Genomic DNA, 72,089 nt, shown 5'->3' with positions numbered 1-72,089 from the left:
ACCATTTTCTCCTCCTTCAAGTCGCTCCTCTCAGGAGACCACTATTTATAAATAATAATCCACAGATAGGCACAGTCACAGTGCTACATGAAAATATCTAGCCACACACCACATATCATAGCTCCGCCCTATATGTATTTATCATAATATTTTGTCAATATAAAACGGAGGTACAATATATGGCAGATATATGTATGGTATATTATGGCAGTTTCTGGCGCCTGTCCCGTTCTGTTGTTCAAAGAATATAATATAAAACGCATCACATGTTTGTCATTGTGTGAAAATACAGATACCTGGTCCACACAGCTTCAGATTCCAAGGAAATTACTTGGAACTATGTGTGAAAGGGACAACATTGCAATATATATTAGTTATTTTTTAATAATGCTAATCAACTTTCATTCGTTAGTAATGAAAACTCCCGCAGTCTCGATCAATCTCCTAGATCAATCTCCTCTCCACTTACGTTACATACATGCATACGTTATTATATATATATATATAACATGCATAACAACTAAGACATGCGCTCTGCGCTGCGGGCAGTGGGGAGAGGGTTGATGGTCCCCCGCGGTGCGTTTCTGTTGCGTGTTCACGCTTCTTGCGTGACATCGCCATCCAGCGATTTTTGTGGGTCAGTACACACACCCCCATTGTGATTAGTGGTCGTGTGATTCCACACCTCTTCGCGCTTTAGTAGGTTAAAAAACGTCGGCGCCTCCAGTGTTAAAGGGCAGAACTATAAGCACGTCTAACAGATGAATGTCATGTATGATAAGGCAGCAAGCTGGCTTGTAAGGGAGCTGCCAGTCAAGCGTGCAAAGGCCACGCCCACACAGCCTCAGAACTGTCTGACCAGGAAGTAGAGCCTAACTAGAAGATTATTTTCATAGTTTATTATGTGTTAACATTTTTCCTGGACACAAAATACAATTGGAACCATTTAATGTTTACTTTCCAGACCCTTTAATTACAGCAAATGCCATCAGTAATATTATTATTGCATTTGCAGGACGTGTCCTGTCAGTCTAGATGGGAGTTCAGTGAACTGTTTGTCTGTCATGTCTAATCGACCTGCGTTGTTTCTGCCTCCAGTGTTTCTAGCCGCAGGTCCTCTTCAGCTCATGTAACCATGGTAACCATGTATGAACCAGAATGCACCGAGTCCCCTGGATCTGGCTGTGGTTCTCCAGCCCTGAAAAGCCCACAGTGGGGTCCAGAGATGGTGGCAGTGAAGCTGGAGGAAGAGGATGTAGAGGAGAATGGTGTGATGGTGAAAGAAGAGGATGGAGGAGACCAAAGGAGGGAGGAGGGAGTGACGGTGAATCAAGAGGACAGAGGAAGAGTGGAGATGAAAGACAGTGAGATGGATGGTAAGTCTTTGTTATTGGTGAGTGTCATTGCACTGTTGTAAAACCAATGCTGCCAGTGCAGTGTAAGTCAGTCAGTACCTGCATTGTCTGACAGTCCTGCTCTCTCCCGCTGTGTGGGGTTGATATATCAGGGCTAGTTTCCCAATCTAACCCAGTCCTGGACTACAGGACAGCCACATGTTAACACCGTTATCCCCAATCTAACCCAGTCCTGGGGGCCGTTCCACTAAAGTGGATTAGTATATCGGCAATTGAAATAAATCAGGCGATCAGGCAACTCGGGATTGGAATTCAAGCCTCAGGTGATTCCTCGAACGAGGATCAGGATTGTGTCATGAGTGTTCACAGAACACCGGCTTAGAAATCCTCGATATGGGCGCGTGCACGCAGACATAAAGAGCCCCGAAGAGTCGATCTGTCGAAATGAAGATACTCCACTCTGCAGGGGTCCTACATTTGCGCAGCATTCCGAATTATTGATCTTTATGAAGACGGAAAAATAAGATTAAATAGTGCATACTAGGGTCATACTAGCCCCAGTTATTGTTATATGTTCATATTTTAATAAATTAATATTTACTACTGTGGTGATATCCGCAGCAGGCTACAAGCCGTCATATCGTCACAATGGCCTAGTGGTATCGACCGCTGCTATAGTATTTATTCGTCTTTTTAAATCGGTGGTTCAAATCCTTCTTCAGACACACTTTTTACTGCATTTCGTTGTCTGAATCTAATCTAAAATCTCATCTAAAAAAGTATGTAGGCTATAAAATTGTGGTGCTGGCTAATTTACAAGAACTGACACGATTACAATGGTGTTTGAAGCCTGCATGAAATCTTCGGTTAAATGAAAGAAAAAAAAACGCATTCAAGTCTCGAACTCGCAACCTTCGGAACTCTAGCTGGTTGCCTTAACCACTGCGCCAGCCAGACCGCTGTGTCAAAAGCAATGCAAGTTAATAGACAAACCTATTTATTTTATTTTATTTTGTACACTTTTTAATTTATTTATCTATCGATCTATCTATCTATCACACTTTCAAATTATCAAATTATCTATCTATCACACAGTCAAACTATCTATCTATCTCGTAAAAAGTGGGAACTAATATTTCCTAAAAGACACTTGATGGAACTGTCGTTCGGGATATAGTTTCCGCCTGTGAGACAATGTTGACGCACGCATTACTTTAGCCAGCCTCTTAGCCTGCTCGCGACCAGAATAACTCGGGAGGCTATGTTGCATAGCAACCAAACAGCGAATTATTTGAGCCACATTGATGGACCCGAACGCAAGATAAAATTATCGCCGATTAGAACTTTATCGAGGATTAGAAGATAATCGACCTTCGTGGAATGGGCCCCTGGACTACAGGACAGCCACATGTAAACACCGTTATCCCCAATCTAACCCAGTCCTGGGGCCCATTCCACTAAGGTCGATTATCTTCTAAGCCTCGATAAAGTTCTAATCGGCGATAATGTTAGCTTGCGTTCGGTTCCATCAATGTGGCTCAAATAATTCGCTGCTTGGTTGAGCTCCTTCTGAGTCAGATATAACTAGCTGGCTAAAACGCTGGCTATAGTAATACGTGCGTCAAAAAAGGCTCACAGCCGGAAACTAAACCCCGAACAACAGTTCCTCATGTGTCTTTTAGGAAATATTAGTTCCCACTTCACACGAGATAGATAGATTAGATAGTTTGACTGTGTGATAGATAGATAATTAGATATTTTGAAAGTGTGATCGATCGATAGATAGTTTGATTGTGTGATAGATAACTTGATATTTTGAAAGTGTGATAGATAGATCGATAGATCAATAAAGAAGAGTGTAAAAAAAAAAAAGGAAATTGTTTCAACTTGCATTGCTGTCATCACAGCGGTCCGGTTGGCGCAGTGGTTAAGGCAGCCAGCTAGACTTCCAAAGGTTGCGTGTTCAAGACTTGAATACGTTTTTTTTTTTTTTTACATTTAACCGAAGATTTCATGCAAAGGCTTCAAACACCATTGTAATCGTGTCAGTTCTTGTAAATTAGCCTGCACCATAATATTATAGCCTACATACTTTTTTAGATGAGATTTTAGATTAGATTCAGACAATGAAATGCAGTAAAAAGTGCGTCTGAAGAGGGATTTGAACCACCGATATAAAATGACGAATAAATCCTATGGCAGCGGTCGATACCACTAGGCCATTGTGGCGATATGACGGCTGGTAGCCTGCTGCCTATATCACCACAGTAGTAAATATTCATTTATTAAAATATGAACATATAACAATAACTGGGGCTAGTATGACCTACGCATTTAATCGGTCAGCAATTTCTTGCCAAACCATTTCCCTCGCCTTGTTAATTGCGGCAGTATTGCACTATTTTACATCTTATTTTTCCGTCTTCATAAAAATCAATAATTCGGAATGCTGCGCAAATGTAGGACCCCTGCAGAGTGGAGTATCTTCATTTCGACAGATCGACTCTTCGGGGCTCTTTATGTCTGCGTGCACGCGCCCATATCGAAGATTTGTAAGCCGGTGTTCTGTGAACACTCGTCACACAAGCCTGATCCTCGTTCGAGGAATCACCTGAGGCTTGAATTCCAATCCCGAGTTGCCTGATCGCCTGATTTATTTCAATCGCCGCTATACTGATCCACCTTTAGTGGAATGGCCCCCTGGACTACAGGACAGCCACATGTAAACACCGTTATCCCCAATCTAACCCAGTCCTGGACTGGGACATCATTAGAGAGCACAACGTATGTTTCCACAGCTATGCCGATGACACGCAACTGTACATTTCTGCTGAACCAAATGATACTTCAGCTATAGACTCCATTACGAACTGTCTTCTAGCAATAAATAAATGGATGAGCAATAACGTCTTGAAGCTAAACGAGGACAAAACTGAAGGCCTACTGATCGGCCCTAAAGCAAAGAGGGATATGCTGCTTAATAATCTAGGGAAACTGACAGCATTGATTAAACCTGAGGTTACAAGTCTAGGTGTTATTTTCGACTCAGACCTAAGCTTCAAGTCCCATATTAACAAGGTGACGAAAACATCATTCTTTCACCTTAGAAACATTGCTTAAAAAACGACTGCAAGACTTCAGCTCATTCAAAACTCTGCAGCTCGACTTCTAACTAGAACCAAGAGGAGAGAACACATAACTCCGGTCCTAGCTACTCTGCACTGGCTGCCAGTAACATGTAGGGTTGATTTTAAGGTCCTCCTCCTTACATACAAAGCCCTTAATGGGCGAGGCCCAAAGTACATTGCTAATTCCCTTGCCAACTTGGCTTTGTGGTACCAATGTTATCCCCCCACAGTCTGTGGAGTTAAAGACCATGTGCATTACTGTGTAGAAATATAAGAGATAAATAGATAAAACATTTAAAGTGCAGCAGCTGGCAAATGAGCAGTAGGCAGGTGCAGATGAGCTAGTTAGAGGAGTGCAATAGCTGGCAAATGAGCAGTGGGCAGGTGCAGATAAGCTAGTTGAAGGCTATATTGAAGAAGTGCGTTTTTAGCTTTCTTTTAAAAATATTTAGTGAGCTGGCTTCCCTGATCTCTAAAGGTAATGTGTTCCAAAGCTTTGGGGCATAGTTGGCAAAGGCTGCGCTCCCGATCTTCTTCTGACTGTTGCTGGGAACCTCTAATAAACCTGCGATAGATGATCTTAGTGTTCTTGAGGGTGCATAATTGGCAAGGGAATTAGCAATGTACTTTGGGCCTCGCCCATTAAGGGCTTTGTATATAAGGAGGAGGACCTTAAAATCAACCCTACATGTTACTGGCAGCCAGTGCAGAGTAGCTAGGACCGGAGTAATGTGCTCTCTCCTCTTGGTTCTAGTTAGAAGTCGAGCTGCAGAGTTTTGAATGAGCTGAAGTCTTGCAGTCGTTTTTTTAGGAAGGCCAGTAAAAAGTGTGTTACAGTAATCGAGCCGGCTTGAGACAAAGGCATGAATCAGTTTTTCAGCATCTTTTTGGTTTATAAGTGGTCTTACTTTAGCAATGTTTCTAAGGTGAAAGAATGATGTTTTCGTCACCTTGTTAATATGGGACTTGAAGCTTAGGTCTGAGTCGAGAATAACACCTAGACTTGTAACCTCAGGTTTAATCAATGATGTCAGTTTCCCTAGATTATTAAGCAGCATATCCCTCTTTGCTTTAGGGCCGATCAGTAGGACTTCAGTTTTGTCCTCGTTTAGCTTCAAGAAGTTATTGCTCATCCATTTATTTATTGCTAGAAGACAGTTCGTAATGGAGCCTATAGCTGAAGTATCATTTGGTTCAGCGGAAATGTACAGTTGCGTGTCATCGGCATAGCTGTGGAAACATACGTTGTGCTCTCTAATGATGTCCCCGAGTGGTAACATGTATAGTGAGAATAGTAGTGGACCAAGGCAGCTCCCTTGTGCGACTCCGAAATCGCTGTCATATTTCTCAGACACATGATCTCCAAGCTTGACATAAAACTTTCTCCCTGTAATGTATGTTCTGAACCAATTTAACACGCTGCCAGAAAGACCAACTAACTGTTCGAGACGATTGATTAGGATATCATGGTCGATCGTATCGAACGCTGCACTTAGATCTAATAGGACGAGAATTGAGACCTTATTAGCATCAGAGTTTAGTCTGAGATCACTCACTATTTTAGTAAGAGCAGTTTCAGTGCTGTGATATGTTCTAAAACCTGATTGAAATTCCTCCATGACATTATTTTCTTTCAGAAAGGAGTTTATTTGTAGTGAAACTTCCTTCTCAAGTATCTTACTAATGAATGTGAGGTTTGATATCGGTCTGTAGTTTTTCAGTGCATCGGCGTCGAGGTTGGGTTTCTTTAATAGCGGTCTTACAACAGCTGTTTTGTAGGCATCTGGGAAGATGCCTGTTTGAAGCGACGTATTTATGATCTTCAGCACATGATTTGAGACACTATCAAACACCCGCTTGAAGAATGCTGTTGGTATAGGGTCAAGGCAGGAGGTGGAGGAATTAGATTTAGAGACTGTCTTACAGAGGTCCAGTAGTGTGATACAGGTGAATTCACTCATAGTTGCTGCTTTTGTTTTCCTGAGGTCGACTATGTTTGCGTCAGGGGTGATGCTGGCTCTAATAGATGTTATTTTATTATTAAAGAACAGTGCAAGCTCTTCACATTTTGTTGCTGACGGCTGCGGAGGGGGGGGGCAGTGTTGATTAGCTTGTCAATAGTAGAGAATAACACTCTAGAGTTACTAGCGTTTTCTGTAATAATCATGGAGAAGTAATCCTTTCTAGCAAGGCGTATTGTTTTGTTGTAGGCAGTCATCGTGTCTTTGTAAATATCACAGTGAACTGTGAGCCTAGTCTTCCTCCATTTTCTTTCAGCTGCCCGACATTTCCTCTTGCTGTCATTAACACTGGTATTGCTCAACCAAGGGGAGTTTCTATCAGTTGTCCGCTTCCTAACCTTTAGGGGTGCAGCAATATCTAACGTAGTTGATAGTGTACTGTGTAAATTTAGGGCCATCTCATGTAGAGAGAATTCGTCGCTGCATGGCTCAATTGATCTCATAATGTTAGAAAACTGTATTTCAGCATTGGTGTCTAAGAGTCTTTTTTGAACTACCGTTTGTATTCTAGTCTTTGTTAAGATTAGGTTAGTATCAAAGAACACACAGTAATGGTCAGAGATAGCAGGCATTTCATGTACTGATACATTATCAATGTTCAGCCCTGTTGTTATTACCAAGTCCAGGGTGTTGCCATGTTGATGCGTAGCTTGATGTATGTGCTGTGTAAGTCCAAAACTGTCCAGTAGGTTCAAGAGTTCTATACTTTTGGGGTCATCCTTCTTATTAATGTGAATGTTCAAATCTCCATTCAAGATTAATCTATCGAATCTAGTGACGACAGTTGAGATCAGTTCTGAAAATTCTTGCAGGAATACTGATAATGAGCATCTTGGTGGTCGATATACTGTAATGATAAGGACTGATATTTCTGCTTTGAGCTCAAGAGCATAATATTCGAATGATGTGACTTCACCCAGGTCAATGTCCTTGAAAACAAGTTTAGCTGAATAAATAGCTGCAATGCCTCCTCCTTTCTTGTTTTGTCTAATTGACTGCTGATAATTATAGTTTGGGGGGCAGGTTTCTATTATGGTCCCTAAACCTTCGGTATTGGTTAACCATGTCTCGACTAAAAATATACAATCTAGCTTATTCTTGGTTATCAGGTCATTAATCAAGAATGATTTCTTTTTCAAAGCTCTGACATTAAAAAGAGCTAATTTCAGCTGCATGAACTTTGCATCACAGTTTGAATACACAGTTGTCTCACGGGTAACAGTTATTAGCCTTGATTTACGTACAGGATGTGCTGAGGGATAGTTGTAATTGTTTTGTCTAGCAGTAATCCGTGTAGGAATAGCAGAGGTGCTTATCTCTTGCTGGATGACCGTGTCCTTGCTGGATGAGAGAGTGTTCTGGGTTTTCTTAGATGGGGGTGGGGAGGGGGGACGGGATGGGGGGGTTTGGGTGTGCGAATTGGGGGGGTAGCTAGATTCAGGATACAGGATGAGATGAATGCAGAGACCCTCTACTGCTCTCTACTGCCCCCTACTGCTCTCTACTGCTCTCTACTGCTCTCTACTGCCCTCTACTGCCCTCTACTGCCCTCTACTGCTCTCTACTGCTCTCTACTGCTCTCTACTGCCCCCTACTGCTCTCTATTGCCCTCTACTGCTCTCTACTGCCCTCTGCTGTCCTCTGCTGTCCTCTACTGCTCTCTACTGCTCTCTACTGCTCTCTACTACCTTCTACTGCCCTCTACTGTCCTCTACGGCTCTCTACTGCTCTCTCCTCTCCTGCTCTCTACTGCCCTCTACTGTCCTCTACTGCCCTCTACTGTCCTCTACTGCCCTCTACTGTCCTCTACTGCCCTCTACTGCTCTCTACTGCGCTCTACTGCACTCTACTGCTCTCTACTGCCCTCTACTGCTCTCTACTGCTCTCTACTGCTCTCTACTGCTCTCTACTGCTCTCTACTGCTCTCTACGGCTCTCTACTGCTCTTTCCTCTCCTGCTCTCTACTGCCCTCTACTGTCCTCTACTGCCCTCTACTGTCCTCTACTGCCCTCTACTGCTCTCTTCTGCACTCTACTACTACTACTAATAATAATACATTTATTTTATAAATGGAATAAAACATAATAAAAACAGACAAGAGAGAAATATGATAGAAAATCAATTTTAGGAATAGCAACTGCACTCTACTGCCCTCTACTGACCTCTACTGCTCTCTACTGCCCCCTACTGCTCTCTACTGTCCTCTACGGCTCTCTACTGCTCTCTCCTCTCCTGCTCTCCACTGCTCTCTACTGCCCTCTACTGCCCTCTACTGCCCTCTACTGCCCTCTACTGCGCTCTACTGCACTCTACTGCTCTCTACTGCCCTCTACTGCTCTCTACTGCACTCTACTACTACTACTACTAATAATAATAATACATTTATTTTATAAATGGAATAAAACATAATAAAAACAGACAAGAGAGAAATATGATAGAAAATCAATTTTAGGAATAGCAACTGCACTCTACTGCCCTCTACTGCCCTCTACTGCCCCCTACTGCTCTCTACTGCTCTCTACTGCTCTCTACTGCCCTCTACTGCCCTCTACTGCCCTCTACTGCCCTCTACTGCTCTCTACTGCCCTCTACTGCTCTCTAATGCTCTCTAATGCTCTCTACTGCCCTCTACTGCACTCTACTGCTCTCTACTGCCCCCTACTGCTCTCTACTGCCCTCTACTGCCCTCTACTGCTCTCTACTGCCCTCTGCTGTCCTCTACTGCCCTCTACTGCCCTCTACTGCTCTCTACTGCCCTCTGCTGTCCTCTACTGTCCTCTACGGCTCTCTACTGCTCTCTCCTCTCCTGCTCTCTACTGTCCTCTACTGCCCTCTACTGCCCTCTACTGCCCTCTACTGCTCTCTACTGCGCTCTACTGCGCTCTACTGCTCTCTACTGCTCTCTACTGCCCTCTACTGCTCTCTACTGCACTCTACTACTAATAATAATACATTTATTTTATAAGGCGCCTTTCATGGCACTCAAGGTCGCCGTACAACAACAAAATGTTGATGTGGAGGAGGTCGGACAGGTATGGAGGGGCGAGGTTATGGATGGCCTTGAAAGTATGGAGAAGGATTTTGTAATCGATGCGGTGTTTGATGGGGAGCCAGTGGAGTTGGTGTAGAATGGGGGTGATGTGACTAATGACAGGGGTTCTGGTGACAATACGGGCAGCAGCGTTCTGGACCAGTTGGATCTTGTGGAGCAGTTTGTGGGGAGACCAAAGAGAAGGGAGTTACAGTAATCTAGGCGGGAAGTGACGAGGGAGTGGACCAGGATTGCGGCGCTGTTGGGAGTGAGTGAAGGGCGGAGGCGGTTGATATTACGAAGATGGAAGTAAGCAGACCGGATGGTGTTGTTGACGTGGGAGTGGAATGAAAGGGTGCTGTCGAGGACGACACCCAGACTCTTAACCTGGGGGGAGGGGGAAACCAAGGAGTTGTCAATGTTGAGGGTGAAACTGGGGTGCTTGGTGAGTGTGGATTTGGAGCCAATGAGAATTACCTCTGTTTTATTACTGTTTAGTTTGAGGAAATTTGAAGTGAACCAGGATTTAAGTTCATGTAGACAGGCACAGAGGGAGGAGGGTGGAAGTGGGTTTGGAGGAAACGTAGAGCTGGGTGTCGTCCGCATAACAGTGGAAATGAATGTTGTATTTATGGAAAATCAGACCAAGTGGGAGGAGGTAGATGATGAAGAGGATAGGGCCAAGGACAGAGCCCTGGGGAACACCAGAGGAGAGGGGGGACGGATGGGATGTGAATGATTTTAACTGTATAAATTGAGTGCGGCCAGAGAGACAGGAATGGAACCAGTGTAGAGGGGTGTCAGATATACCAATGGAGGCTAAACGGTTAAGGAGGGTGGAGTGCGATATAGTATCAAAAGCGGCGCTCAGATCGAGTAGGATGAGGATGGATATGAGTCCGGAGTCAGCTGCCATCAGGAGGTCATTTGTGATTTTGAGGAGGGCTGTTTCTGTGCTGTGAAGGGGGCGGAAGCCAGACTGGAATTGTTCATAGAGGTTATTGTTTGAGAGATGAGTATGAATCTGTAAAGCCACCACTTTTTCCATGATTTTTGAAAGAAATGGCAGGTTGGAGATGGGACGGAGGTTATTGAAGATGTTGGGGTCTGAACCAGGTTTCTTCAGAATAGGTGTTATGGCTGCGGATTTGAGAGTAGGGATGGACGGTTTCCAATTATTGAAACCGAAAAACCGTCAGAGAGTAAAACCGCGGTTTTCCGGTTAACCGAAAAATACAGTAAAAAAAAAAAAAAAAAAAAGAGCGCCAATTTCAAATAATTGAGCCCTACTGCTACAATACACTCATGTCGAACACCATTAAAACACCGTAAGCACAGTCGCAACACATTTAGGCTACTTAGTTTCACAAATATAAGTGGAAAGGCAGACTTTTGTAAGCTACACCATACATGAAAACACATGAACACTTAACACACCAGCTCCGCTGATCCAGGGTGCACGCCTGCACGGAAGATCATCTCTTGAAACAGCGTCTTCATTGAATGAACTGCTTTCTCAATATCTTGGTTCTTAGACAAAGTTTCAGCTGCTGCTCAATGTATTTAAATATTTGAATACTGCTCAATAATCACTGAAATATTAGACTTAGAATTATGCAGTGAACATACTTAAAGCTTTTCATAAAAACCACATGCCGCGAGACTGACTCGTCCTGAACTGTCGTAAGTCAATCAACAAAGAATGCCCCATCAAAATAAAAGTGCCCATGGTAGAGCTGTCAAAATAGAGCTTTCAAAATAAATGTACTAATACAGATAGAGATAAATACAGAACTACCTTTGCGTCACTAAGTGACCGCGTATCTTCTGAGACATGCGTTCTGTCATCACTTTCAGTAGCGCCTTCACACACAGTGGCGCTGTGCACAAACACTCTTGATCCGTATAGCTCTTGTTTTATTATATTGTGGTTTAGTAAATACTGCACTTGGAGTTACATTCAATGCATGATTTGTGCTATAGAACATAAATAAAGTTTGATTGATTGATTGATATCAAATCAAATCACATTTTATTTCTATAGCGCATTTCTCACAAAAGTGACCCAATGCGCTTTACAGAGAGCAGCGAAAATGATCTTATTAAATGTAAGCGAGTAATTGTAAAAAAAACTTTCCTATCTACCAATAACTGAAGGCAACTATCTTTCCCATAGAGTGATTCGTTACCCTTAAATATAATCCCAATTAGATATTAATCCTCAGTTATTCTTCACAACTGACCAAACCTCTCACTCATTGCGCGGCAGATTCAGACTGTATCATTGTTATTTTCACACACGACAAACATGTGACATGTTCCAGTTTTATTCTTATTCTATTTTATTCTTCTAAAAAAAAAAAAAAAAAAAAAAACGGTTTCAGACGGTTTTGATAAAAAACCGTTTCTATTTTTATAAACCCCGGTTTTCGGTTTAACCGAAAAACCGTCCATCCCTATTTGAGAGATGATGGGACAGAACCAGAGGTGAGGGAGGAATGGATGATTGCAGTTATCAGGGGCAGGAGAGAGGGGAGGGAGGCTATGACCAGGGAGGAGGGCAGGGGGTCAAGTTGGGTATGGCTTGGATTTCCGGATGAGTTTAGATAAATCGGCAGCAGAGGGGAGATGGAAGCAGGAGAGAGGTACAGAGAGGGGGGGATGGGGAGATAGGGGAGATGGACAACTGGACATAAGAGGGGTCAGTTGCCGGTGGATGTTGGCTATTTTTGAGTTGAAAAATGACATCAGGGAGTTTCAGTGGTCAGTGGAGTAGAAGTGTGGGGGAAGGGAGTCGGGGGGGCGGAGTGAGTAGTTGACCACTGAGAACAGGGCCCTGGTGTTCCCAGCACCAGCAGTGATTTTGTCTGTAAGATATTGGGATTTGGCTGAGGAGAGGGCGTCTTTGTAAAGGAGGATGTGGGCATGGTGCATCTGTTTGTGAACAGTGAGACTGGTTTTTCTTGAAAGCCGCTCCAGCTGACGTCCTTTGGCTTTCACTCTACTGTCACACAATTATTCAGAGCTTTGAACGAGATTATTAACACCTGAACAGCCATGGGTTGGGTCATTAACACTAGAACAGCCATGGGTGGGGTCATTAACACTAGAACAGCCACGGGTGGGGTCATTAACACTAGAACAGCCATGGGTTGGGTCATTAACACTAGAACAGCCATGGGTGGGGTCATTAACACTAGGATAGCCATGGGTGGGGTCATTAACACTAGAACAGCCATGGGTGGGGTCATTAACACTAGAACAGCCATGGGTGGGGTCATTAACACTAGAACAGCCATGGGTGGGGTCATTAACACTAGAACAGCCATGGGTGGGGTCATTTGACCTAGTGAGTAAAAATAAATTCTACCTTTGAAGTTAATCAAATTTCAGGACCCTCCTTTCATGACTTTTCCGAGATAAGTGCGTTCTACCTCCCAGTATCCTGACATGTTCTAAATCTACCTCGTATAAAGCTATTTCTATAACAGGTTTTACCCCAGTTACATACGCAGTAGTGATAGGATATTATATGATAGGATATTATATGCCAGTACAGTACAGACAGTTATGAATGATAAACTGTACAGTAGGTCTCGCTATAGCTATCGCAGCAAAGTACTTGCAGTAGCCTACATTTCATTATGTCTGTAATCCTCAACTGATTTTCATGGAACAACATGGAACAAATACAATTTTATTTATGATACAGTATATAATGTGTATAAAGTGTATTTATGATACAGTATATAATGTATATCAATTTTCAAATATTAGCATATGTATGACTATTATTGGTACGATGGTTGTAGGAGGTGCTCTCTGAGAGACATACTTAGATAGAGAACACTTTAATTCATATATTTGTATTCATTGCCTATTATCTTGTTAAATGTTGATATTTAATTTCTATATCTTTTTTTCTTTCTTTATATCCTAATGCTGTATGTAAAGCACTTTGATGCAAGAATGACACTATTTACAGCGCTGTCAATTTTCTAATATTAGCATATTTATTATTTAAAGCACTATTATTTTAGCACTTTGAATTGCCCTTGTTGTATAAAATGTGCTATACAAATAAACTTGCCTATGTAACCCTGTATATGTTCCTATTCTTACAGACCAGCAGAGCTCCAACCCAGGTTCAGACAGCGAGCCCAGCTCCACCACACCAGGAAACCATCAACAACACAGGAGCTCGAGGCGGAAGAATCGCCTTAAAACACACCCACAGACTTACACCGGAGAGAAGACCTACCGCTGCCCACTGTGTGGGAAGAGTTTTAGTGGAGCAGAATCCCTAAAGAAGCATCAGAGAATACACACAGGAGAGAAACCATACCACTGCTCCCAGTGTGATAAGAGTTTCAGTAAAGCAAGACATCTAACGATTCATCAGAGAACACACACAGGAGAGAAACCATACCACTGCTCCCAATGTGATAAGAGTTTCAGTGAAGCAGGACACCTGAAGAAGCATCAGAAAATACACACAGGAGAGAAACCATACCACTGCTCCCAATGTGGGAAGAGTTTCATTGAAGCAGGACATCTAAAGATTCATCAGAGAACACACACAGGAGAGAAACCATACCTCTGCTCCCAGTGTGGGAAGAGTTTCAATCAAGCAGGACATCTAATGAGTCATCAGAGAGTACACACAGGCGAGAAACCATACTACTGCTCCCAGTGTGGGAAGAGTTTTAGTGAAGGAGGAAGCTTGAAGATTCATCAGAGAACACACACAGGAGAGAAACCATACCACTGCTCCCAGTGTAGGAAGAGTTTCAATAAAGCAGGACACCTAAAGAGGCATCAGAGAATACACACAGGAGAGAAACCATACCACTGCGTCCAGTGTGGGAAGAGTTTCAATGTAGCAGGACACCTAAAGAGGCATCAGAGAACACACACAGGAGAGAAACCATGCCACTGCTCCCAGTGTGGGAAGAGTTTCAGTAAAGCAGGAAATCTAAAGATTCATCAGAGAACACACACAGGAGAGAAACCATACCACTGCTCCCCGTGTGGGAAGAGTTTCAGTAAAGCAGGAAATCTAAAGGTTCATCAGAGAACACACACAGGAGAGAAACCATACCACTGCTCCCAGTGTGGGAAGAGGTTCAATACAGCAGGAAATCTAAAGATTCATCAGAGAACACACACAGGAGAGTAACCATACCACTGCTCTGGAAACGATCGTAGCTCTACGTCAGGTATTACCTACTGGTTATGCAGAGTTATTTCAGGCATGTGAGCCGCACTGCCTATACTGTAATTCATGCGAAGTGAATGTGGCTCGTAATAAAATTATCGATGTTGTTATCAGCCGAGAAAATGAGTTAAGAAATGATTTTCTTTTACAACTTGAGTATAAGCATTTGCCTGGTTAGTAATCAAACGTTAAATCACCCTTCTCTGCCCTCTCCCGCTTCCAGACCAACGCCTACCCTATATTTTAGCACTTGGCTTAATTCAGCCGCATTTCTTTGAGCCGCTATTCACCTGCGTTCAATTTGAAGTATATTTGGTATTTATAGAAGGAAGCACGTACGCAATGTTAAACAAGCGCAGCTCGTTTTATAAATAATGCTTACGTGCGTTTAGAAAAATGTGCTAAAGTGAAAGTCAAAGATGACGTTCAAGTACCTTTTTATAATATATAAATGAGGCCCCAGGGGTGGCCAACCAGTTGGAGACTAAGAGCCCCAAAGAATTGTTTGGGTACCAGAAAGAGCCACATCATACATGCAGGCTCACAAAAGCTCTCACTTACACACACGCAATACATTTCCAATAGGCTATGAGACCAGTGGTGTCATTTCAGCAAAAGCCAAGGTATGGCAAGGTACAGAATAGGGGGGGTTGAGGGGGGGGTTTCAAATCAGTTGTACAATAGTCTATTTTGGTGAGTTGTTTCTATACAATTGACTTATATTACATTAAGGTAATGAATAAAGGGGACAGCTACAGTATGTAGGTAGTAATCTACATCTTTCCTAGCAGGTGGACCTGGTTCAATCTCCTTAGAAACAAAACATTACAGATTTAGCTAATCTCAACTCTAAATCAACTGCACTGTTAAAACACTAGTATTGTAAGACCTCACCTGTGTCCTGTACTTGTCTCTGCTGCCCTTTGACCAAACAAGATCCTTGTTATGTCCATTTTCCTTTTTCTCACTGGCATATTTGTGTTACAGCTCACCTATTACAAGTGAGACGATTGACAATATCAAAAACATGCTTGCACACACACATATAACTTACTCACACACAAGTTAGTTCTCTTCACAACTCTGGCTCCCCGCTGGTGGAATGAGCTCCCCACGGCTGTCAGAACGGCAGAGTCACTACCCATCTTCCGTCGTAGACTGAAGACCCACCTCTTCAGGTTACACCTTAACACTAGGACCGCCACGGGATCGCCATTCATTCCACCGCAATCAGGTGTGAAACAGCACAAGCAGATTTTAACATGGAGAAGAGTGTACTGACGGACAAGGATCGCTGGAGGGTGATGTCACACAAGGCCGTCTGCCAGGCTCTTGACACCTTTTTCCCAGAAAGGCGCAGTGATGACGTTTCACATTAGGGTTAGCTGTACGTCTGTACGTGCCCCCCGGAAGCAGGGGCTGAATTTAATCCGCCAACGAAACGATAGATTGAGACTGCGGGAGCTTTACTAACGAATTAAAGTTTATTATTAAAAAATAATAGTAATAAATATTGCAATATTGTGTTTGTATACTGTGTTTGTTTGTCAATATTGTATTGCAATATTGTGTTATCATAGTTATGAGCTTCACAAAGTCTGTTTATTTGTCGTGAACTTCACGCCGGCCGTAACATCAGCCGACAATCGACTGCTATAAGCTTGTAAGCTTTGAAACCTGCTTGGCAGCTTTGAAACCCGCTTGGCTCCCTCATGAATTGGCAGCTATTGTTTGCTGATGGGAAACGATCAATAAGATTACCCTCCCCCGTGCATCAACCATTAGAAACTAGTTCTTAGCCTACACGTTTATTTGTCAAATACATGCTCTGCATGTTTCTCTAAAATGCATAAAGTTCCTATGAGCAGAGAAGTGGGGAAATTATTAGAGCAATCTGATATGAAGCTTGAGTCAGCTGAGAACGAACTATGGAACAGATTAAATGCTATATATGGAGAGGAGATTGATTGAGACTGCGGGAGCTTTACTAATGAATGAAAGTTGATTATCATTATTAAAAAATAATAGTAATAAATATTGCAATATTGTGTTATCATAGTTATGAGCTTCACAAAGTCTGTTTATTTGTCGTGGACTTCACGCCGGCCGTAACATCAGCCGACAATCGACTGCTGTAAGCTTGTAAGCTTTGAAACCTGCTTGGCAGCTTTGAAACCCGCTTGGCTCCCTCATGAATTGGCAGCTATTGTTTGCTGATGGGAAACGATCAAGAAACAGTTAGAGAATAAGATTACCCTCAATATCTTATTATCAATTATCAATATACTGGTGGCCTAACATGGTCCAGTGGTCTAGCACCGTGGTCGTGCACACATGTCGGCCCTTCTTCTCCTTACTTTCCTGTCTGTCTTCACTATATCAGTCCAATAACATGAAAACTATGAGTGGGACTGCCCCACTCAGAAAAAAACATTATACAATAACATTATATACAAAAAAACATTATATACAATATTATAAATATCCGTTCGTTATATAATATTCGTTGATGAGTACAGGCATAATCAAACGTAGGTTACTCCAATTACTTTGCTGCAGTAGCTATGCATGCACCACACAACTTGATAGGTACATACTGTGCAGTGTATCATTCATAACTGTACATAGGCTACACATATCATAATATCTTATCACTATTGCATGGAACTTGGGTAAACCCGCTGTGAAAAAAAAAACTCAGCTCCAACAAATCTGAAGGGATTGGGAGACATACTGTACAGTTTATCATTTTCATAACTGTCTGTACATATACATATCTTATGTATCACTATTGCTATATATAGCCTATATATAAACACATTATGTTACAAATATCAGTCTTATCCACTGTATCTAATTCAGCACTGAAGGTTGAGCACAGTGTGTGCCCCCTTGCTACCTCTGCTGATATAAAAGAGGATTGCAGCCTTGGAGAAAAAGATGGCAGCCGAATCCCAAGGCAAATACACAGGCACACACAGAAATACTGCAAAATCGCTTTATACTAACTCGATTTTGAAAATGTAAAGATGCTGGGTGGTAGAACGCACATATCTAGGAAAAGTCATGAAAGGAGGGTCCTGAAATTTGATTGAGTGCAATGGTAGAATTTTTTTTGTACTCACTGGTGCTGTTTAACACCTCACAGCTTTCCTAGTGTTAACTGCTCCTCCTGAGACATCTTCTGCCCCTCAGCACTACGTCTCCTAAAGACGTCCGATTTCCCCTCTACTGTGTCCCTAAGAACTTCTATCTCCCCCTTTGTACTGCTTCTCTGTTCCTCCATTATAAAAATAAAAAAAGGGTTTTAGAACAAGGTGGTAGAAGATGTTTTCTCCTTCTATCAATGGCCCCGGGCCTGGGCTAGATTACTCTTCCTGCCACGAATGGTGGACTGATGATTCACATGCTTAGCATTCAAATGTATTGATTGTAAGTCGCTTTGGAATAAGGCGTCTGCTAAATAACAAAAATGTAAATGTAAGTTAGTGTTACTGGCCCCAATTTGGTACAATTATTACAGAAATTATTGAGAATAGAGACATGGTTGACATTAAACTAGCTGTTGTTGTACCCTTTAACATTCGCTAATTAGCTTGTTACAGTTAGCTTCACAATCGCAGGTGACGTTAGGTCAGGTTTTTCATTAAAATAAAATATAATTAGAACATGTTTGTACTGACACAACATGACATGAACTTGTTCATTAATATATTACATTTGAACCAACAGTATTATGGCGTTTATACAGTTTGTTTAACCCACCTGAATGAATGAGAATCGTGGACAAGGTTTTAACATTAACGTTACTCATGGCTTGTTTATTGAGGAACCGATGTCCCGCTCCAGTGTTGCCAGATTGGGCTACTTTTGGTCACTCTGGACGGGTGGATTCGGCAGCTTTTAGACTGGTTGGGCTTGAAATTGTCAATCCCGTCTGGCAACCCTGCGCTCCACTACAGCGCCTGGCTGGGGGGGTCAGATGGAGCCGGGAGGATGTTGAGTTACCGTTGTGGATAAAATCACCAACATGACAACACGTGTTTCAGATACAATTTTCAGGGGATTTTTTTTTTATGCAGGTATGGCGAGTGCCATGAATTGCTAAACCAAAACGACGCCTATTGAGACACAGCGAGCGAGCCACACACTTTTAATGAATGGATTAAAGAGCCGCACACAGACAGGCAAAATAAAATGGTGTACGTACTAAAGTCTATAAATACCAAATATACTTGAGAATGAGCTTTGTATTTACGCCCTGAGATAGTGGCTCAATTATAGCGGCTGAATTAAGCCAAGTGAGCGGGAGAGGGCAGAGAAGGGTGGCTTCTCTGAAAGTTGCATTTGTAGTGAGGCTGATAGGCATAACAATTGTGCATTTTATGACTAAAGCATGAAACTTTCTACAGTGTTTCTATAGACTGTAAACTTCATTTTTAGACGTGGAACCATTTCAGATTTGACCTCTGGCGTCAGGTAGACTAAAGGTAGACACTAATTTTCAGGAGTAAAATATTTCTGCAAATCATTCTAGAATGTTGCTGTGCAATCTAGAACTTCCATTCACTGCAATGTATAATGTCTGCTTGAGTGCATTATGACATCAAATTGAATATTTAGGATGTATGCAACATCCTTAGAACATGGAAGCAATTTACCATGAGAGGAAGGGGGTTGTGGACTCATTTACCACTGGTACAGGGTTGGAAAACCCTGTGATCATCAACCCTGTGATCAACCCTATGATCATTCTATAGTATAATATGATATATTATCATTCTAAGGAAAACATAAATAACGTTTTAAAAAAAGAACATAGCAATATACTATATTCTTTTTCCCTTTATTATTTTTTAAAAATAATTTTGATCATTCTATGATCATTCTATAGTATAATATGATATATTATTATCATTCTAAGAAAAAGGTAATTGCATCCAGCAGAGGGCAGTAATGCAGCATCAAGGACGCATGCTGCCGTTAAAACCAAAACAACAAGAAGAAGACGACGTGGTCTATTCCCGCGATACCAGGGAACGAGAAGTCGATCTAAGATGGCAGAGTCAGTAAACACGCACCGTACTGAAGCTGAAGACCTTACGAGTGATTATTAAGTTTACAACTGTGACAGAGGGCAAACATTACAGCAGTAATGCAACATCTGTAGTGATGGCGAGATGAAGCTTCATGAACTGTTGAAGCTTTCCATCCAATTGCGTCACACATGGGCCGAAGCTTCGTGTTGCTTCATTTGCTCCACTGCGCCATCAAGTGGACAATAAATGTCTAGCAGGCAGAGTGATAATGACACCGTGGCTTTGGTGTGTGAAGCTTTGAATTGAATAAATGTGCTTGTGTTACTAGGAACAACAACATTGTATTCATTTATTCATTTTTATTTAAAAATAACAACTTCTCCACAGTGCTGGGCTTCAGGCGGTTTCTTCTCTTTTTTTTAATGATTTCACCTGCGTTTACCTGTCCCTTTTATGTTTCGAGTCTCGCCAAGTATACTGACAGGCTGGTTGTCTGGGGGTTCTAAATTTCCCCAGCTAACTTGCGATCGGCATCATGGATATCCAACAGTTAAAAAGATTTTAGGGGAGGGAGGGCAACACCTGACCTATCTCAATTAACCCAAAGTAAGGGACAGAAGATTGTACGAACATTTCAAACGGAATGGTACAAAAAAAAGCACTGGCTGTGTGGATGTAGCCAGGCTAACAAGCTATTCTGCTTCCCTTGCCTACTGTTCTCGTCTAGCGACAGCGTGTGGGTAAAAGGGGGCTACTGTGACCTGAACAATTTTCCAAGAGCTTTAGAGAAGCATGACAAATCCACAGCCCTCATCCACTCTCAGATGGCCTTGAAAACCTTTGGCAAAAGTCGCATAGACATGGCCCTGGATGAGCAGCACCGGCTGCATGTTACTGCACACAACGCAAAGGTAAAGGAGAACAGGGAAATCTTGAAAAGCCTAATTGATGCAACATGCTACCTTGCTAAACAAGAATGAGCATTTCGGGGGAACGACGAGAGCAGTAGCTCCATCAATCGTGGGAATTATGTTGAACTTTTACATTTGATGGCAGAAAAAGATGAGAAATTAGCCGCACATTTGCCTACGCATGTTACATATGCTTAAGATAATGTAGGCTATTGCGTGCCGGTTCAAATGCTGTAGATCCTGTGTTGTTGATGCAGGTGAATTTATATTGTCATTGAGCTGTTTTGCGTGCTGCTGTAAATCCTGTTGAGATGCAGGTGAATGTAGGCAATGCCATACAGGCTGTTGCGCTACGCTATGTGTAGTTATGAGATAACAATACATTTGACATTTTTGACCAGCTATTTGACAGTATAGTATATATGGGCTATGTGATTGACTTTATAGTATAGTATATTAGCCTACATTACATTACAGTCATTTAGCCGACACTTTTATTCAAAGCGACTTACAATAATTGCATTTAACGTAGGAGTGTACTGCTTTTTTAAGGCAAAATGAAGAATAGCAAACTAAAATACAGTATAGCAATATAGCAATAGCATAGAGAAGAATAGCAAACTAACAATACAATAGGTGCTTAACAGGGAGGATCCTGGTAGTAGGCCTACTTCTTGAAGAAGTAATAATAATAATAATAATAAATTTAATTTATATAGCGCTTTTCCAGGGCTCAAAGACGCTGACAATATAGGACACACATGGGGAGACACAAAAAACAACAAGCAACCACAACAAGTAACATGGAACAGAGAGTCAGCGAACGGGGAGGGGGGGGTGGTGTAGAGTCCGGTGTTGATGTTGCTGGGAGCCTCGATGGATGTGGCGGCGGCAGCGGAGAATGCCAGCCTTGGTGGCAGCAGCAGCCGTTGCCGTTGTCATCTGTATTGCCAGCCTGGGACCGAACCCGCGCGGCCAGCCAGCCAAGCCGTGCCATGCCAGCGACCAAATCGCGCAGCAGTGAGTGAAGGCTGGGAACGACCGACACTCACCTGCGGAGATGGCAACCCCCGAACCGGGGAGGGAGCGGTGGCTACCTCCCGGGACGAGGGTAGTAGCACAGCACGGCCAGGGCCAGCGATGACTGAGAGCGGCGCGCAGCGGGTCGGTCGGCAACACAGAGCCCGGGGACAGGAACGGTGAGGCGGTGGGTACTGCAGTCCGGTAGTGAAGGCGGTGAGTACTGCAGTCCGGTAGTGAAGGCGGTGAGTATTGCAGTCCGGTAGTGAAGGCGGTGAGTATTGCAGTCCGGTAGTGAAGGCGGTGAGTAATGCAGTCCGGTAGTGAAGGCGGTGAGAGGCGGGAGATGGCGGGGGTGAAGGCAGCGGAGTCCGGCGGGACAGGATACAAAAAGGATAAGACAGGATACAAAAAGACAGGATACAAAAGGAGACAGGACAGGATACAAAAAGACAGGATACAAAAGGACAGGAGACAGGACCGGGAACAGAAGCGGCAGTCACAACGCGGACGCCAGCGTGCTCTGAACCCGGAAGAACAACTACGGGAAACGCAACAGGACAAAAACAGTTTACAAAGTGAGTTTACTCGCATGATTTTTTTTTAAATAGCTCACTGCCTACCCAGCCAATGACCTCACTGCACGTTACTGGGTGATAAGCATCTCTGGCAAGCAAAACCATTACTGAGTATTGTTGAATACTGAACAAAATACTGAATGATATTTTCTCTATTATTAGAATACTTCGAAAGAGGTTTTTATACAGTCAGAATGCTATATATTATTATCACTTTGGTTACAGTCACAGATATTTAGATTGTTGTATCTAAGGCAAGTAGAGAAAGGCGATTGGTCAAAACAGGTTGCCCAAAAGGTAATCTCACATCTGATTGGACCAGAAGGTAATCTCATCGCTGATTGGACCAGTAATAACCAGTAGTAACCGCCAGTCTTTGTCAACAGCGGGAATCTCCTCACTCGCGGTCTTTCCTGAGGGGATTTAGGAGAATCATCGCAACTAGTTTGAAACCGGAACAATTAATAAATTACGAGATAGCTACCCATCAACCCCGTTTCCTTTGCAACGTTGGCACTTTTGTGAGGAAATGTTTTATTATCCAAATGTTCTTCGACGTCGCAGTGGCTGCTTTTCCACCATTTGGTAAGTCCATGACAACATGTAGCTAGCTAGCTAAGAGTTTAGCTTGATGCTAACAAGTTACCTCTGTAGCTAGCTTCTGATAAAAACCTCACTGAAAGGGATCTTGGTGTATCGTGCTCATATAACTCAACTGGAAACTGAAGCCTGCACCTTTTCAGTTCAACCTGTGAGGAATAGCTGGATATGTATTTGTATGTAATACCGCTTATATTCTTTGGGAAGAACCCTGATGTTACAATGCTGTTGGCTGTTACATCTGGGTGGTTTTAGGTTGGCAGCCACGAAAGGAACCAGAATAACACGCAGGGAGCTTCTGAAGGTCAATGTTGGGAAAACATGGTATGTAACCCCCCCACCCCCATCCCCTCTGCTGTCTGAGGGAATACGAGGTATTGATTTAGCATTATGGTTTTATTGAAACTTCTGTCACAGCAGTACTAATTTTTGTACAGACCTTTCTGATCTCTTCAGACTACATCTTACCTGTCCTGCATTGTAACTGCCAATGGCCCCTGGTCATAGCATAGATTACTTTCTTGTAATGACTGATGCATAGATGATTCACTTACTTCAGACAAATGTATTTGTGTAAGTCGCTTTGGATAACGGCATCTGCTAAATGCTTAATGATGTACATTGTGTGTCAGACTTTACAGTACAGCATGAGGCCACCAGACATAGGTTTAAATAACATGTTATATTTCAAATATCTGTGCTTGACTGATGGCGCCTGGAGCAATTGAACCATTGTTGAATAATCCCCAAAAGTGCAAATCATGCCATTCAGGGACTCCAGACAGGCTCAAGTAAACGCTCAAGTATTTGAAAGGATTTCAAATAGTATTTGACCCCGGTCTGAAGGTCACACACTGGTGCTTTAGATCAGAATCTTTGATGGGTGTGTGTCTGATATGTGTCACGTTGATCCTAGTGATGACATCATGGACTATGTGATGGTGCGGGTGCCTCCCCTCCAACCAGGCCTCCCCCGGCCCCGCTTCTCCCTCTACCTGTCTTCCCAGCTCCAGTACGGCATAGTCATCGTCTACCACCGCCAGTGTGCTTTTCTTCTGGGTGAGAGAGGGAGGGAGGGAGGGAGGGAGTGGGGCTGGGGGAAGGCAGGGCATTTTATGCCCTGAAATGAAGCGCATAACAAATGTCATTGTGGAAAGAACTGCTGTCGATACACACAGAAATGAGAGTAAGGTAAAGTAATACATCAGGTCTGACAGCTGCACAGTGAAGGGCACTGGTTGATCTGAAATGCAAACCACCAAAGCCACAGGACCTACTACTACACGCACTCACCTCCATACACACTCATTGATAAAACACAGCACATGCAGCACATTGTCGTTAGAGGTAGATACAACTCACTAAAGGATGAGGCTTACCATCTCTTCAAAACACTGGTACACAATAATACCTTTTATTTTATTACCTTTTAGCAGAATTAATTCGTAGTAGTAGTTTATCTTTGTCTGGCCATTGTTACCAGCCAAACTGTCAGATTTATGACCTCCTCCACCGCAGAATGCAGCATAAACCATAAACACTTCAGCAAAGTTAGTTGCGATGGTACTGTAGATGCAGAATCACATCATCTTCCAGGTCACCCACGCAGAATCACCACGGTAACTGTGCAGCCTGTAAAATGAATGTGATGTCACACAGTACCTTGACCTCATGATATACTGTAGTAACTTCCCTGCTCTTTTCCAGATGAGATTCAGCAGACCATCGAGCGCCTGCTGCGCTCCAAGATACACATAAGCATCGACTTGCCTGAGCCTGACAGGTCAGGGGACACACATCATACATGCACGCTTACACACACACATACACAATGTTACCCACACACCTGCCCCAGAGTAGGCATTTACCATCGTCTCAGGCTATGTCTCAGGCTATGTCCACACCAATACGTTTTTTTGATAAACGTTTTTCGTATATAAAAATATGACCGTCCACACCAGCATGTTTATAAACAATGTCTGTGTCCACATGCATACGCATGAACGCAATATAAACGCTGTCATTGAGCATTCCACACCAGTAGTCGGCGATATAATATTATCCCCATAGCCCCGCTGGCCAATCAGACGCCTCTGTCTCTCAATGTTCTCGATCATTAACTGTGCATTTATCTGTAAACAGGTTAAAAGTCCAGTTAACAGTGAAAGAACTAGAAGCACTTTGTTCACATCCATTTTCCTCGCTTGTGTAGCCTCGAACACCGTTGCCTGTGTAAGTGCAAATTATTCAATAATGGCAGCCTGTTTCGTTTCAAGATGTATAAGAAAAGATATTTAATATTCTTCTGCAGAAGGAGGAAGTTTACAGGTTCGTCAGACGCATCTGAACGATTCAAAGTTCCTCCCAAAAGTGACGATCATTCATTACATGTCAGTATTTATGCAATCAGGTTTCCACAGGTAAGGGGTCCGCCCTCGGGTGAGGTTTAGACCAATCATAGATAGATAGATAGATAGATAGACTTTATTTGTCATTGCTACAGTACAGGTACCAAACAACGAAATTTAGGAGGGGAGGCTCCCCTGGTGTTTAGGAAAGAAAATAGAAACACATTTTGGAAAAAGCATAGATGCATAAAATCACAAGAAGGTAAGGAGCTGGTTTACATCAATAGAGGCTATGTACACAATCCACTGTACTATACTGCACAGATAGTCAACTAGGGTTGTCATATTTCACACGAAAGTATTTTTTCACATTTTTTTAAAGTGTCACAGTTTGCAGGCTTGAAAATGTACATGTTTGTGCCTCAGCACTAGCTGCAATACAATCCGTCCGGACTTGTCCTGGGCCCAGAACTTAGGCCTTTTCTGTGTTCAGGGCCTTGACGGCCCTGTGGTAGAAGCTGTCCTTCAGTCTGTTTGTCTTAGCGGCCGGGGTCCTGTACCTCCTGTTCGAGGGCAGCTTGACAAAGTGTTCGTGCCCAGGGTGGGTCGGGTCCTTGGAGATCTTGGAGGCCCTCCTGAGACAGCGTGTTTTGTACAGCTCCTCCAGAGAGGGGAGGGTGGCGCCGGTGATCCCCTGTGCTGTTCTCACGACTCTCTGTAGATCGCTTCTCTCCGCTGCCGTGCAGCTGTGGTACCAGTTGGAGATGCCGAAGGTGAGGATGCTCTCCACTGCGCCGTGGTAGAAGGCCACCAGCATCTCCTGCTTGCTGTGTTGTTTCTTGAGGCATCTCAGGGTGTATAGCCGCTGTTGTGCCCTCTTGATGGTGCCTTTCGTGTTGTCCTTCCAGGCCAGGTCATCCCGCATGATGTGTCCCAGGAAACGGAGGTTTGAGACCATCTCCACGCTCTCTCCGTCGATGAGCAGGGGCAGGATCTCGGACTTTTTCCTCCTGAAGTCTACGATGAATTCCTGGGTCTTTGACTTGTTTAGCAGCAGGTTGTTTACCTTGCACAATTGCTCTACCTCATCCCTGTACGCCGCCTCGTCCCCCCCCGAGATACATCCCACCACGGTGGTGTCGTCTGCAAACTTTACGATGTAGTTGCTGGGGTGGATGGGGGTGAAGTCGTGGGTGTAGAGGTTGTAGAGGATGGGGCTTAGCACGCAGCCCTGGGGTGACCCAGTGCTGAGGCTGAGGGCTGTGGAGGTGTGGGGGCCCACCCGCACCCTCTGGGGGCGGTCGGTCAGGAAGTCCTTGATCCACACACATATAGAGTGTGATAGACCCAGGTCTAGTAGTTTGGTCACTAGCCTGTCTGGAAGGATGGTGTTAAAGGCGGAGCTGAAGTCCACGAAGAGCAGTCTCGCGTAGCTGTTTCCCCTCTCCAGGTGGGATAGAGTGGCGTGGAGAGTCGTCGCTATGGCGTCCTCTGTGGACCTGTGGGCTCTGTAGGCGAACTGGTATGGATCCAGGTTGGGCGGGAGGCGTGTGAGTATGTGGGCCCGGACTAGTTTCTCGAAGCACTTCATGATGATTGGTGTGAGTGCCAATCATGAGCAAGGGGTGTGAGTTTGTACATGGATGAAGATGATAGGGGATGAAGGTTAAGGGGGAATCGGCCCCCACTTTCTCCTAGGGACACAAAGGTGAAAAAGGAACACAATAGCCACAAACTGGTTCAGTCTGGTCCCAGAGCACCGGGTCTGGGGAACACAAAAGCCCAAAACTGCTCCAGATGGCCTAGTCCACTCCGGGAGAAAAGAGGGCAATCAGGTCTTTGTAATCATTTAAATGTGTCCGCCGTCCAGCCAATGTCAAGCTTCAAGCAGAGAAACCGGTTCTATTGTGTGACAACAAACAGGAAATCAGCTTCCATAGCTTTGCCCCAGACATCCAAAGTTTGAATCTTAAATGTAGAAAAATGTCCCCCACATACAATAATTTTCTCTCACACCTATTGTAAACATAGTTGTTACTGGTGCCATGATATGACGTTGGAGGGAACAGCAAACAGCTGCAGTGCGCATGATCATAGAAATCTACGCGCATGATGACGTGACGAATACAAAAAACTCCGTCTATCTCGTCCACGCGTCAAAAATATACGGCGAATATACAGCGTTTTTAAACATCTTCACTCTGGCAGGCGTTTTTAAACATCTTCGTTTTCAGAGGGCAAAAACTCGTTTGCGTCTGAACGAACCCCCCAAAACGAATATAAAAATCCACGTTTATCAAAAAGACGTATAGGTGTGGACAGGGCCTCAGAGTAAAGGGTTTGTTTTAGCCGTACTTCTCAGAAGTTCTCAAAGCTAAAAAGGGAAATATTAGTTTATTCGTTAATGATCGCGGTTAATTTGGCAAACCTTTACGCGGTAAAATATTATAATTATAATACGCGAATGAATCATATTACCACGGTATATACAGAACTCTATATTAGTTACTGGGTTCAGGTTGCAATCTCATCTGGAGTCATGGGTTCAAATCCTGCTTCTGACAACTTAGTTTTTTGCTTACATGTTACTAAATATGAAATACGGTGGAAATACACAGTAGTATTCGTTCAGTGGACCACTGACCAACAACGAGTGTTGGGTCATCGCAAATCTGAAGAGCCGCTCGTTTTGTGTGTTTGAGCTAATTCCCCTTCCTCTCACAAGGCTAAAGTACGGACCCCCCCTGGGGTCCCTAGGGCCCTACGAGCCAGAACGATCGCAAGGATTAGGGTCAGGGTTAGGGTTAGAATCCTTCGTTCTGGCTCGTAGGGTGTTACGCTTGCCTGGCTCTTGACAAGGTAACAAAAAGGGAGACGACACATGGTTAACAATAATAGGATATTTATTAAAGAATATAATGTTGAATGGAAATAATGATAAAGAAAATAGTAACGACAACCAAAAACGGCTGCTGGTCGACAAAGGAAGAGAGAGAGTCCATCAATCTAACCCACTCTTAAAGTGATCCAGGGACAATTAGCATCATCACCCACACCTGAGCCAATCTGGAACACAGAGAGAAGGTAGACCGGACAGGTGTAATAGCGCCCACTATAGGTTCTGGTGTGGATCGTCACATCCCCCCTCTTAAAACAGAGGCCTACTAAAAAGGTCTCTGTAAATTCTGTTTCCCAGATTACAGCATAACTTAACTAGATTAATCAAAAATACAAATAATAACATTTTAATGAGTTTATGTGACAAAGTTGTGTAGACTGTCTACGGTTAGGAGTATCGATCAAATAATTCTGTTCGGACACCTGTCGTACAACAGAAGTGGTGATGGGAGCACTTTTCCTCATGGGAGTGTAGGCTGGGATCAGGAGGATTGACACGTGGTCAGACATGCCTAGATGAGCTAGCGGTCTAGCCTTGTAAGCAAGCTTGATGTTGGTGTATACCTTGTCCAGTGTTTTTTCTCCTCTTGTTGCACATTTAACATGCTGATAGAACTTGGGTAGTACTACCTTCAGGTCAGCATGATTAAAGTCCCCGGCGATTATATGTACTGCCTGTGGGTCCGCGCTCTGTCCACCACTGATGACGTCATGTAGCCGCGCCAATGCTAAGCTAGCATCCGCGCTAGGTGCGATGTAAACAGATGTTATGTACACCGCGTTGAATTCCCTCGGGAGGTATGTGGGTCGGCATTTAACCAGTGGCGGGCGGTGCATTTCACACCTAGGCCTTCAGTGATGTCCGACACATTCCTACCTGAATTATTCTACCTCTTAATACCATCGTTATGACGCCATGGCTCTAGAAACTAGACCGAAACACAGTATAACCGGGCGTTGCATCACCTTAACATAGTCAGACAAGTACAACAGAGTTATATTAATATTTCCGAAGCATTTTTAATCAATAAATCCGCATTTACAATGAAGAGTGTTAAACTAACATCTTTAAGATCGCTACATTACCCACGTCTGTCGTCTCGTCCACCATAATAGCGACAAAGGGTGCCTTTTTAATCTCCATTTTGATCTCTTCTTCCATCACTTCAGCAATAGCAAAAATCAGGTCGTTTTGTATTTTGCCTGACGTCCCAGTAAACACTTTGTTTGTGGACAGGTGGTAATGTAAATCTGGGTTGTTTTCAGCCAGAAAAGAAAGAAGCTCAACGTAGTTTCCTCTGTTTGTGGACTTGGCGCTTTCATTGTGTCCCCTAAATGAAAGTTATTGTTTACCCAAAAACAGGACACAATCGATCAGTATTGTCGATCAGTCAACGAAAGCTTTCGTTGTGAGGCTCCGTTTCCCTGCGCACTTTCAAAAGTTTCACATCTACCGGCATAGTTCCGCATCTCAATAGTGAATATCAATAGTGCGTATCAATAGTGCGTAGCAATAGTGCGTATCCAATCAAAAGACGTGCTGGGTGCTGACATCATTGAGCCTTACAGCAGGCGCCGTTGTTGCTTTTGCTCGCATCTACGTAGGTTTACTAGGTACGCCACAGGTTTTCTCGTTCCAATGTTAAGTTACAGGTCGAATCCGCAGCACCGTTTAATGTGAAGGCGGGCAGATTTTTGAGCCCCCTAGCAACACATTTTGATTGGATAAAAGCTCTAACATAAAGGCCAGCCCTCCAAATCTCAATCGGAGACTGGAAGCAGCGCAACCAAGAGGAAAGCTATGAAATGAAGAGAATAGACTATGGGGAATCATTAATACATATTTGTGGAAAATATATATTAAAATAAAATATTCTGATGATGTTTAGGCCAGCAGAGAAGGCCTTGCTGGCCCTGACGGCACACCACTGCATTTAACAGTCAAGTATTCCAGGTCTGGGGAGCAGTGGCTACTTACAGTTTTCGTGTTTAAGCACCAGCTGTCCTTCGTAGATATAATGAGGCCGCCTCCGCGTGTCTTCTCACTAAGCAGCGTCCGGTCCGCATAGGGCCTAACCCTAACCATAACGAATTACTAAACAGAGGGAACGAATTACTAAACCGAGGGAACTAATTACTAAACCGAGGGAACTAATTACTAAACCGAGGGAACAGATTTACTAAACCGAGGGAACGGATTCACACATCAAATATTTTTTTTCTACCATGTGACCCCAGGGGGGCTCCGTACTAAAGTGATCTCAAGAACGAATTGTATACTTTAACCTGTGTCCTTCTTAGTTTATGTAGGAGCTAAAGTATACAGTATTCTGTGATAGCAGTTCGAGAATGAAAACAACAGTGATCAGTTTGAAGAAAGAAACTGTCTGAAAGCAAGACAAACTGTCGATTTCTGAAGTCCTGAAAGTCGGAACAGCGCCACAAAACCAACCAGTGGTCGAACAACAAATAAAAAAAGTGTTTACAGGTTTTCGCTTTAACACTAACATCCAAACCTCAAACACAATGACCAAAACCTGAAACTGGTGTATTTTATCTCACACCAATTCTGACAAACACATTTCTTGCTTATCACTCATTTTGCCACTCTAAACCACCCAGTTAACAAAACACTAAATACAATTCTCTACATTTGGCACACACTTCCTTGATAAAATCTATTGTGTTCACTTGGAAAACACTACCATTCAGAATGCTAAACTCAAAACATCAATCACACTCCATATGGGCAAACACCTATTGCATTTGAATTAGCAATCATAGCTTTAGCAATAAGGGCTAAAGGTGAGCTCTCCTGTGTTGAAATATATCTGAAGTATATCAGGGCTGGATTCGTCATGCCAGGCGATACTTTCCCCTCTGCTTGGCCAGGGAGAACATTACCTGTGATGTTGACAAGGTCTTGTGGCCTTTGTGTAGAGTATATGCAGAAGGCTTTTTTTTTTTCTTTTTCTGTTTGTTCTGTATGAAGAACACTTTACAAATCCAACTTTCATTGCTGAGATGTGTACAATATTTCAGAATAATAATAAAATAACGCAGCCAAAGTAAAGTAATTAAAAGCTAGGTTACTTTAGGGCGAAAATTATTTAATCAAAAACAACATGTACTATGTTAATTTCATGTGTGTAGTAGTGCCTATGAAACACTTGATCGATCTAGAAAGATCTTGTGTGCAACACTGACTCTTTCAAAGTGAAATATAGGCCCTTGGTATGGCACTAAATTGATGCAGGATGGCAGGTTTTTCTCCAGTGTTTATAAATGTTGCTGTGGAATTGCATGAAATGTACAAAATATAGATTATGAATCGCCAATGATTCTGTAATAGCTGTTTAGCTGAAATGACGGCACTATGGACAGCAGGGTTCTCCCCAGGACTCTTGAACAGTATGGAGCTGGGTTGCATGATCACAACCCGACTCACGTTTATTCTTGTCAAAATTCACAGAGGAACATCATAACGCTTTCACTTTTGCTTTAGTTTTAATAACAATAGTGTTGTCGATCAAAAGTAGTTACTCTATCATTACTAAATATATAGTTTAATTTGCCTTGAAATGTTTACAGCGTGTGGCAACACCACTGTGTTTTAATCATTCATCTTTGTAGGGGGAGAGCCAATGTATGTTTTTCAAGTATTCGAGGGCTATGCGAAAATATATTTTGCGTAAGGGGAGGGTCGTCAATTTTGGTATTTTTGAGGTTAAATCCATCCGTGTAACACCCCCATCATAAATAAAGATCAGTCCCGTAACCCAGAAACACAACACGCTTACTGTAAGAAATTGTTATCTTCAGGGTAAAGGTTGTGGTTAGGTATACAGTAAGTTTATGTTTGGTTAGGGATAACGTTTCAGTCTAACCGGATGAGCAGCCTATAACCCTACCTGTAGCCTCGGTCTAACCATAAACTCAAACATAAGCTTGTAACTATGCTTACACTTATGCTCTAGTATGAGGACATCTCACCCCACTCCCTGCCTATGTGTCAGACCCACCTGGGCAATGCATAGCAGCCATTTTGCATTTAACATTGGCCCTTTTGTGTCCCAGACTAGCCCTGAACGTGGCTGATTCCCTGTTCCTTCTGGAGGAGGCTGAGGGGGCTCCAGACCCCTTCTTTGGTGTGATGGGCTCAGGAGACCAGCTCCCCAGTCCCTACAGGATCCCTCAGGTACTTTCAACGTTAACCAACAACAAAACATTTCCTCTACTTTAATTAGAGTTAGAATTCAAATTCTCTGTTGATTCATCAAATGTATTTACAAAGCATTATTCTAAGGCTTAGCACACAGAAAAGGTGGTACATTGATTGACCTTGTTTTATGGCGATTCTGTTACTTCCCCAGCCATGGCAGATTATGGCGGCTGTGACTACACAGCGCTCTCCAGTGGTCAGTTCCAGAACCGCATCGGAGGGGGAGGGTGAGTCAATTCATAGCCAACCTCTACTAGTTGCAACTCTACAGGTACGTTGTTTGGTACCTGTACTGTAGCAATGACAATAAAGTCCATTCATTCATTCATTCATTCATTCATTCATTCATACAAGAAGCTTCTTTCTCGAGTTGCAAAAAAAATGACACAGACTGAAACAGAAAGTGGGAATAAGGTCAAAATACTCACCAGAAGTTTCCGCTAGAAAGATAATAAGACATGTTAGAGTTGCCCCCCCCTAATATAAGCACGTGTGGATGTGACAGAATGGAATAGGTATATTGCTTCCACTTGTACAATCCTCTAAAGATCTGAGTTTCAAGGGCACACCGTTGCTTCCGGACAGGGCTAAAACATAGTCTGTTATTGAGATCAGATGACAAATCTTCACCAAGAGATCAGCGCCTCTAACGTTGGTACTTTTCCTCCACTCTCCTTTTTTTCTTTTCCTTCTCTTGTCTCTATGTCCCTCTCACCTCAGGTTTTAAATCCACGCCAGAAGCCATCACCCTGAAAGAGACGGAGCCGGTCATGGTGACCACTCAGGTGAAGGCGTGGGCCTGGGAGAGGGTTCTTGGATTAGCATCGAAAATTGTCATTTTGAAATTCATTCGTTTGAACTGTTTTTCCATATTATGAAAGTGCAGATTGTAAGCTTTCAAACGATGTGTCATACATTGACATCTGAAATCTAGTTGAAGAAGATATGCTTATTTGAATGTTGGTACCCCTCAAACCAAATACCGGAGAAAGACGCTCTGAATCAAAACACACGCAAAACAGTTGCTAGTAGCTAGCAAGGAACATCACTATGAACACCTAATTGCATTTGTAGCATCACATCACAACATGCTGATTGAACATCAACATGCTAAAGACACATAACTCCACATAATTAGATGATCACACAGTCCTTGCTTTTGCACACGTCCTAAAACGTAAGTTTGTTTACAAGCCATCTATCACTTACCTAGTAGTCCATGGCAGATGATGTAGTGAATACAATTCACAAATCATAAGTAACAAACTGTTGTTTGTTATAACCTCAGCAAATATTTTCAAGTCAAGACTAAAAACCCATCTTTTAAATATTGCCTTTAAATGACTCAATAATTAAATTATGATTATATAATGATTAAAGCAAGTTATTATTATTATTATTATTATTATTATTATTATTATTATTATTATTATATCGAGTGGGCTCTTCAACACTTCAACACTTCACATTTATATATATTAAAAAAAGGTCATTTGCGTGACGTGAGAATCGCCGACATACAGACCTTTTCACCAGCAACTTTATGTGACACATTCTAATGCTTTGGTCCTCATATCGGCGACCAGTCAAAATGTTCTGACTTTTCTTTTGAAACACGGAACTACGTTTCAACATTGTTGAGAATCACAACACAAATTCGCTAGTCAAGCCAAAATACTGCAACGCAATGGATTCGGTGAGTAATCCCCACTGCTACCGAGTTAACTATGACAATACTTAGCAGGCTCACAAAACAAGCTGCGTTAGTTGACTAGTGATGTGTCATTTATTTTTCAACAACGAGGAATTGTATTCACATTTTTCTAAAGAAAAGTCTGATCATTACATATGAGGATCAAAGCATTATAACATGTCACATATGTGGTCTAGTAGTGGTCACTACTAGTCACTAGTAATAAAATCATAATGTGAATAATTGCACTCCCAAATAGGCAATTTCAAGTATTCGCGGTAGCCAACATTTTAGGATATTGCTTTTTTTTTCAGACCTGTGGGTTCTTGGCCTGATAACAACAGTAGTCCCTTACCTGATGCAACATACTTAAGACAGAAGAAATACACTGTGCAAGGACTTTGCATTGGGTCTTCTGAATTCCCCCTTCAGAACCTGGCTGCCACCTACCAGAGCCCAAATATCAAATCGCCAAACCAGAAACAGTACCCAACTCCAGATCCCCAAAACAAGAACAGCAAGATACAAAACATTACCCATCCCATTCTTTACAGGTCTCCTGAATGCCAAATAACATAGGATGAACGTTTTAGCCTTACCCACCACCGCCATAGACTGTGCTGATAAATCAAGATTCACTCAGTTATTAGCACTGTTTTTATCCAAAATTGTGTTTTATATTTTGATGTTGTATTTCATTGATGTTGACGTAAGAATACTGTTCCCCACTGAATGGCTCAAGACAAGAGTGTTGAGCTGGGTTTTTTATGGTTACTTATCTCTCTCTCCCTGTCTCTCTCCATCAGTTTGAGGGAGCGGAGCTACCTGAAGCCACAGGCAGAGAGATCGACTTGCTTCTGGGGCAGCAAGACCAATTCTACGGGGGTAAGAGAGATGAGAGAGGATAGTAGGATTCTCTAAGTAATGACAGGCGATCGATATGGACATTTGTTAGCGTGAAAGGAGTGAAAAGGTGTCTGTGTGTGTGTGTGTGTGTGTGTGTGTGTGTGTGTGTGACAGACACAGAGATTGAGGAGAGGGAAAGGGAGAGAGAGGGAGAGAACAAGGGACCAGGAGGGAGCCATGACATCTATTGACCAGTAAGTCCCCTGGGACCCTTTCACAGGCTGATCTTACTGCCACAAGGGCTGTGGTCACTGTTCAAGTCCAGCTAGGCACCTTGAACTGTCTTCTTTTTTTTCTTAATTTTTGTTGTGTGTGTTTTCTGATTACAATAAATGAGGAAGCTAGATGGTTATTAAGATAGTACCCACCATTGTGTGTGTGTGTGTGTGTGTGTGTGTGTGTGCGTGCACGTGCATGTGCATGTGTACGTGTATGTCCAGGCTGAAGGACACAGTGGTGGTGGGGGACAGTGTGTGGCTGCTGGACAAGGAAACGGGCCAGCCCGTGGAGATGCCACTAGAGGCCCCGTACTCCTCAGAGAGAGAGGAAGAGTCAGAGAAGGGGACAGAGAGAACACCGGAGAGAGCGCCAGAGAGAGCGCCGGAGAGAACGCCAGAGAGAACGCCAGAGAGAGCGCCAGAGAGAGCGCCAGAGAGAGCGCCGGAGAGCTCTTGTGGAGAGGTGTGTTTGTTTGTGCTTGTGTGTGTGTGTGTGTGTGTGTGTGTGTGTGCTTGTGTGTGTGTGTGTGTGTGTGTGTGTGAGAAATGGAGACAGTTACATTCAGTTACAGTCATCAGCCTAGCCTAATAGACTATCTAAGGTTACTCTTAGCTTAGTGTCTCTAACATACACACGCACTGACTGCAACTTGTCCATGTGTGTCTGCCATCATTCATACAAAATAAAGTGCCAAAAGGCTTAACTGCCCAGAAAGCAGTAGTTAAAATGTTTAAAGGAAGACCTACATACAACACTCGAATAGCCGTTTCAGTACAATATTTTCGACACAGTATTATATATATTGGTGCCAGTGTTAGCGGCAAGCTCCCCGAAGTTGTCCCCTCTCCTAAGAGACCGGGTCGCAGGCGACAGCTTGTTTTCACCGACCCTCACACGCAGATCTCCATGGAGGCAAAGCAGTTGCAGATCAAGGACCTTCTTGCTGAGACCATGCCCCTGGTAAGACCACCCACCCTCCTACCAGGCACCAGAGGAATTCATTGAAGAATTGATTCTTCAAATCAGTCAAGTATCTTTGTCTGGGTATCTAAATAGATTTTTTTGTTTTGTTTTAAGGAAGTACTGTTCAGTAGGCTGGTCACAATAAAAGGCCACTCTAAAATGTGCTGTTTTATCACATAGCATAATGCCACAGCTGTCACAGGTTTTGAGGGAGCGTGCAATTGGCAGGAATGTCCACCAGGGCTGTTGCCCGTGAATTGAATGTTAATTTCTTTACCATAAGCCGTCTCCAAAGGTGTGTCCGAGAATTGGAATTGGAAACGACTTTGGAGATGGTTTATGGTAGAGAAATTAATTTTCAATTCACCGGCAACAGCTCTGGTGGACATTCCTGGAGTCAGCATGCCAATTGCACGCTCCCTCAAGACTGGCGACATCTGTGGCATTGTGCTGTGTGATAAAGCTGCACATTATAGAGTGGCCGGATCTGGCCTGCGGGCCGCCTATTGGTGATCCGTGCTTGAGGAAGTGTAGTTGACCTCTTTGCCTAGTGTTGCTGTCTCTCTCTCCCAGTCCAAGGTGCTGATAGACCCCGCCTCCCGGTCCACGGTCGCCCCCGGAGAGCTCTTCAGCGCCCCCGCCTGCCGTGAGTATCTCATACCTCTGCTGAGAGAAACTTGGATGACAAGGTTCGACGTTTCAGCGTACCCAGAGGTAGACATAATGGCTCTTTCCCAGCGTATATATGCCACCGCAGATGATAATGATGATATATTGTGAGTTGGTGGACATCAGTGGTCTAGGGAGGAAGCATGCAGTTCAGTCCATGATGGATAGATGGACCCAGGAAGGGACGATTGGACGGATGGGTGGATGGATGGATAGATGGATAGATAGACAACCCTTGTGGCGTTTTTAGAGAGAGCTATCACATACGTAGATCACTACGATTAAGATAAGATAAGTTTGCTTATCTTCTCTTTGCCCCCACCCCCACCCCTCCTTACCCTCTTCCCTAACACAGCTCACCTCCACCCTGACCTCCTGTCACTATGGCAACAGTGTGCTGTCCTCAGGAAGAAGAGCAGCAGGGAGGGGGGAGAGAAGGGGGGAGACTCTGAGGTCGACGTAGACATGGGGGTGGAGAAGGACAGAGAGAGGAGGGGCTCTGGCGTGAGAGGGGTAAATTATTTATTTCTGTTGACTATGACTGCATTTGTTTTCATTACGACCATCAATCAATGAACATTAGTTTTTAGTAGGGATGTAACAATGCACTCAACTCACGATTCAATACGATTAACGATACTGGACTCACCCAAAAAAATATACAGAATGAGATTGCAGGATTAGGACTATTTCTCAGACAAAAACTACAAAATACGCTTATTTGCACCTCTTCATTGCCAACAAAATAAGGAGTTATTATACTGTATAGTTTGTTTTTGTTGGCATATGGGATGTGTTCAGCTAGGCTCAAATCATATTTTCCAAAAGTATTGCTGCTGATATGTAGTTCCTATCTATATCCATATCTATTTGCATGTTAAAATGCATTGCCATAGTTGACATTTTGATGATGACCCTGCATGCATGCAGAATCACTTCTTCAACTGCATTCCCAATGTCAATGTAGCTAGCTAGTTTAGCTGTACACTTACAATAACACACCAACTAACACAGCACCGACAATGCACACTTCAACAACAGTATTGCAAGACGAGTGCATCGAGCTACAACGTTATTCCACCACTGTTCCCCACGTTGGTTTGTTTGTTGATATACGACCCATGATTCATCCAGATTATTGAGAGAGGTTGCATCCCTAATGTAAACTGGCAGGGAGATACAATCTGGGTGCATGAAATGAGAATGCAGCTTCACCAAACCTCTTCTTTTGTACATGTGGTACACAGAGAAAACCAGCGTCAGAAGACCTGAGAACTCTATTGGGCTGATATGCTAGCAGAAGACCTGAGAGCTCTATTGGGCTGATATGCTAGCAGAAGACCTGAGAGCTCTATTGGGCTGATATGCTAGCAGAAGACCTGAGAGCTCTATTGGGCTGATATGCTAGCAAAAGACCTGAGAGCTCTATTGGGCTGATATGCTAGCAGAAGACCTGAGAGCTCTATTGGGCTGATATGCTAGCAGAAGACCTGAGAGCTCTATTGGGCTGATATGCTAGCAAAAGACCTGAGAGCTCTATTGGGCTGATATGCTAGCAGAAGACCCGAGAGCTCTATTGGGCTGATATGCTAGCAGAAGACCTGAGAGCTCTATGGGGCTGATAAGCTAGCAGAAGACCTGAGAGCTCTATTGGGCTGATATGCTAGCAGAAGACCTGAGAACTCTACTGGGCTGATATGCTAGCAGAAGACCTGAGAGCTCTATTGGGCTGATATGCTAGCAGAAGACCTGAGAGCTCTATTGGGCTGATATGCTAGCAGAAGACCTGAGAGCTCTATTGGGCTGATATGCTAGCAAGACCTGAGAGCTCTATTGGGCTGATATGCTAGCGGAAGACCTGAGAGCTCTACTGGGCTGATATGCTAGCAGAAGACCTGAGAGCTCTATTGGGCTGATATGCTAGCAGAAGACCTGAGAGCTCTATTGGGCTGATATGCTAGCAGAAGACCTGAGAGCTCTATTGGGCTGATATGCTAGCAGAAGACCTGAGAGCTCTATTGGGCTGATATGCTAGCAAAAGACCTGAGAGCTCTATTGGGCTGATATGCTAGCAGAAGACCTGAGAGCTCTATTGGGCTGATATGCTAGCAGAAGACCTGAGAGCTCTATTGGGCTGATATGCTAGCAAAAGACCTGAGAGCTCTATTGGGCTGATATGCTAGCAGAAGACCCGAGAGCTCTATTGGGCTGATATGCTAGCAGAAGACCTGAGAGCTCTATGGGGCTGATATGCTAGCAGAAGACCTGAGAGCTCTATTGGGCTGATATGCTAGCAGAAGACCTGAGAACTCTACTGGGCTGATATGCTAGCAGAAGACCTGAGAGCTCTATTGGGCTGATATGCTAGCAGAAGACCTGAGAGCTCTATTGGGCTGATATGCTAGCAGAAGACCTGAGAGCTCTATTGGGCTGATATGCTAGCAAAAGACCTGAGAGCTCTATTGGGCTGATATGCTAGCGGAAGACCTGAGAGCTCTACTGTGCTGATATGCTAGCAGAAGACCTGAGAGCTCTATTGGGCTGATATGCTAGCAGAAGACCTGAGAGCTCTATTGGGCTGATATGCTAGCACAAGACCTGAGAGCTCTATTGGGCTGATATGCTAACTAGCAGACAGAAGTGTCACTGTACCCAGGCAGGACAATAGAAGGCTGAATGTGTTTGATCTCAGCTGGTCAACTGGCCCAGGACCAAGCAGTGGGTCAGAACACTGTCACTAGCTATCAAGCAACTAAAGAAATCACTGATTTAAATGATTAAAAACACATTTTGTCAGTAGGCTAGACACAGACAGCTCCTGCATACTGCTAGTTGAGACTGTGTAGCAAGGGAATATGGATTCAAGTTTGACAGGGGTTTTATTTCCACTGAGATTATAATCGTCGGATTTGTCCCTCAACACTGGAAAGTGGAAAGTGGAAACAAATTGTCCTCAATGACATTTGAGAATGAAAACTATCTTTAATCTATGTCATGATGCTCTTGTGGGGTTTTTTGTCATCATAACCGAATATGTTTTTCTAAGATTCTATGATGAAGGACATTCACCATTGTCAGTTTTTTCGAGGTGGGAAATTAGTAGTTTAAGTGATTAAAACTGATAATTCTGTTAACAAATCGGTAACAGAATGACCAAATGATATGGTAATGGGATGACTCACTGAAATGTAATTGGCTACATTAACTTATTGTACAGGTCGTACAGAACCTGGAAGGGTTCTTCGACTGTCCCTGTGGGAGAAACTTCTCAAAGGGTTCTCCATGGTCCTAAGGGTTCTCAGGGTTCCAAAGAGGTTCTTCCACAGGGACAGCCGGAAAAACTGGGTGTCATGTAGCAGTAGTTACAGAACACTGCAACACCATGCTCACCAAGCACTGCATCAACACCCTCATCTCATAGCCAGCAAATCACACAGCTATGGAGCTATAGGCCTAGAACTTCCGTTGAGAATGATGACATACATGTTGCACACTTGTGCAAAAATGACATCAAGGGATTTTTATCTTCATGGTGAAAGAGCATACTGTATTGTGCAGAGGCACAGAGCAGGTTGGGTGTCAGTATGAGACATAGGCCATTTCACATTTACATTTTTGGCATTTAGCAGACGCCTTATTCCAAACCGACTTACAATCAATTTTGACTAAGGAAGTGAATCATCAATTCACCAGTTCTAGCAGGAAGAGTAATCCAGCTCAGGCCAGGGGCCACTGGCAGTTGTCGTGAATTATTATTATTATTATTATTATTATTACCATTTTATTATTTTATTTAACACTGGAGAGACAGTACAAGGGGGGCAGTAGAAGTCTTAGGAGGCATAGTATAGGGGAAAAGCGGGTGTCTCAGGAGACGCAGTGCTGGGGGGTGGTTATGTCTCAGGAGGAACAGTTAAGGTGTAGCCTGAAGAGCCTACTTGTTGTTTATTATTAATTGTTGTGTTGCCAAAAGTATACTAGGCTATTGTATTGTTGTAATGAAGAAAAATATACTGCAAACCCTAAACCACAACAAGAATGTAATACATTTTAATCAATGTACAAACAAATGTATTTTTCTCTTGTTTTGTGGGTTTTTTCCTCAATTCCCTTTACATTATTACCTTAATGATAGCTATTGTATATTCCTACCTTTGTTTCCCTGTTTTATTTCCCCTACATCATCATGTACACCAATGACAGGAGGCCTCAATGATGCGTTTCTGTAGGGAAGCATGTAGTCATTCTGTTACCATCATTCTGTTACAGGATGGAAATCCACTTCACTCATTGTAACAACCAGAAGAGATAGTTTCAAACTGAACATGTCATGATACCTAACACCCCACTCTTTCTGCAGGCATATTTTAATTTTAATTTGGGGCAGATATTTTAGTTTTAGGGAAACGTGATTACATAAAAAAGCTTTCTATGCTAGCGTATGGAGCAGTGGAAGGAAAGCCTAGTAACCTGGAGCTGGCATATAAGTAGCCTATATTGTTATTATGCTATTACTATTGCTAGTAAACACTCTTAAGGCATTTATGATATATATTGCGCACACATCAGTTTTTTTTATGACTGTATTGAAATGGACACTGTTGCTATTTTCAAATGCCATGGTATATGGTATTAGCGCCCAACCCTCATGTCAAATTTTGCAGAAAAAGCAATAAAATATCTGTAATGATGGCAAAAACATTAAGGTCATGTTCTCACGTGAAAGTCTGAATCAGGACCCGGAGCAAGTGGATGAGTTAGCAACATTGTTGCATAAATTATTTCTCTGATTTGCGTTCTCACAGCCCTTCATGTAAACGAAGTAACATACGCAATCGAAGCAACAGACGTGGTAGTTGATTGGTCAGAAAAATAGAAAATTGCCCGTTCATCCCTCTCTTATCTCAGCCTCGGGCAGCGTTCTCACCAAAAGCGAAGCGAAGCAAAGTGATGGATGTGTCGTTTCTAACCGAAGCGAAACCACCCTTTTCAAGCAGAGCATCCGTTGGTTCTTTGCTGCGGGAGCGACTTCGAATGCGCGTTCTCACAGCTCCAAACGACGCAGAGCAAAGCAAACTTTATCCTAAACTCCGTTTCAAGTGAAGCAAATGTTCTAGTGAGAACACACCCTTAAAGTGTTGCGCTTGGAGGAGGTGTCTGGAGCTCTCCCTGTATCTGACCTAGTTCACTCTGTGACTGGATCTTTCACCCCCCCAGGCCCTGAGCAGTCACACACACTGCCCTGTGTCAGTAATATAGGACAGTGAAGCATTTTCTTCTTCTTTTGGCTCTATACTCCAAAACGTTGTATTTTAAATAGTTATAGTTACTATGAGGTTAAAATGTAGATTCCCAACTTGCATTTGATGGTATTTGTGTAGGCCTACATATTGGTTTAAATATTTTTAAATAAAAAACATGTTTTATACATTGCAGCGTTCTTCCCAAATAATATAAGAATGGCACTTTACCACATGACCCATTTGGCTACTACACTGAACAGAAATATAAATGCAACACTTTTGGGGTTTTTGCTCCAATTTTTCACAAGTTGAAATCAAAGACCTAAGACTTTTTCTACACACATAATAAACGAAAAAAAGGCCACTCTAAAATATGCCATTTTTGTGAACACAATTTGAGAGAAATAAGCCTTTTGTGTACATAGAAAAAATCGTAGGTCTTTTCAACTCATGAAAAGTGTTTCATTTATATTTTGTTCAGTGTAGACTGTTATTTAATCATAGAGTAACTATCCTTGATTCAACAGGTATTGGTCTGCTCTTTGTGGACTTCAGCTCTGCCTTCAACACCATCCTTCCAGACAGGCTAGTGACCGAACTACTAGACCTGGGTCTATCACACTCTATATGTGCATGGATCAAGGACTTCCTGACCGACCGCCCCCAGAGGGTGCGGGTGGGCTCCCACACCTCCACAGCCCTCAGACTCAGCACTGGGTCCCCCCAGGGCTGCGTGCTAAGCCCCATCCTCTACAACCTCTACACCTACGACTTCACCCCCGTCCACCCCAGCAACTCCATCGTAAAGTTTGCAGACGACACCCCCGTGGTGGGCTGCATCTCGGGGGGGGGGACGAGGCGGCGTACAGGGATGAGGTAGAGCAACTGAGCAAGCTGTGCAAGGTTAACAACCTGCTGCTGAACAAGTCAAAGACCCAGGAAATCATCGTGGACTTCAGGAGGAAAAAGTCCGAGATCCAGCCCCTGCTCATCGATGGAGAGAGCGTGGAGAGAGTCTCAACCCTGCGATTCCTGGGGGGTGCACATACAGGATGACCTGTCCTGGAAGAACAACACAAGAGCCACCATCAAGAAGGCACAACAGCGGCTCTACATCCTGAGAGTCCTCAGGAAGGAACACATCAAGCAGGAGATAATGGTGGCCTACTACCGCGGCGCGGTGGAGAGCATCCTCACCTACGGCATCTGCAACTGGTTCTCCAGCTGCACAACCGCGGAGAGAAATGCGCTACAGAGAGTCGTGAGAACAGCCCAGAAGATCACCGGCGCCCCCCTCCCCTCTCTGGAAGAGCTGTACAACACACGCTGTCTCAGGAAGGCCTCCAAGATCTCCAGAGACCCAACCCACCCTGGGTACAAACACTTTACCCGGCTGCCCTCGAAAAGGCGGTACAGGACCATGGCCGCAAGGACAAACAGACTGAAGCACAGCTTCTACCCCAGGGCCATCCAGGCCCTGAACACAGCAAAGACCTAGGTTCTGGGCCCTGGACAGTCTGGACGGATTGATGGCAGCTGCTGGACTGAAAAAATCAGGTGTAGTGCTGAGGCACAAATATGTACATTTCTAGCCTGCAAACTGCGACACTTCAAATGAATGTGCAATAACACTATGTGCAATATGACAACCCTAGTCGTCTATCTGTACAGTATAGTGGATAGTGTACATAGCCTTTATTTATGTAAACCAGCTCCTTCCCTTGTGTTTTTTTTTGTTTAGTTTTGTTTCCTAGCACCAGGGGAGCCACCCCTCCTAAATTTCGTTGTTTGGTACCTGTACTGTAGCAATGACAATAAAGACCATTCATTCATTCAACATGACTTGACTTGGATCTCAATTTGGTTGTTAAGTCGTGACGTGTTTCTGGGTCCAAGGTTTAATTATATTTGTATAGCGCTTTTCCGAGGCTCAAAGACGCTGACAAATTATGGGAAAAACGGGAAAGTGCTGTGTCCCTTGTTGTATGAATAGATCCCAGTCAAAAAAAACGATTGAGCTGTCATTCTACCTCTTTAGTACTCTGGTGTGGGGAATTTTTGCGTGACGTCAGACTTAACAACCGAATATGCTCCTAAACCTGTCCTAGTTCCTGTGTCAGACATCCATCTGTGACAGAATGTTAGGGACACACAACGGTTGGATGACTGTTATGTTTGGTTACTCACCGAATGCATCACATTGCAATATTTTGGCTCGACTAGCGAGTGTGTCATTGATTTTCAACGACGCTGACATTTATTTTCTTATTTTTCAGAATAAAGGTTTGAACATTTTGGTCGGTCGCCGACTTTCTTCCTGCTTTCACCAGCTGCTGTCACACATACAGAACCCAGCAGAGAACAGTGTGCAGTTGCTCTACTTTTGTCATCGTCATCGTCGCTTATCCTAAAATAACTCCATACTGCTGACATCGCCCCTCCTCCTCTACCTACCTGCTAGAGAGGTTATGTTACATTGCCGTTGTAGTGGTGTCGGGAGCGGATGTATCGGAGTACGAGTACACGAGCGCAGCGTCGGGTACGAGTGCTGGTATCAGTATCGGAGCATCCCTACTCCCCATGTTGACAGACAGCAATAACAGAGTTACTCCAAAGGCAAACACAAAGTCTAGAATCAATACTAGACATGGACAGCTCTCTTATGCTGCACACATGATGTGATGGAACACATCTGACTCACCAGAAACACCCGTCAAGCCAATTGTCCCGGTAACTTTGATCCCCTGAACTAGGGGGACTATGTATAAAAAGTGTTGTCAGAACCAGAAGACTTTATTGCCATGTAAACATGTTAGGAATTTGGTTTGGGACAGTGGAGCACGGTTTACAGCAGTACAGGTGCAAAACAGGACAAGACAGTGCAAACCAACATCATAGTGCAAGAGTCATAATTAATATAAATATAAGAAGTGCAAAGATCAAGTGTTCAAGTGTTCATGTCCAGACAGTCCAAAGCTCTCTGGGTGGGGGTGGAGGGAGGGTAGATAGATAGGGGTCAGGTCAGGTGGGGGGGGGGGGGGGGCAGCAGCATTTAGGAGCCGGATGGCTGTGGGGAAAAAGCTGTGTGCGTGTCGCGCCTTCACAGTTTTTAGAGACCGCACCCTCCTGCCAGAGGGGAGCAGGGCGTCATTTCTAAATGGTGAAACCAATGTTGTACACAAATACCCTCAAATAAAAGCTGAGCATCTCTACTTTAACGTCATAGTAGCCTAATTGTTTCACTGAAATGCTCCACTGTCCCGTTACTTACTCACGGCACTGTGTATGTATACGCCACTCACACAAAACCAGCGCACGCAACATGTTCACATGATGAACTACAGTAGCCGGGTTTGTTAGGAGGGTTAAATAAATTCTGTCCATTCTGAACAAATAGCCTAGCCACAATTAGGCTACGTCATGTATATCATCACCAGGTATTGGTCTGGTCTTTAACATAAATCGACTTGGATCTTGATACGCTCCTAAAGCTGTCCTCATCACTGTGTCAGACGTTCATCTGTGACAGGATGTGGCGGGGACAACGGTTGGATGACTGTTATGTTGACGGTGGAAGACTGTTGGGTGGGACTCAAAGAGTGCGTACGGCTTAATTATTCACTGTGCAAGAGCAGCCCGGTCTAGTCTTAGGCTACAGCATCTTTGGTTGTATAGCTTTTCCCAATTATTACCAATGAGATGATTTCAGATGCTGTCCCCAAATTCCTCACACAAATGTGTGATATCTCTAGCCTATATCATGTGTGTGTTTGATCGTGTGTTTGTGTGTGTGTGCGGACACACACGTGTACTGTATGCTTATGTGTGTGTGCCTCTGTGTGGCTAGAGGAAAGCTAACAAGGAAACTTATTACCATAACTCGGAGGCTCAGGTGACATGGCTCAGATACAGTTTCACCTGTTCTTCTAGAGACTAATTTTTCTATTGAGCTTCCAGGTGTTGTGTGTGTGTGTGTGTGTGTGTGTGTCAGTGTGTCTGTGTGTCTGTGTGTCTGTGTGTCTGTGTGTCTGTGTGTCTGTGTGTCTGTGTGTCAGTGTGTCAGTGTGTGTGTGTCTGTGTGTCTGTGTGTCTGTGTGTGTGTGTGTCTGTGTGTCTGTGTGTCTGTGTGTCAGTGTGTCTGTGTGTGTGTGTGTGTGTGTGTGTGTGTGTGTGTGTGTGTGTGTGTGTGTAGCCAAACAGCCTGGTTGATATAGCTGCACTGATATAATCATGTGTCTGGTAAACTTAGGCCTAAGTTTGTGCATGCCAATCGATGGCATGTATAGTTATTCTTCTAATTGATTTGAAATGAGCTGAATGTGGACTCCCTTCAACATCAGGGGGGATAGGCTTGAACAGGCCATGGATGATAGTATGAGGTGGATGTGAATGAGTATGAGAGGTTTCTGCCTGTGTCTGAAAAAGCTGTTTCCCAACCTCAGGGGAGCAGAGCCCTGCACAGAAAGGGCGGAAATCGAGGCAGGAAACAGTCCTCCTAACACACACACACACACACACATCGCTCACACACCGCAAGAGAACCCCCACACACTCGAAAGAATACACTTTCAGACCTTCGTAGTCGAACACCCGTTGCGCTAGTGCAAGCAGGGTTATTTTGCAGACACAGAGCCCAACCGACACATGATGACGTAGCCTTGCTTGAACATATCGACTCCCAGATCTAATACTTATCGTGGGGTTTTTATTTCTATAAGCTCAGTGAGCTCTCCTAGTCTTGCAGTGGGTGGGGAACCTGGGTTCATTAACCAGGAGTAGAACTGCTTGCTGCTTGCTCTCTCGCTCCTCTCCTCCTCCTCCTCCTCCTCCTCCTCCTCCTCCTCCTCCTCCTCCTCTCCTCCTCCTCCTCCTCCTCTTTGGAGTCCTGGTGACACTCTGCTGTCCTTGTCCTAGATCTGCTGTGGTGACACATTACTCAGCACGTGTCCCAGTCTGAAAAGAAAGTTGGATATCTGGATCTTCTCTGCTACAGTACAGCGTCACTGGGGCGGCTGTGTCTCAGGAGGTAGAGCCGGCGTCTAATCATCGCAAGGTTGGCAGATCGGCGGTTCGAGCCCCGGCTGGCCACATGTCGAGGTGTCCTTGGGCAAGACACTGAACCCCAAAATTGCTCCCAGTGAGCGGGCCGGAGCCTTGCATCGTAGCTTGGCCGCCATTGGTGTGTGAATGTGTGTGTGTGAATGGGTGAATGAGAGGCCGTTGTAAAGCGCCTTGGATAAAGGTGCTATATACTGTAAGTGCAGTCCACTCCAAGGAGGCCACACCCCCCGGAGGGGACAATGGTAGAAATCTCTCATATGTCACCAATTCTGTTTTTCAATACAGGTCCATCTCTGTTACTATCAGAATCCATACAAAGTTTGTGCTGAAGGATTTTGTTGAGTGGCATCAGATGTTGCGTTTGGTGTAGATCTTGGATCACCTGGGGGATCACCTTTTTAAAAGTTTAGTTCTCGATAATCGGACACAGCCAGAACGCGTGAGACACCGCGGGTGTCTGCTAGGCAAAATGGACACATAGGCAATTCAAGGCGATTCAAGTCCCTTTTCAAAACAGCCTTCTATTTTGTATAATGGAATCTGTGTAGAGTCTATTGAATCTGATTAAAATGTTTTGCATTGTGTAATATTCTGTGAATGTTGGGGAATATTTGTCTAATTTTATCTTGGTCTGTGTCAAAATCATTGGTCTATTTTGTCTAGGGAGGATAGTGTGTCACTGACTTCTGATAGTTTTTGAGATAATATTTCTCAAATATGTATTGTCTATTAGAAATTGGCTCAGCTCTGAAACGGAGCGTAAATGACCTTTTAGTAGTGTCTTTATTTGAAAATATTATCCTTTGTTGTACAGTTGTATATTATATGTTAGCTACTGTAGGTGGACAGAGTTGGCTAGCTCTCTCCTAACTAAGTCCAGGTATTTTCATTCGCTGGCAGTAAAAAGTTCAACACAGCAACTTTTGGGCATTTTAATAGGAACATAATGGTAGGTTATCACATGTTGAAAAACAGACAGTTTCAGTTCAAGCCTTATGTCCCTGTGGGAATGTTGGGCGGGGGGGGGGGGGGTGCATGGTTGTGACAAAAGAACTGTCTGAATGTACCGACCGTATGTGTTGTGTGTTTCTAATTGAGTTAACCCCTTTATCTCTCTTGGGGGGTGCCAGGCGAGGGCTCAACCCACCCCACAGAGTGAAGTCCATCTCCATGACAACCTTCACGCTACAGGAAATCGAATTCCTACAGAAACATGGAAATGAGGTAGGCATAGCCACACTCCCACCTCTCTAGATGGACCTGCCTGGGCTCTGTTCACCCTTTTCACACATACCTTCTTGTCAGTCCAAGGAGTGCTGAATCCTTGCCTTGACACATTCTTAGTTCTAAACTATCCTATATAGTACGGACTATATACATACGGACTATGCTATCAGTACTGTTCTAAACTATCCTATATGCCTATGCTATCAGTACTGTTCTAAACTATCCTATATGCCCATGCTATCAGTACTGTTCTAAACTATCCTATATGCCCATGCTATCAGTACTGTTCTAAACTATCCTATATGCCTATGCTATCAGTACTGTTCTAAACTATCCTATATGCCCATGCTATCAGTACTGTTCTAAACTATCCTATATGCCCATGCTATCAGTACTGTTCTAAACTATCCTATATGCCCATGCACAGCCTCACCTTGTCCCTTTCTTTAGCATTCCTCGGTTTTCTTAATCCTTTAAAGGATTCATGTGTTTGCTGAGAATGGTGTGGTGCAGCAGACACAGTGTAGCCATGAGGCAGAGATGAGCTAACCGTTCCAGCTCTCATGCCTTTCACATGGGAATGTTATTTATTTAGTTCTCTCTGGCACACACACACACACACACACACACACACACACACACACACACACACACACACACACACACACACACACACACACACACACACTTGAATCTGCCAAGTTGTATTTTGAATGTCAGTTAATGTGCAACTAGAAAATATATGTGGTACAAATCCAAGGGGTTTGTTGATGCTGTTTGGTTTGTGTGTGTCAGAGGGCACTGCAGTTCTACTGCATCTCTGCTGCATGTCTGCTGCATTTCTACTGTATGTTTGCTGTATTACATACACCGCTTTCCAGCAATAACTTGGAGTATACTAGAGTGTTAATCCTTGATGATACTGCACTTTTTGTTGGGTGTATTCATCTTCGGCGTATGGGTAGTTGTTTTTCCTCTCCACTCCACCAGGCTCGGGGCCGAGGGGCTACCCTTTTACCACCCCGAGACCTGGTTGAGGGGCTCACCCGGGCTATATTTCTGGACACCCCTCCAGAAGCCACGTCATCGTCTCGTCATCTAATACCGACAGACCATGCATCCCGTTGGGTGGGTGGTACACCGGGCAATCCAGGATAATATGGTCTGCGGTTTGGTCCTCTGCGCCACACTCGCACGATGCATTTGGGGCCAAGCCCCATCTGTGCATTGATGAGCGGAAACGCCCGACGCCGGTCCGGAGACGATTGAGCCTCACCCAGGATAGCCTTGGCAAGTCCATCCCGAGGGGCTTAGCGCCGGCGACTGGGATGTGGTCGCGGAGTTTGGAGGTGTATTCATGTCGGCCATGAAGGCATTAGTGGTTGAAGAGACAGTTCAGTGTCTGTGTTTCCCATATGTCTTTTTAGCACTGAGGTGTAGCTGCTCCCAATCTCAGAAGTCCAAAGAAACCCTGGAATGTTCCAGAAAGTGCCACATTCTAATGCTCTCCTGGCCTCTAGGTGTTGAAGTCTTTCATGTTTTGTTTTTTTCACTTTAAAGTTAATAATAATAATAATAATTCATTGTGTTTATATGGCACTTTTCCGGGGCTCAAAGACGCTGACAATATGGGGGGAAACTGAAAACACAGAAACAACCAGCAACAGATAACATGAGCACATAGAACACAGAGTTAACGAACAGGCACAGGGAACAATTAACACAGCAATGTCCAGGGGGGAGGGGGTGGCAGGGTTAGGGGAGATGGTTAGGGGTAGGGAAGTTGAATGACATCATCAAATTGACCTGTCTCTTATTCCTTTGTCCCGTCCCCCCGTCCCCCGTCTCTTATAGGTGTGCAAACAGATATGGCTGGGACTGTACGACGATAGAACCGCCTCTATACCCGACTTTAAAGAACCACAGAAAGTGAAAGAGTTCCTTCAAGAGAAATACGAGAAGAAGAGATGGTAAGTGACTGCACTCAGGTGACTGGAATAAGAATTATCCATGCTTGTCCAGTAACAGCTTCTGTAATGTTCTCTCCCTCCCTCTCTTTTCCTGAGAATACTTTAACAGCTCACTGCAGTCCAACCCTCAAGCGAGACACTTTGCATCACTACAACACTCACATGTAGACTACGGATGCAAATTAGCTCACAGCTAAATCCGGCATATTTACTGTCACCATACTTTGTATAAGTGACTGTTCATTATGTGCACTATCCTGACTAAATAAAGATCTCTCTGTCTCTCTCTCTCTCTCTCTCTCTCTCTCTCTGTCTCTCTCTCTCTGTCTCTCTCTCTGTCTCTGTCTCTTTCTCTGTGTCTCTCTCTCTCTCTCTCTCTCTGTCTCTGTCTCTCTCTCTGTCTCTCTCTCTCTCTCTCTCTCTCTGTCTCTCTCTCTGTGTCTCTCTCTCTCTCTCTCTGTCTCTCTCTCTCTGTCTCTCTTTCTCTCTCTCTCTCTCTCTCTCTCTCTCTCTCTCTCTCTCTCTCTCTCTCTCTCTCTCTCTCTCTCTCTCTGTCTCTAAGTAAAATTATCGGCTCACCTCAAACTCCCCTGTCTGAAATCTACAACCGGTCACTAATCAGGAAAGCCACACAAATCACACAGGACCCCTCTCACCCCCTCCACCAATCATTTCAGCCACTTCCATCAGGCCACCGTTATAGAACTCCACTGGCCCGGAAAAACACATTTTAAAATAGGAAGCACACTGTTTTTCTTTTAAACCACAACATTTTAGCATTTTAGATTTTTTAATCATAATACTGTTTTTTTTACTATTATTTTTTAAATGACTAGGCTTTTTAAATAGGCACTACATTTTATAAACACTGTTATATCTGTCTGTTTTTATTGTATGTATGTGACCTATGTGTGTTTTGAATGTGGATACCGTATTCATGAACTGCACAAAGCCTGTCAAAGGAGAATTTCTGTCACTCTGTGACAGACAATAAAGCAATCTCTCTCTCTCTCTCTCTCTCTCTCTCTCTCTCTCTCTCTCTCTCTCTCTCTCTGTTCAGGTTTGTTCCTCCAGAGCAGGCCAGGGTGGTAGCCTCCGTCCATGCCTCCATCTCTGGGTCGTCAGCCAGCAGCACCAGCAGTACCCCCGAGGTCCGGCCCCTCAGGACCCTGCTGGGGGACTCTGCCCCCCCCCTGCACCTCAACAGAGCCACGCCCAGTCAGGTAGGACCCCGCCCCCCTGCACATCAACAGAGCCCCCACCACCCTGCACCTCAACAGAGCCCACCCCCACCACCCCCCTGCACCTCAACAGAGCCCCACCCCCCTGCACCTCAACAGAGCCACAATATAGCGCTTTTCTAGACACTCAAAGACGCTTTACAAACTGAAAAGTAGTAAAACTAAAAATAAACCAAAAATAAATAAAATAAAGTATAGGGGCCTAATAAGATAGTGCTGGGGACACATGGGAAAGGGAGAGGGGGAGAGGGTTAACTGGTGAAGGAGAGGGGGAGAGGGTTAACTGGTGAAGGCGAGCTTGAAGAGGTGGGTTTTGAGGGCCTGTTTAAATGTTGGCAGGGTGTTGGCAGGGTGTTGGCAGGGTGTTGGCAGGGTGTTGGCTGGGTGTTGGCAGGGTGTAACACTGTTCTCTCTCTCTCAGTCTCCGGTGATGGGGCGTGCCCAGGCCCTCCAGATGAGCCAGCAGTTTCAGGAGAAGAAGTTTGACCTCCTCAGCGACCTGGGCGGGGATATCTTCGCTGCCCCGCCCTCTCAGACTGCTGCAGGCTCTGCACCCAACTTTGCAAACTTTGCACATTTCAACAGCCACCCAGGTAAGGACTTGCGCACTGCGCCACTGGTCCCTGAAATGGACCATGGTCAGGACCACCCACCCAACTCTTAAATATGAGAACAGTTTCATCTTCCTTTATGGAAATCAGTGATGATCGTAAAGCGTTGCCACACACGCACACGCGCATTATCATGTATGTTAGTGTCATTACCATCATCATCATCATCATCATCATCACCATCATCATCATCATCATCATCATCATCATCATCATCATCATCATGTATATTAGTGTCATTACCATCATCATCATCATCATCACCATCATCATCATCATCATCATGTATATTATCGTCATTACATCATCATCATCATCATCATCATGTATATTATCATCATTACATCATCATCATCATATTATCATCATTACATCATCATCATCATCATCATCATGTATATTATTGTCATTACCATCATCATGTACATTATTGTCATACGGTCTGTCGTTAGCTCCTTCAGTCCATATCTCTGTGTGTTCAGTACGATCTCTCATTCCTTTTGTTGTGTGTGATCATGACTCATCTCACCCATTGTTTCCTTTTTGGTTTATGTGTTTGACCCTCCTGACCCCTGACCTCCAGCTGCTCAAAACACAAACGCTCCAAACTCAGACTTTGCAAACTTTGACGCGTTTGAGAGCTCAGGTCCACCTTTCCCCTGCTCCGCGCCCCAGACTCCCTTCCAGCCATCTCACACAGGTAGATCATCCTCTGTTCACCTGTGTTGCGTGTCTCTCTCTCCCTCTCTCTGTCTCACTCTCCCTCTCTCTGTCTCTTTCTCTCTCTCTCTCTGTCTCTCTCTCCCTCTCTCTGTCTCTCTCTGTCTCTCTCTCCCTCTCTCTGTCTCTCGCCACACTCGCACACTTCTCACTCACAGCCATTATTATGTGCACTTTTCATGCATTATTTGTCCACGTTGGTCTATGATCTATATTTAATTGGCTGGCACACACACACACACACACACACACACACACACACACACAAACACACACACAAAACACACACACTTTATCACTTAAGAACCGGGGGCCTGAATTACTGATATTATTATTAAATATTGTTGTCACCTACAAGCACATTAGTATCACGCTATACATGGGTGGAATCATAATCGTGGAAACATAAGTATTGGAAATCATTTGAGTCTGAGATCAGATGAATCTCTCCATATGGATGAGTAGGGTTAGTTACTTGTAGCCCGCTCAATGAAAAGGGATGAGAAGCTCTGGCAGGCTGCCTTCAGGGCAGGAGAAACGGCGAGAGAGAGAGAGGATCTATTGTTTCTCTCTCTCCCCGTGTTTCTGTTGCCTACTGTGTCATCGACTGTGTTTACATGCACACCATATTCCTGTATTAAGCGGAATACTGCTCAATATTCCGATTGGGCAAGAGTCATGTAAACACGTACACAATTGGATTAAGATTAATATTCATTTTAAGACCCCTGGCATAGGGGATATTCAGATTAAGACCCCTGGCCTAGGCCTGTTTGAATCGGAATATTGTGACATGTAAACACCTTAATCGGCATATGACCCTTTTTCAGGAATATTCAGTTACATCTGCGCAGACAGACAGACAGACAGATAGACAAGGCTCCTCATCCTACCCTGAGACAGACAGACAGTTCATATTGCAGATAGCCAAGTCACTTCATTCATATGCGCTCACATTGATCCATAGCTCATAGGGATTCTGTGCAGGAGGTGAAGCTGTTCCTGATGAACGATGGTACTGTACTGTCCTCTGAAGATGATGCAGGTGTCCTAGTGTTGTGTAGTAGTTTCAGCCACGCCCCAGATTCTGAGCCACTGCAGCTACCTGCGTTTCCTTGACACACATTCCCCATAGGTGTTGTGGTGCTGCAGCACATGGACACACACACTGCAGCCCTCTCACGGTTCTCTCTGTCAGCTCTCTTCTCACATGCAGGTAACACTTCGGGGGAACTAGCTAATGCCAATTTAGTTTCCCCAAATCCTGTAGCACTGACTGTGGATCCTTCGGGTCCTCCCAGAGTAACTCTACAGGATCAGATAGGGGCTCAGGAGGTAGAGGCTGTGTCTCAGGAGGTGGAGGCTGTGTCTCAGGAGGTAGAGGTTGTGTCTCAGGAGGTAGAGGCTGTGTCTCAGGAGGTAGAGGCTGTGTCTCAGGAGGTAGAGGCTGTGTCTCAGGAGGTGGAGGCTGTGTCTCAGGAGGTAGAGGCTGTGTCTCAGGAGGTAGAGGCTGTGTCTCAGGAGGTAGAGGCTGTGTCTCAGGAGGTAGAGGCTGTGGCTCAGGAGGTAGAGGCGGTGTCTCAGGAGGTAGAGGCTGTCTCAGGAGGTAGAGGCTGTGTCTCAGGAGGTAGAGGCTGTGTCTCAGGAGGTGGAGGCTGTGTCTCAGGAGGTAGAGGCTGTGTCTCAGGAGGTAGAGGCTGTGTCTCAGGAGGTAGAGGCTGTGTCTCAGGAGGTAGAGGCTGTGTCTCAGGAGGTAGAGGCTGTGTCTCAGGAGGTAGAAGCTGTGTCTCAGGAGGTAGAGGCTGTGTCTCAGGAGGTAGAGGCTGTGTCTCAGGAGGTAGAGGCTGTGTCTCAGGAGGTAGAAGCTGTGTCTCAGGAGGTAGAGGCTGTGTCTCAGGAGGTAGAGGCTGTGTCTCAGGAGGTAGAAGCTGTGTCTCAGGAGGTAGAGGCTGTGTCTCAGGAGGTAGAGGCTGTGTCTCAGGAGGTAGAGGCTGTGTCTCAGGAGGTAGAGGCTATGTCTCAGGAGGTAGAGGCTGTGTCTCAGGAGGTAGAGGCTGTGTCTCAGGAGGTGGAGGCTGTGTCTCAGTAGGTAGAGGCTGTGTCTCAGGAGGTAGAGGCTGTGGCGCAGGAGATAGAGACTGTGTCTCAGGAGGTAGAGACTGTGTCTCAGGAGGTAGAGGCTGTGTCTCAGGAGGTAGAGGCTGTGTCTCAGGAGGTAGAGGCTGTGTCTCAGGAGGTAGAGGCTGTGTCTTAGGAGGTAGAGCCGGCGTCTAATGATGGCAAGGTTGGCAGATCGGCGGTTCGAGCCCCGGCTGGCCACATGTCGAAGTGTCCTCGGGCAAGACACAACCCCAAATTGCTCCCAGTGAGCGGGCCGGCGCCTTGCATGGTAGCTTGCCGCCATTGGTGTGTGAATGTGTGTGTGAATGGGTGAATGAGAGGCCGTTGTAAAGCGCTTTGGAATAAGGCGCGATATAAGTCAGTCCGTTTAGGACCAGCCATAGAGGCTGCAGACAGCTAGCGTCCCTGCTAGCGTCCCTGTTAGCGTCCCTGCCCATAGACACGCAGCTCTGACTGACCTGGATGCCATCTTTAGCTCTGCCCAAACGGAGCAAGGTAACCTCCCTGCCAGCCTCTGTGTAGCAGAACTAAAGGTGGGATAAACATGCTGGAGGTTGGGCTGGTGCGCATGAGTGGCTAAGATGAAGTAGCACCTCCTCTCTGCACCACCAGCAGTTATTCATGTTTAGAATCAGAGGTTGAGGTCTGTTTCTTACAGCATATCCCCAAGAAGGGTTCTATGGTGGTTGGTGTCTTGTTTACAGAGTGGTTCTAAGTCAGTTATGGGGGGGGGGGGGGGGTTATAAAAGAAAAAAAAATACTGACTGTGCAACCATTTCATATCCATGATGCCATTGCGGTCTCCTGCACAGTTGCTACCCTATATTTAAGATATATATCTATATTTTAAGATTGCTCTAAAATGCCCACTTGAGCAGTTATTATGAGTCCAGTATTATGAGGCTAACGTGCCTGTTAGAAAGCCTAATTGAGGTCACTGGACTATGTGCTATTATTGGACACCTTAGTGTGGCGGGACAGTGAGAGCAGTTTGAAAGGGCAGACTTAGACGTGACTGGTGTCTCTCTGAATATAAGCACCATCTACAATAACATATAAAACAAGTTAAAGTAGAAGAACATTTGATCACATTTTCAGTGGTTAGCCCGTTTGATACTGCAAATGTTCCCCTGTCATGACATAGGACAAAGATGTTAAACTTAATAATATTTAATATTTGTGGGAGAGTTTGCTGAATCAAACAATCCATCACAGTGTAGTGGTTGTGAGCCAGACTTTTTTTTGTTTTTTTTTGTTTGACCAGATAAAATCAGTTGAGAACAAATAAATAAAAACAAAGTCAACTAACCTATGTGTGAAAAGAGAGCGGTGTGTGTGTGTGTGGGGGGGGGGGGGAGGGGGGGGGCAATCAGCAGGAACAACAGTCAACTATGACCTGCTGAAATGTATTTCTGAAAATGGTAAGTGATATCAGTTTGAGTGTGTTCTGTAAGGTGGTCCAAATCGATTGCTGCCGCAAAACTGAAGGATGTGTGTTGTGTGTGTCCAGGAGGGGGCGCTCCAGCAGGGTTCAGCTCAGCAGCTGCATCATCAGGAGGAGGAGTCCTTCCCAAGAGCCAGCCAGCTCTGCTAGGAGGGGACCGCTACGCCGCGCTAGCAGAGCTGGACAACGTCTTCGGCTCCTCCGGCCCCCCCACCAGCGTATACAACACCTGCAGCACGTCACAAGTGTGAGAGACCCAAACCACGCCTCTCCTCTGTACTCTCTGACTTACTTACTTTTTGTTCCTTTCTACTTCTGTCTACCTTTTCCTATCACTCCTCCCATAACTTGAAATGAGTTATTTTTCCACATACTAACTAAAGTAATTAGCTAAGTACTCCACTATTTACTTGTTGATTGTCGTGTCTTTTTCCTGAAGCTCACTCATCTTTTTAAAATACCCAGTCTCTCACCTCCTTTGTTCAATGTTTCTTTAGTATCGGTGGTCATCTACTGATCCCTGTGTTGTGTTGTGTGACAGGGGGTAGTTTGGGGCTGTGGTCATTCACTAACCCCTGTGTTGTGTTGTGTTGTGTTGTGTGACAGGGGGGTGTTTGGGGCTGGGGTCATTCACTAACCCCTGTGTTGTGTTGTGTTGTGTTGTGTGACAGGGGGGTGTTTGGGGCTGGGGTAATACACTAACCCCTGTCTTGTGTTGTGTTGTGTGACAGGGGGGTGTTTGGGGCTGTGGTCATACACTAACCCCTGTGTTGTGTTGTGTTGTGTGACAGGGGGGTGTTTGGGGCTGTGGTCATACACTAACCCCTGTCTTGTGTTGTGTTGTGTGACAGGGGGGTGTTTGGGGCTGGGGTCATACACTAACCCCTGTGTTGTGTTGTGTTGTGTTGTGTGACAGGGGGGTGTTTGGGGCTGGGGTAATACACTAACCCCTGTCTTGTGTTGTGTTGTGTGACAGGGGGGTGTTTGGGGCTGTGGTCATACACTAACCCCTGTGTTGTGTTGTGTTGTGTGACAGGGGTATGTTCGGGGCAGTGACGGGCGTGTCGTCAGGCCAGCCACAGCAGTGCATACCCAGCATGCCCCAGGGTTTCGGAGGTGAGTGAACTCTGAGATGAAGCTAAAAAGGAAGTCACAAGTATCTTTATTGGGTTACCAATACCAAATAAACAAACTGTTCACCCGATTTGACATTTTTAGAACAATACAATACAAAAAGGACAGTACAGTATAAAAAAGGAGGAACCTAAGAAAAAACAGTAAAAGAGAGGACTCAAAACAAAACAAAGAAATGACTGTGTTGCGCATAGGGCTGAATGAACATTCACACATCAAGAAAGACAATCATTTATCATTGTGTTATTACCAACCAGTGTCAAATGAATATATAAATACAAATAGTAGCGTACTTTGTGCTTTGTAAAATAAGTAATAAGACTATCTAATCACCCTAAAGAAGGAATGAATTAACAAAAGAGAGAATAGGATCCCACGTTTTTTTTTACTTATTAGAGCAGCCCCTTATATTATACTTCATCTTCTCTAGACATAAAAAGGACATTAAGGTCATGTTCTCACATGAAAGTCTGAATCGGGACCCGGAGCAAGTGGATGAGTTTGCAACATTGTTGCATAAATTATTTCTCTGATTTGCGTTCTCACAGCCCTTTATGTAAACGAAGTAACATACGCAATCGAAGCAACAGACGTGGTAGTTGATTGGTCAGAAAAATCGAAAATTGCCCGTTCGTCCCGCTCTTATCCAGATCAACACGCATGCGCTGTTGTTTCCCTATGGACAGCCTCGACGCGTCGTTTCTAACCGGAGCGAAACCACCCTTTTCAAGCGGAGCATCCGTCGGTTGTTTGCTCCGAGAGCGACTTCGAATGCGCGTTCTCACAGCTCCAAACGACGCAAAAAGGGAAGCGAATTTTCCCCTAAACTCTGTTTCCAAGTGAAGCAAATGTTCTAGTGAGAACACACCCTGAGTCCTTCAACCAAGAATTAGACGATGGAACAAGTTATTTTCGTTATTCTCGTCTTTACTGAAGGGGAAATATTTGATGTTTTCTTCTTCTTCTTCTTCTCTGCAGCTCCGTCAACAAACCCCTTTGTAGCAGCGGCCCCAGCGCCCGCCCCCACTAACCCCTTCCAGAACAACGGCAGAGCCGCGGCCGTGGCTGCAGCAGGTAGGGAGGGGGAGCAGGGTGGGTTTATTTAACACTAGAACAGCCATGAGCGCTCATTTGACCCTGTGAGCATTTTTTTATATCTTTGCACTCAATCAAATTTCAGGACCCTCCTTTCATGACTTTTCCTAGATATGTGCGTTCTACCACCCAGTATCCTGACATTTTCCAAATCACAGGATCAGGATAAGCTAGGATAAAGCTATTTTGCTAGTTTTTTCTGTGTAGGAGGCAGGCTAATTTACAAGACGGCGCCAACTAGAGGTCGTTGTGTGTAATGGTCATGGTTGACCCCTGTGGCAGCTCTTATAGTAGGTAGAAAAGGCATGGCTGGGGCGCTTAGGTGGCGTAGTGGATTAAGCGCTGACCATGTACCGCAGGGCTCCCGGTTCGATTCCTGCCGCGGACATATCCTGCATGTCATCCCTTCTCTCTCTCTCACCCATCCTTCCTGTCATAATCTCTACTATATCTGTCATTAAAAAGGAAAAATATGAGTGGTACTGCCCCACTCAGAAAAAATTACTTATAAAAAAAAGAAAAGGCACGGCTGTTCTAGTTAGCTGTTCTATCAATGGTCAGTGGCCATTTTGACTGAATATGTTGTAACACTATGCAAAATACCCCCGTCTTTACAGAGGCACCATGAGTATGTGAACACTTTTCTTAGAAGCTAAAAAAAAGAAAGAGAGGACGGGCAGTGTTTGTGTTCTGAGGGGCGTCAGAGATACAACCAGGTCCTTATTTAGCAGATACCTGCACCTCACCACTCAGCTGAGCTCGTCATGTGAATCCCTGAGGAGGTCTTCTGAACCCTGGCTTTGTATATGTAAATGGACTGACTTATATATATATATATATATATATATACTTATATAGCGCCTCTCATTCACCCATTCACACACACATTCACACACCAATGGCGGCAAGCTACCATGCAAGGCGCCGGCCCGCTCACTGGGAGCAATTTGGAGTTCAGTGTCTTGTATGTACCTAACATAATTATTTACTGGTTTGTGAACATAGAGAACATAGTCCAGCATTTTTTCAGTCCAACAGAGTAAATCGCTGAACATGTGGCTGAGTGAGATTAAGATGAACTGTCAGAGCGGCCGGCTTGGGTGTGGGGGGGTGTAAGTAAGTAAGTATGTAAGTAAGTAAGTACCTAAGTAAGTAAGTAAAATGTATTTGTATAGCACCTTTCCCAGGGGTCACAAAGTGCTTTACATATAGAGAACATAATAAAGAAGAAACACGATAAAACATAATAAAAGAGCGAAAGTCATAGCAGGTTAAAATAGGCAAACAAGTGAAAACAAAAACAAGTAACAGACAACAGGTGTACAACAACATCAACAGGACACAGAAAGACAGGCTTTTGGGGCTATCCAAAAGCCTGTCTATACAAGACAGTCTTAAGCTGTTTTTTTAAAAGCCTGGGTGCGTGGGTGTGTTTGAGAGCTGAGGGCCTGACGATGGCTCTGTCTGATTGGTGGGGTGGGGGGGGGGGGGGTGTTTGAGAGTGAGGGACTGATGATACCCTGCAGCTCACTTTGGTAGGTCCCCCTCTTCCTTCTCCCTCCTCCTCCTCCTCCTCCTCTAGCCACACCCCTCCTCCTCTCCCTCCCTTGCTTGATGTGGAAGTGCTTCCTAGAGTTCACCTGGGGCCTCTACATCTCTTTCCCTCCCAGTGCATGTGCAGTGTGCTCTGAACTTTGACCCTTGCGCTGCTTCTATGAGGGTCGGCAGGGGTGATTATGCCTCAGTCGCCATCTTTCTTTTTCCCTCGCTTTGGTGAGGGTGGCTTTGCCCCATCCTGCCCCCTGCTGGTCAGTAGAAACACTACTCATTGCTGCTCATACCGGTTAGCAGAACATCCTAGATGAAGACGTAATAACCTCCAGTGAGGTCAGGAGCTAGTGTTGTAAATGAACCAGTGAGGTCAGGAGCTAGTGTTGTAAATGACTCAGTGAGGTCAGGAGCTAGTGTTGTAAATGACTCATACGGCCGTGTAATCATTATGATCATCTTTATATCAGGAGAGGTGTGTGTGTGAGGTGTGTGTGAGGGGAGGTGTGTGTGTAACAGTCCTCTCCTCCTGTGTCAGCCTCGTTTGGGACCGGGTCTCTGAGCATGCCGTCTGGGTTTGGGAACGCGGCCGCCTACAACCTCCCGACCAGCTTCTCTGGAACCTTCCAGCAGCCCTTCCCTGGCCAGGGGCCCTACCCCCCCCCCGCCCGCCTACCCCCAGACGCACAATGGTGGGTGTGTGTGTGTGTGTGTGTGTGTGTTGGGCCCCTACCCCCCCCCGCCCACCTACCCCCAGACGCACAATGGTGTGTGTGTGTGTGTGTGTGTTGGGTGTGTGTGTTGGGCCCCTACCCCCCGCCGCCTGCCTACCCCCAGCAGCACAACGGTGGGTGGGTGGGTGTGTGTGTGTGTGTGTGTGTGTGTGTGTGTGTGTGTGTGTCTGTGTGTGTGTCTGTGTGTGTGTGTGTGTGTGTGTGTGTGTGTGTCTCTGTGTGTGTGTGTGTGTGTCTATCTTAATTCATGTGTGTCTCCTCTCCTCCAGGCAGGGGGTTCTCAGCCTTCGGCCAGCCCAAGCCCATGGTCACCCCCTTAGGCCAGGCCATGGTCGGACCCGGGGTCTCCAGCAACCCTTTCTTAGTGAGTGGAACCGTTTGTTTGGTGTTTGAAACTTCAAAGTGCAGTCTTCTTCTTTTCAGGGCCAAAAAAAGTTCTTCACTGGCCAAGTCAGTCAGATTTCAGATGTAAAGCCAATTGAACATGCATTTAATTTCCTGATGTTAGTTCTCTTTTCCAAAACTGACAATAACTGAAGATAGTACAGGCCTGGTAGAGCATGACCAGAGAATACAGGGGGAGGATGTTTGGGGGGTTTTAAAATTCCCAATCTGAAAAAAAACAACAACTCAAAACATTGACTTATAGATCAAATCCAAACAGTTGAGTGGAGTACAGAGCTACAAGAAGACAAAATGGCTTCCTCTTGTCAATACGTATGGAGGGGACTAATGTCAAGACTTGTCTTTATTCCCTTGCTCACGGTTTGTCTCTCTCTCTCTTCCTCTCTATCTGTCTGTCTCTCTCTCTTCCTCTCTATCTGTTTGTCTCTCTCTCTTCCTCTCTATCTGTCTCTCTCTCTCTATCTGTCTCTCTCTCTCTTCCTCTCTATCTGTCTCTCTCTTCCTCTCTATCTGTCTCTCTCTCTCTTCCTCTATCTCTCTCTCTCTCTCTCTTCCTCTCTATCTGTCTCTCTCTCTCTCTTCCTCTCTATCTGTCTCTCTCTCTTTCTCTGTCTGTCTCTCTCTTCCTCTCTATCTGTCTCTCTCTCTCTCTCTGTCTCTCTCTTCCTCTCTATCTGTCTCTCTCTCTCTTCCTCTCTATCTGTCTCTCTCTTCCTCTCTATCTGTCTCTCTCTCTCTCTCTCTGTCTGTCTCTCTATCTGTCTCTCTCTCTCTGTCTCTCTCTTCCTCTCTCTCTGTCTCTCTCTCTCTCTCTTCCTCTCTGTCTGTCTCTCAGGGAGCTCCTGGCGCACAGTTTCCAGCAGGAGGATCCTCCACCAACCCCTTCTTATAGCGCCGCTACCAGACCGCACCAACAGGAGGGTGTCGACCAGCACACTCACGTCTCGTTGTTTTGTTTCACAAATAGCTTTAAAACGCAAAAAGTTTCTAAAAGTTGTATTTTTATTGAAGAAGAACAACAACAATTACAACAACAACAACAATGAAGCAACAGTGACAATGTCTACGGCAACAAAACAACACACGGTAGCGGTGTGCCGAGGAAGAGGAAGAGGTGATCTCCTGATGAAGTCCTCAATTTAACCCATGAACTGTCTTGGCCTCAACAGACACCACATGTATATTTAAACTGGACCCATACTTAAGTTATTGCAAATATCCCATCCATCATGCTGCAGTTATGTACATAGAAGCTCTTTGTGCATATCAGTATTTGTATCTTTATCACACAGCGTTTGTTAAGGCAGAGCTGTAACCTGGTAACCTGGGGGTCTACTGTGAGTTTACTGTATCTGTAAAAGAACCAAAAGCAGTTTGTGCGGCATCGGAAAGAGTATTTTTACAGAAAAGAAGAAGAGGACGAGAGGACAACGTATTCTGTTTTTAAGAGACTAAAGGTGGGGGGGGGAAATCTCTCTTCTGCTGCCCATTCAACAAGTCATCAAGAGGCAGTGCTCTCTCATCTGTGCTTTCACCTGGTGTGGGGTCCAGGTGGGAACCAGGGGCTGTAGTCACCTGGTGTGGGGTCCAGGTGTCAACCAGGGGCTGTATTCACAACGCTTCCTACTGTAGTAAGAATAAGTCCTACCTGGCAACGTTCTGAGAAAAACAATCCAATGTTGGTCAAATTTATTTTTTCAAATCCTCCTTGGGTAATACTTTTTAGCGCAATATAGAAGTACTTCTAATAACTTTCTCAGAATCTCTGTGAATCAGGACCATGACTATAGACTGAAGACCACTTTTGTTGGGTGTTACTGAAATTTAAGTTAATGTGTATATATATATTAAAATTAATTTTAACGAAAAATCTAACGAATTTTTTTTATTTGTATTGCTGTACATCTCTATATATTGAAACATTTTGTATAAATGAAAGATTTCTATCAATTTGAAAAATGTCGCTGTCTAAATAATTTGAAGCTAGCTGCTGTACTATTGACAAGGCGAACACTGAGACAAACTGACCTGTCGTTCTGAAATGTATTCAGGTTGCCAGTGCTCGGGTTTCCTCTGGTCAGAGTCTGTGTTCAAGGCAAGTGTCCTCTGGGGGGCGCTCTTCTATAGGGAAAGAGTCTTTGTGGCTTCGCCGTGCTCTCAGAATAGTGAACACACCCTTCAAAAAGAAAATGACACTGATAGCCGTGAAGTAGCTTCCGTATATGGTGAACTGCAAGAGAAATGGAGACTGGGGTCTGAAAACATTTCTGTACTTTTTAAGGCAAGGCAACTTTATTTGTATGGCACATTTCATACAACAGGGGCAATTCAAAGTGCTTTACATACATTATTTAAAAATACAGCAACAGGAGCATAGTAAGAAAATAAAAATGACAATGAATAAAAGCAAATATAAGAAGTAAATAGATAAAACATTTAATAAGACAATAGTTAATGGAAAAAAGACATTGATAGAAGTGTTTGTGTTTAATCATAACTCTTGCAAAACATGGAGGTTTTTAGGTTAGATTTAACTATTTTAAGGGTTTGGGCCTGTTCGATTTCTTCAGGGAGTTTGTTCCAGGAGCATGCGGCAGTGTGACTGAAAGCTGCTGCGCCGTGTTTTGTTTTCGCTCTTGGAAATGTTTAGCTTAAAAGCAAAGAAAGGACTTCTGCGTTTGTCCCTGAACAACAGACTCACCTGTGGTATGATGTCCAGGCCCAGACCTCTGCTGTCCACCACCACTAACGTGAGGATCGTCTGAAGGACCAAAGCACCGAAGTTGTTCGATCCAAAGATCAGTGCGTATCTCTCCATCGACAGGTCAGCAGCGATTTGGAACCTATGGTAAAGACAGAAGCTGGCGAACGGTGACCTTTTTAAGAAGTTGGCATTTGTTTTCCTGGTATGTCTTGGAAAAACTCACATGGCTATGGTAATAAGCAGCATGTAGAAGCACTTGAAGACGATGTAGCCGGCGTAGCACACCCAGATGCTGCTGGTGAAGGTCATGAGGAAGAGTGCGGCGGCCCCCAGCCCAGAGAAGGACCCCAGAGCCACCTCCCCCCACTGGGCCCAGTCCACCTGCGTGAAGCCTATGCCGTAGGCCGTCACCGCACCTTTAGGGAACACTTACGTTTATCTGAACTGATCAACTCTTTATGATTCTTTATCTCGTGTTATTTTGGATAAATAACAACGTTCTGTAATGTATTTTCCTCAGTATATTTTCACAAACTTGTTTTATGGTTTGATCGTTTTTTGTTATTGTGTGGTTTTCCCCAGTAAACAAAGAGTCCCAAAAGACGTCCTCCAGGGAAGCCGGAATGTGGGTCCAGATGACGTCTTTCTACGACGTCCACATGACGTCTTTTTAGGACGTCCAGGTGACATCTTTCTAGGACGTCCAGATTACGTCTTTCTAGGACGTCCAGAAAAGAAAGACGTCATCTGAGCCCACATTCCGGCTTCCCTGAGGACGTCTTTTGGACTCTTTGTTTACTGGGTTTGTTTGAAGTCTAAAGATGTCTACGGGAGCTATACTCACCAAATAGATTGGACACAGCCTCCACCCCTCCGTTGTAGACTGTGAAGTTGTGGGAGGGCTCCACGTGTTCCCACAGCACCTGGACGTAGTTGACTGTCTGGTTGTACCCGCAGGTGGCCAGCGCCCACCACACCGACCAGTACACTATCTGCTTGGTGGAATAGCACTGGAGGAAGTCTCGCCACAGCTGGAGGAGAGCCCGACAGCAGCCTCCTGCCCTTACTGGACCCCCAGGACCGCCAATCACGTCCCCTCCTCCTGCCCTTCCTGGCCCCCCAGGACCCTCAATAACGTCCCCTCCTCCTGCCCTTACTGGCCCCCCAGGACCCTCAATCACGTCCCCTCCTCCTGGCAACGCTAGCTGCTCATGCGGGTCAGTTTTAGTGTTTCTCTCGATACTTCCAGTCGTACGCTTCCCCTCTCTATCGTCACCCGGACCGCGGTGGAAGAACATGCTCCTCTGCGGCATAGGCAGGAAGCAGGAAGTCACCAGAGCGATGGAGGTCAACACCAGGGTCAGGACCAGGATGTTGTGGTAGGACATGAGGCTGAAGCTGACCAGCAGCTGTCCCGACACGGAGCCCACGGTGTAGCCCAGCAGCTGCACGCTGCGGCAGTAAGACGTGGCCTTAATAATAATAATAATAATAATAATAATAATAATAATACATTAGACTTATAGCGCTTTTCTACACACTCAAAGACGCTTTACAAACTGAAAACTAAATCTAAGTGTCTTTGTAGGACAATCTACTCTGTATACTGCAATTACACCTAGATTTCGGGTGGAGAAGCCGCGAACAAGCAACGCCAGCGTCCTCTCTCAACCGGCATTTTTCGGTAATTACCTTGCGGTAGTGTTCCACGTCCACCACGCTGTAGACGTAGGAGAAGTAGGCCACCTCGCTGGCTGTCACCACGCCGTAGAAGAACTGCATGGCCTGCATGGCTGCCACACCCTGGACCCACAGCAACATGGCTGTCGTCACTGTGAGGTTGGTACACTGGAACACCACTACCGGCTTGTAGCGGAGCCAATCGGTGAGCAGAAACACAGGGACCAGCACGGCCAGGTAAGAGTAAGTCCACACAGGGAAGATTCCATTGGTCACCTGGAGTTCAAAGGTCACTTAAGTCAAAAGACTGGAACCCAGAGTGGGTTTCTCATATTTTTAATACATCATAAGCTTGTAAAACCTTGTCTGTCTTTAACCTTTAACCTTTAACCTCACACTTGATTGAGAGATCAAATGGATAAGGATTGCATAAAGTGGCATATTTAAACACGGTCTGAAACTGCTCTTAAAAGAGAGACTGCGCTGAAGTTGTTACTGTACCTGTTCAGTGTCTTTGAGCCCCGGAAAAGTGTTATATAAATACAATGAATTGTTGTTATTATTATTATTACCTGTTCCACTGTCAGGTTCTTGTCTGGCCCCGTCAGGTATGTGAACAGGAAGGGTTCCAGAGGTTTCACAGTACTGAAGAACCCGTAGGTGCAGAGCACACCTGTGGGATAGCCCCATCCTGCCTTCCATCGCTTCACAGTTTCCATCTCCACGTGTCACACAAGGCTACTGGTTTACCTGACCAGGTTTGGTCCTCCATGCACTATCATTAGTCCTGCCTCTACCTAGTCATTGTATGGGAGTCGTCTTAAGTTGTGTTTATGTAATCGGTTAGCTCAGTCAGTCAGTCAGTCAGTCAGTCAGTCAGCGACCTGCTCAAAGTGCACCACTGATGGCCCACATTCCTGCTCAGACTGAGATATGCGGTGAATACAACGTGAGGCAGAGGGAGGCGTACCCATTTAATCTTTAACATGCGCCATGCTATGCTATCAGTCATAAATATCAAATGGATTTCAACAGTAGTTGGACAGAACAATGCCTAAGAAAGCCTGCGTGTGGAATTTTTTAAAATTATAATAATAGGCCTAATAATAATAATAATAATAATAACAACAACTTTTTATTTGTATAGCACGTTTCCTGCAAACGTTGCAGCTCAAAGTGCTCCAATCATTATATAATCATAATTTAATTATTTAGTCATTTAAAGGCAATATTAAAAAGATGGGTTTTTAGTCTTGACTTGAACATACAGTATGTGCTGAGGTTGCATCCCTAATGTAAACTGGCAGTGAAGACACAATCTGGGTGCATAAAATGAGAATGCAGCCTCACCAAACCTCTTATTTTGTACATGTGGTACACAGAGAAAACCAGCGTCAGAAGACCTGAGAGCTCTACTGGGCTGATATGCTAGCAAAAGACCTGAGAGCTCTATTGGGCTGATATGTTAGCAAAATATAAAAAAATATTTATCATGAATTAACAGTACAAGTACATGTCCTAAAGCGTACCTTCATGACGTTTTATTTTAGAGTTAATATTGGGAGAGCTCTGTTGAACATTACGCCTCCTCCATTAATTGGCTCCCACAATAACCTCTCCCTAATCGCAGACGTAATTGAGCACAATTTCATTACGGGAAACTTTAACCGTACAAATCCATTGACACCTCTCCATACTCACACCAATCACATTAAGAAAGTAAAGCTATCTCTTAAATGACCCCCAAAGTATATCACCTTAATTAAAGCAATAACTATTCTAACTTGGACCAAAGCCAGCAATTTCCATGGAATTATTTAAACTTTAAATGTTTAATAAGCCAATCTAAACACAGTGTGGTAGAAATTAATTCTCAGGAGACTAGGGAGTCAGATTTGGTTCTAAATTGATACATTGATACATCAGAATTATATACAGTTTCATAGGAGGTATTGGTTGTCATAGGGCCTCAGATGACTGACTGGTTGTTGTCATGGTGATGAGTACATTTCCATGTGAGGACCACACCTCCACCATTTATTGATCCAGTCTGATTTCAACGACGTGGTACAATTTAGTGATGAGATCATCTTTTCCCCAGGTCATGATGAAATGTCCCAAAGGTCATGTCACTCGCTCAATAACAATTTGATACACATTGAATAATTTACATAAGGCTTCATTCATATGAGACACAAGTAAAGTATTATTGTTCATGAGTATGTGGCGGGGTGGTATACTAGCTGGGTTTCCCACACATGTCCTGTCACAATTAAATGAACTCCCACAGAGGCAGTGGTAGAAAAAGTATAAATATAATGTTTATTTTTAAATAACCATAGAATGCAGATAAAATAGCACCACAATATAACACTGGACATTCAACCAGGAAAATAATAAACGCTATCAAACTATCTTGTGATCACACAGATCATATAACACATAACACACCAAACACTTTAGGCTATTATGGGTAAACTGTTGTCAACAATCAAACCGTGGACGTTTACAGCTACCGAGTAGGGTAGCAAGCAGCGACTTGTACCCTAAGACTGAACTCCGAGGATTGTTATCCACATTGCCACCAGAAGGACTGAGTCCGTGTGTGCAACGCGCCAACCCAACCCATCTTCCTTCGTCGCTACCGCATTTGCTTCACCTCCACCTGGAACCGTGAGTAGGCTAATTGGGATTTACCGTATCAGTGATACCAATTGGGACTTATTTGTCTTTCATATAGTGCACCAACAAATCCAAGCGCTTGGTAAACCTAAAATGTTAAACCTAGAACTCTGGACTTGAACTTTCTATATTATTTTTCATTGAGTGTTTAAGTAAGGTTTGTGTTTGTTTCAACCTGATTTGTTATTTTTGTTTTGTACACACAAACACATACACATACACATACCACAAACCCAAACACATACTATAGCACTGCACACAATATATATGAAAATAAAAGGAACACATTTTTGCTATTCCTTCTAAATTGCTGTCCTTTGTATTTTGTTTGTATATGGGTTTATATGCTTACTTGGTTTATGGGGACACACAATTACATACACTTATCTGATTTGTTTGTAAACAAGAAGAGTTAGTCAGTTCACCATCAACAGCTAAGAGTCAGAATCCTGTTACATCTTAATTCATTGAAATAGTAGGCTACCTCAGGAGAGGGTTAAACAATCATGACAATCTGAATGATGTTCTATAAGAATCGCCCTTCATCTACAGAAAGAGGGGGTAACCTACATTCCATCCTGTACCTATTTACTATCATCGTCATGTTCTTATATCACATGGTTTATCATGTTACACTATTTGCGCTTCTGCACAGTAAATCTTGCAGTGTTAAAGTAACACTTAAAGAGTTAAATGTAACACTATTCCGGAGTGTATATGGTCCTACTCCAAATTGGATTTAAACTGACTCTTTCCCTAGTGTTAAAGTTTTAGAGTTAAATTAACTCTAAATAGAGTAAAAAGGTAACACTGGTGTACACTGTTTTGTGTTGTTTAAACTTAACACTACAGGTTAATTAGCTCTGTGGAGTGTTAATATCACTCCCAGTAGTGTTGATAATTCTCTCTTCTGTGATAACAAATCAACTCTGATTGAGTTAAATTCCTATGCTCATTAACACTGCATTGAGTTATTAAACGTTAACACTGGAGGGTCAGTTGACTCAGATAAGTGTTGATTTTACACACTGCTGTGTTGATAATTTACTCTTACAGTGAAAAACCAACTCTGATAGAGTATAATTTTAACATCAATTAACACTGCATGGTGTCAAAGAAACGTGCCACTATTTGTTAAATAAAATCTGTGTGGTGTTATTTTTACACTTAATTTAAAAGTCTAATTACAAATATTCCATGAAGTGAGTAAAAATGACAACTTAACACAAATTAATGCATTCAACAACTTTATTTTCAGCTCCAAACCATGTGAACCCAAAATATCAAAAGATGGAGAATATACCATCATATACAAATTCACATCAAATGCACTGTGGGGGACATGGTGCATTCTAGCCTGCAGGTAGAGCTAAGCTTTAGTGGAGTGGGGATGATGGGATCAAAAGATGGAGAATATACCATCATATACAAAAACGATCACTCGTTCCTCTGCCTGCTCTCCGGATTCCTCTGTCTCATTCCCTGCCAAGAGGGACAAACACACACAGGTGAAATAGTCATGTGGCAACGTAGAGCCGAAAGGGCGAAACACCGGGCGCTAAGAAATGTGTTCACACTGGATGTAGCTGTGTGTTTGGTACTTTTTCTGGTTTTAGGAAACATTCAAACACACTGAGAATTTTGACCAACAGGTTGACAATGATGTTCCTTTAAGCAGTGTAGAAGAGGGGGTGACAGATGGTCTAGTTGAGACGTCGACATCTTATCTTTTAAGAAAGTCCAATAAGAGCACCATAGATATGTGCCACTGCTGTCGCACAACTCAAAGCAGGTGGATTAAGTCAGTCTAGTGTAAATAGTTTTGTGTCATCCATGGAAGAAGTCTTTTTTGATATTCATAGTCAGGCTAAAGATGCAGCTTTACAGTGCGTATCCTCACAGGACACAGATAGTAAAGAAAAAATAGAACAATCCTTTAAAAAATTGGAAAACCCATTCACACCTTTAAATTCTGAAGCTAAAAGAAACAAACACTTAAAAGAAAAATGGGGAAGTCTTGTACCTATTGAAAAGGTGCTTGGCACAAGATTTGACAGTAGAAGAAACAGAACTACAAGAACATAATGACCAGGTTATTGTAACTGATAAGTTTGCATATGTTCCCATTTTGGAAACACTTAAGAACATTTTTCAAAATCCAGAACTTGCAGACATGTTCAAGCCCAGGCACATTCACAAGGAAGGTGTGTATGCAGATTTAAGAGATGCCACCTATTTGAAAGAAAGTCCCCTATTTTCTGTAGAAAAAGATGCCTTGCAGATTCAGCTGTTTTATGACGACTTTGAAACGGCAAATCCCTTGGGCTCTAAAAAGGGCTTACATAAATTAGGTGCTATATATTTTACATTAAGAAATTTCCCCCCAATCTTTAATTCCTCTTTGATTAATGTTTAATGGTGTGCTCTGTTCCATGCGCAGGACATCAAGCGTTATGGGTTTAATTCCATACTTGAGCCCCTTGTTCATGATCTTAAAATACTGGAAAGAGAGGGACTTCAAATTCCCATGTTGAAACACGTGATTCATGGTACCTTAGTTCAGGTCACTGGAGATAATCTTGGTTTGCATGGTCTGTTTGGCTTTGTGGAATCATTTGGGGCTCGCTATTGTTGTCGTTTCTGTCTGCTTGAGAAACATTGTTTTCAATCTGTGTTCTGTGAGGACGATCCGAAAGTTGTACTAAGAACTGTTGAGATGCACGCACAGCACTGTCAAACTATTCAAACAGATCCTACACTATCTCATGTATATGGTGTGAAACACAGTTGTCTGTTGAATTCACTTCAGTATTCAATAAAAATTCAATACTTTTTCTGTAGACATAATGCATGATATTCTAGAGGGGGTTGGTCAGTTTGAAGTGAAACTTGTTCTGCAGTACATTAAGGACAACTTCCTAAATGCTGAACAACTGGCTGGTAGAATACATGCTTTTGACTATGGTTACAATCAACAGCGAAATCGTCCGCCAAGAGTGAAGTTGTTTGATGGAAGTAATGATTTGGGGTTGAATGCCATACAGTCTTGGTGCTTATTACGCAATATGCCTTTGTATTTGGTGATTTGATACAGACAGATGATAAGTACTGGCATCTTCTACTTTTGCTTCTTCAGATCGTGAACATCATATTTTCACCAATCCTGTCAGAAGGCATGACCATATACCTCAAACATTTAATCATTGACCACCATCGACTCTTCAAGCAGTTATTTCCTTCAATCAATCTCTTACCAAAGCATCACTTCATGCTACATTATCCTCGCAATATAAGGAACATCGGCCCAATTCTGCACATGTGGTGCATGCGTTATGAAGCCAAACATAATTTCTTTAAGAGACAATTAAAAAAACATTACACTGACATTGGCCAAAAAAAGTTTCGAAGTCGTCATAAAACAGCTGAATCTTCAAGGCATCTTTTTCTACAGAAAATAGGGGACTTTCTTTCAAATAGGTGGCATCTCTTAATGACTACATTTGATGAGTGCATTTAATCAAAGCTGTATAAAGTTCTTTTGAATGAGTATCTGCATTTGGCTTACACTTACTCTACTGGTTTCAGGATTCCATGTGAATGATTGTAGTCATCCGGATTATGTCCCATCTATTTTTCCACATCGGCAGCAA

At 44.0% G+C, this 72,089-nt stretch overlaps 2 protein-coding genes and 1 pseudogene across 3 annotated transcripts; 2 read left to right on the top strand and 1 right to left on the bottom strand.

Moving 5' to 3' along the window:
* Nucleotides 1-1,285: 1,285 nt before the first annotated feature.
* LOC308172740 (uncharacterized protein) lies at nt 1,286-14,752 on the top strand. The gene is made up of 2 exons (XM_080547691.1): nt 1,286-1,376; nt 13,660-14,752. The coding sequence occupies exons 1-2, from the start codon at nt 1,355-1,357 to the stop codon at nt 14,712-14,714; spliced, it is 1,077 nt and encodes a 358-aa protein (XP_080403817.1). The 5' UTR covers nt 1,286-1,354; the 3' UTR covers nt 14,715-14,752.
* Nucleotides 14,753-21,843: 7,091 nt separating this feature from the next.
* Nucleotides 21,844-62,265, top strand: LOC308172464 (arf-GAP domain and FG repeat-containing protein 1-like; annotated as a pseudogene). Its single transcript has 22 exons — nt 21,844-21,902; nt 23,818-23,960; nt 24,609-24,684; nt 32,225-32,345; nt 32,521-32,596; nt 33,090-33,162; nt 35,409-35,519; nt 36,054-36,147; nt 36,724-36,796; nt 37,175-37,323; nt 45,575-45,609; nt 48,254-48,347; nt 50,205-50,320; nt 51,381-51,543; nt 51,983-52,154; nt 52,756-52,872; nt 56,524-56,704; nt 57,494-57,573; nt 58,570-58,665; nt 60,773-60,930; nt 61,242-61,332; nt 62,209-62,265. The product of its transcript is annotated as an arf-GAP domain and FG repeat-containing protein 1-like (transcript).
* A 1,185-nt stretch (nt 62,266-63,450) lies between these two features.
* On the bottom strand, nt 63,451-66,476 carry LOC308172463 (thiamine transporter 1-like; the record flags this gene model as incomplete). Its single annotated transcript, XM_080547366.1, has 7 exons — nt 63,451-63,603; nt 64,075-64,216; nt 64,301-64,493; nt 64,922-65,188; nt 65,354-65,549; nt 65,770-66,033; nt 66,330-66,476. 7 exons carry the CDS (start codon nt 66,474-66,476, stop codon nt 63,451-63,453), a joined length of 1,362 nt encoding a protein of 453 aa, XP_080403492.1.
* Nucleotides 66,477-72,089: the final 5,613 nt, after the last annotated feature.

This window comes from Nansenia antarctica (genome assembly GCF_963989245.1).
Source record: "Nansenia antarctica genome assembly, chromosome: 17".
Taxonomy (NCBI): Eukaryota; Metazoa; Chordata; class Actinopteri; order Argentiniformes; family Microstomatidae; genus Nansenia; species Nansenia antarctica.
Note: the sequence above shows the minus strand (reverse complement) of the source record. Positions and strands in the feature narration are given on the sequence as shown.

Excerpts from the sequence above, each read along its gene's own strand:
- LOC308172740 (XM_080547691.1), top strand. The coding sequence starts at position 1,355 with ATGAAAGACAGTGAGATGGATG. Across the intron at positions 1,377-13,659 it reads GAAAGACAGTGAGATGGATG|ACCAGCAGAGCTCCAACCCA; the intron begins GTAAGTCTTTGT and ends CTATTCTTACAG.